This window comes from Neoarius graeffei, chromosome 4 (genome assembly GCF_027579695.1).
Source record: "Neoarius graeffei isolate fNeoGra1 chromosome 4, fNeoGra1.pri, whole genome shotgun sequence".
Lineage (NCBI taxonomy): Eukaryota > Metazoa > Chordata > Actinopteri > Siluriformes > Ariidae > Neoarius > Neoarius graeffei.
The window spans coordinates 104,896,662-104,968,750 of record NC_083572.1 but is presented as its reverse complement, the minus strand read 5'-3'; the positions used below and the strand labels follow the sequence as shown (position 1 = coordinate 104,968,750).

Genomic DNA, 72,089 nt, shown 5'->3' with positions numbered 1-72,089 from the left:
CGGACCATCTGCAAAATTCTGTATCGCTATACCAGAGGCATTTCCTCTGCAATGAATGCACATATTGATGTGTGGGCATCAATATACTGCATCATTTAGGTCCATGATATGCTAATGCAGCCTTTCTGGGCGCTTAATTTGATTTTCATCAATTTATGGGTGTATTAACCCCTTAGAATCCAAATATTTTTGAGTTTTTTTCAGGTTGTTCGTTAAATATTTCAATTATAAATGATTAATTGTCAGGAAAATAAGGGAAAACTTATAGCATTCTATAGTTTTAGATGTCTTTTATTCAAAAATACCAGTTTGAATTGTTCAGAATGGGTACAACACTGCCAATTAACCCTTTGTTTGCAACTGCGCATAAACCCGGATTTAACGTTGAAATCACAATTTGAGAAAATGAAGCCGATATTTTCTCTATAGACGAGTTGTACATTACTAAGGAGAGAAATCATTATTTCAAATATGCAAATGTAGTCTGAGACATGTTTTCAAGCAATTTAACCCCTTCCTAGCTAATACAGGTTGATCGGGTCATTGGTCATACAAAACCTTGCCGACATCTTTGATCGTGAAATTAGGTTTGCTAGCATAAGATATTTTTGAAAAGCACTATCTTACTAAACATCTGCTTCCTCTTCTATAAAAACCTGTTAATGTTTTTGTATTGAAACAATACACACATATTATTTGGATGGTGTGTACAACAACACAAAAACGAATAGAATATATTTTGTTCATTTTGTGCAGATCTGGGGATTCTTTTGTGCTGTTAACCCTGAACAATTACTAGTAAATAATAGGCCTTCATTTCGATCAAACATGACTTTCAATAATTATAACCCTTTTTATTCTCAGGTTGAAATCTAGTTCACTCATTATGTCAAGGGGTGGTCAAGTAGAGATTCATGTAGAAAATGCCATGCTGTATGTCATTCACATCTCTGCCAATGTCTCCTGATCATGGGGGACATTCAGACAGGAAACAAAATGATACAGGACATGTACTATATACCTAGATGAGATTCGAAGTCAAGAACAAAAATGATGGAGCCATCATATTCTAAAACAGCATAGGCCTACTGATCTACTCAGAGGAATTTAGTTAATACCTCAAAGCTCAAATGCACTCTATCAGTTACAGAATCGATAACATTTTCACCTGGGATAGTGGCCAGACTGAGGTTTGGTGGCCACAGCAATTACATAATCCAGCGTTGGTTGCCCATAGAAACACAGAGTTCCATTCATTGTACATGAAGCCATGTGCTGCTTAGGACTGTTCAGCATGCAGCATGCAGTAATTAAGATGGCCATAGGCCTTCCTCCCACAACTCTTACCTTAGTTGGAATGAGAATTAGGTTCAAATTACAGAAAACTTTGGCCATACAGAATTTTGCAGATGGTCCGGCAAATAAGGGGTTAATCCATATGTTGTTACAATATTAATTTTGTACAACCATGTTTTTCATGAAGTAGACACCCATACCCTTCAAATAAAACAGGTCCCGCTTTGTTCTACCGCCTGGAGGGGTACCACCTCTTTTTAGAGGGCTTTTCAAGGGTTGGCCGCTGCACTATAAAGTTGAACTCAGAATTTGATGAAATTGTTTTTGTAGGTTCTCCATTAAAACCCCTTTTGATCAGTAAAATAAAATCTTGAGAGAACTTGATAATGACGTCACAAAAAAATCACGTCACATTCCATCGAATTCCCATTCTAATCAAATTTCTCACCAAAAAATATGGTTCCTTCATAACTTTGGAGATATCAGGAGGAGATTGATCAAACTTGGTGGGTCAACAGAGGATCATCATCTGAATGGATCCTGTGGGTTTGGAGGAGAAAGATTGAAGTTCAAGGTCAAGAGGACACAAAGATCAAAATCGGCCGACCTTTCATAACTCAGCCCAGAAACATCACAGGAACACGCGGTTTGGCTCAAATTGTTCAGCAAGCAATATCAAACAACTTTCTAATTTAACATTTTTCTCCATCTGCATCCGCTTCCCAGATACACATCACTCATTTATCCACACAAAGTCTACTACAGGGGTGGGCAATTATTTTTTCCATGGGGCCACATGAGAAACAGAAAATTTTGTGGAGGGCCGGACCAAAAGGCTGAACTAAATTCTGCATAATATTAATTGTATTTCTTTATATAAAGCAGTAAATAACATTGTTTTTACAAGCTGCTAAGACTGGTAAGAGTATGGAAAAAATGAGGTTGCCTTACAAAAAATGTCATTTATTCAATCAAATTTCCCAAAACAACAGTTAACAAAATATGAATGTTTGTACCATTTTTTCCCAGTCACATTCACCCCAAAACACAGTAAAGACATCACAATATTGTCTTTCTACTCCAAATACTAGACAGGGACACTCTAACGAGTGCAAACCCCGCCTTTTCCCTATTAAAATACATTGGGCGAAAATTTCGAAGTTCTGCCATGACCTTGACCTTTGACCTTTGACCTCCAAAATTTAATGGTTTCCTTCCTGGGTGATTGGCAACACATGTACAAAATTTGGTCCAAATCGATCCATTGGTTCTTGAGATATCTTGCAGACACACAGACAGACAGACAGACAGATACACACACACACAGACTGACGCAGGTGAAAATAATAACCCCTCCGACTACTGTCGGCGGGGTTAATCAAGCAAGATACATCATATTATAATAATGATGCCCACATTTATAGTCTAATCCACCTCATTTGGTGTTTTTCAGTTTTTCGGATCTGCTCTCCACGAACTAAACACACAGCTTTATCTCTGACTTCAGTAAATAAATACTTAGCAGTCCATGTTTTGTTGAAAGCCCTGCATTCGGCATCTACCTTTCTTCTTTTTGTGGACATTTTGGGGGCTAAAGTCTTCTTGTGACCTGCTCGCAACAACGTCGATTCGGTGTAGGTATCAGATCTACAGATCGGCTCGGGCTCCGGCGCCTGCTGGTGATATCACACTATGTGATTGGCTGGACCGTTTGAAGGATGACGTACAAGTTTGTGGTTGGTCTGAACAAATTACGGAAGTAGTTATCGCGGGATTAGGTTTCGTGGGATTTCATGTCATGTTCATATCGCGTGCATTACGTTTTTGTTGAACACAACTTCAAAATAAAAGCAATGCACATTCAGTCCATGCATGAGGTAAAATTAGAAAATACGTTTATTTTGTAATTTCTAATTAACCTTACGCAGGCCGGTCAGAATGAACCAAAGGGCCGGATGCGGCCCGCGGGCTGTAAAATGCCCAGGTCTGGTCTACTAGGTGCCTCTCACAGCTTAAATTGCATATCCTGGACCAAATTCTTTTTTTTTTTTATATGAAAGAATGTCCCTTTACACACTCATCCAGAAGGGTAATTTTGCACAAGGCCATCTGTCTACAGCAGAAAAAAATAAAATAACAAAACACGTCTGGGAAAATCCCAAGGGAGTCTGGAGCCAGATTCGTGACGTCACCTGCGGAAGCGCCAGCAGGCTGAGAGAGCCTGCACAGTTTCAGTGCACAGCCTGTGTAGACCAAGTTTAGCAGCTAGCGATTTTGCATTGAAATATGGAATTGTCACCTGAGTGCAACGTTACTTCACCTTTGGATGAAGAATGTAATGTTGCTACACCCTCCTACGATACATCTGTTAACCATTTTAATAATTATGTGATAACGTGTCCGGGTTCGAGCCCCGTGGCCGGCGAGGGCCTTTCTGCGTGGAGTTTGCATGTTCTCCCCATGTCCGCGTGGGTTTCCTCCGGGTGCTCCGGTTTCCCCCACAGTCCAAAGACATGCAGGTTAGGTTAACTGGTGACTCTAAATTGACCGTAGGTGTGAATGTGAGTGTGAATGGTTGTCTGTGTCTATGTGTCAGCCCTGTGATGACCTGGCGACTTGTCCAGGGTGTACCCCGCCTTTCGCCCGTAGTCAGCTGGGATAGGCTCCAGCTTGCCTGCGACCCTGTAGAACAGGATAAAGTGGCTACAGATAATGAGATGAGATGTGATAACGTTGAAGAAATTTGCAGAAAACCACCAGGTCGTTTTCTCATAAACAAACCAGCGCTGACGTAGGATTCAGAAGGAGGCGTCCCGCGGATGACGTCACGAAAATCAATGTTTGCCGGGAAATCCAAATGCCAAGTTTTTTCAGAGGCAGACCAATTCGCCTCAAATGGCTTGATTTCAACTGAATTCTTCTGGTATTGCGCAAGGTAAAAAAAATTGCACAAAATGCAAAATGTGACAGATATTTGACCAAAGTTTAATATAAAATAGGAGAATTGCATTGATCTTGCTCCTGAATATACCTATGATATGCACTTTAACATACTATTGTTGAAAATAGTACAGAGGTATCTGCAAATGAACAACAGATTGGTGATTTTTTTTTTTTGCAAAAGAGCAATTCCTACCCGTTTAATGACAAATCACAGACCACTCATTTTACAGGAGAACCCCAGAGACCTTGCACACTTTGTTTTGTTTCTTTGTGATTTTTGCAAGTATCATGCTCTGCACGACTTTTCATTGGTTTGTTTGTTTGTTTGTTTGTTTGTCCCCCAGATCCGATCCCTTCTCACATACAGGGACATGCAGATGGACTTTCTTTTTCTTTTTTCTTCTCTCTCTCTTTTTAAATTTTTTTCGATTGCACAGTTAAACCTGCAGACCAGTTGCCATAGTAACAGCCATCATAGAAATGGGATCGGTCCCCAGTCAAACTTATTTATTTATTTGTTTGTTTGTTTAAGAAGTCCTTTTGGAACGGTGGCATGAACCGCTGTGATTTTAAACCCATAACGTTCTCATGCATACACTTCCAGCTGATTTCACAGCACAGTTACTGTTATTTTAACAGCTGTGGCGTTTTTATAATCTGGCTTTAGAATTTCAGCAAAATCTTTCTTCCTAACATGTTCTAGTGGCATTATGTCAATTAGGTTAATGTAAATAAGAGCCAAATTAATATATTTACTACAAATGTGCATGCCTCGTGAACAGGCAGGTGAATTTAGAGTGATGTGTATTAGATACTGTAATAGAGACTGGACAAAGCAGCTGTCGTGGTCATGTCATGCATGATTGCTCATTCAAAGATTGCCATCAGTGTCTCAGTCAAGTCAAGTCAACTTTATTGTCAAATATGCTATACATGCTCGACATACAGCACAGATGAAATTTCAGTCCTCTCTGACCCACGGTGCAAACAGGCAATGCAATAAATAAAAATAGAATAATTGAAATAAACAATACAAACAGTATAATGAAATGAATGAATGAACCCTTTATTATCACTCGTCACAAATACCAGCGAAATTGACCATCAACCTGTCATTACATACACACATACACACAATTGACAGAGGGGGAGTAGACAGGATAGGAAGACAGGGATGCTTCCACGGAAGGCGGTCGCATTTTCTGCTCTCCTTCTCCCTCCTTTTTTTCCCTGCTTGTGCTCTGTGTCTTGTCTCGTCTGCTGTACTTTTTGAAGAGACTCTTCCTGCATTACTTTCTAAACTAAAAAAAAGCATGGAATTGATAAACTGGTCTCCTAACGAAATTGACACAGTTTTGGGTTCGGGGTAACCCGTCTGTCCTGCCGGAACATTTGCGGCTGGTTACACGATGGACGCATGGGAGCGGTGGCAGGTCGTGTGCCTGGCGATTCTTTCTGGGGAGGACATTGAAGATATCTACCTATTCGGAACCATGATTACAGGACTTTTGCTGATTGGATTAGGCATTGCCCTGGTATATCGAGGAAATCAGACAACGGTGACAGCTGTTCAAAGCCCCACAAAGCTGCCCGATATGATTGGAGTGGTGGGCAAAGCTGTTGGCACTCAGACTGTGGACATTCAGAAATTTAACCACAAAATGGTTGTTATCTTGGAGAAGCTTTCAGCTTTGCAAGGAATATGTTTTTCGGAGATCAATTTGAATAGAATGGACGGAATGGACAGATATGGACGAGCGGTGTGGACGTGCAAAGACTGCGTCTGGAAAGACCAAACAATTCATATCTTATCGACATTCGGCTCCCTGAGACAGCACCGGCCTCGGTTGAGGCTGTTGCTGAGGCAACATTTCCCCCTGAAAGTCACTGCCAGGAGACACTCTCATTCCTCACATGCCTTCTCTAACTCTCCGCGGTCGCCATTTTTACCCCCAGTGTGACAAGCGGGTGCGTGACCAGCGCCTTCATGGCTGCAGGAACGGACGGCTGCTTGCTTGCGCTGGATTACCTCCCCCCTCCCCCTGATTCCCCCCCTCAAGTCCCGTGTTTAAAGTGCACTTGTGTTGTTGTGTGCTTATGTGCAAAAGGTTTTTAAATGTTCCCACACTGTACTCCTGACAGGAGCATAGTGGGGGGGGGTGTTCTTTTTTTCCTTATCTCTCCTCATGTTGTGTTTCCTTTTTATCTTTATCCCTGTCTTCCTGTCCTGTCTACCCTATGTCAATTGTATGTTGTGTATGTACGGACAGGTTGACGGCTAATTTCGCTGGTACATGTGACTAGTGACAATAAAGGGCATCATCATCATCAAAAGAAAAAATACAGAGTAACATGAGGAGCGGGGAGGAGAAAAAAAAGCAACCCCCACACTATGCTCCTGTGAGGAGTACAGTGTGGGAACATTAAAAAAACACCTCAGCACATAAGCACAAAATAACACAAGTACACTTTACAACATGAAAACTCGAGACTTGAGGGGGGGAGAGGAGGAGGTAGAGGTAACCCAGCGCAAGCAAGCAGCCGTCTGTTCCTGCAGCCATGATGGCGCTGGTCACACACCCGCTTGTCACACTGGGGGTAAAAGCGGCGACCGCGGGAAGTGGGGGAAAGAATGCGAGAGCGTCTCACAGCAGTGACCTTCAGGGGCAGATGTCTCAGCAACGGCCTTGGCCAAGGCCAGTGCTGTCTGAAGGAGCCGAAAGCAGATAAGATTGGGATTGTTTGGTCTTGGGGCGAGTAGACGCATTCTTTTACATGACCACTCTGTTTGTCCATTCTGGTCTTCGAATCAGTCCATTTCCTTTGCAAACCGAAAGCTTCTCCATGATGTTTTCCATGTTGCGGTTCAAGTTCTGAATAGCCACAGTCTGAGTGCCGATGGCTCTGCCCACCGCTTCAATCATGTCGGGCAGCTTTATAAACACTAGACATAAACACTCGTGTGTGTGTGTGTGTGTGTGTGTGTATATATATAGGGGCGGCATGGTGGTGTAGTGGTTAATGCTGTCGCCTCACAGCAAGAAGGTCCGGGTTCGAGCCCCGTGGCCGGCGAGGGCCTTTCTGTGCGGAGTTTGCATGTTCTCCCCGTGTCCGCATGGGTTTCCTCCGGGTGCTCCGGTTTCCCCCACAGTCCAAAGACATGCAGGTTAGGTTAACTGGTGACTCTAAATTGACCGTAGGTGTGAGTGTGAATGGTTGTCTGTGTCTATGTGTCAGCCCTGTGATGACCTGGCGACTTGTCCAGGGTGTACCCCGCCTTTCGCCCGTAGTCAGCTGGGATAGGCTCCAGCTTGCCTGCGACCCTGTAGAAGGATAAAGCGGCTAGAGATAATGAGATGAGAATGAGATGAGATATATTATATATATATATATATATATATATATATATAAAAATTGGAGCAAATAAACAGTCAAGGGCACTTGAGGTATAGCAGGTAAACATGAAATAAGCAGTATAAACAATAAACTAATAGCTGAATACTACTGTTGCTGGAGATCCGTCACATCTACACAGTTACTTTAGCTGTGTATGTATACACACTTACTGGCCACTTTATTAGGAACACCCATACACCCACCTGTTGTTTGATGCAGTTCTCTAATCAGCCGATCGCTTGATGCACCAATCATACAGATACAAATCAAGAGCTTCAGTTAATGTCCACAATGTTCAAACATTAGAACGGGAAAAATTGTCATCTCACAGTGAAGTGTGACTTTCTTTCACTGTGGCATGAGTGTTGGTTTGAGCCAGATGGACTTTTTTTTTTTGAGTATTTCAGAAAATGCTGATCTCCTGGAGTTTTCACACACAACAGTCTCTAGAGTTTATACAGAATGGTGTGAAAAACAAAAAACATCAGGTGAGTGAGTGACAGTTCTGTCAGTGGAAACAAACGCCTTGTTGATAAGAGAGGTCAGAGGAAAATGGACAGATTCAAGGTGGTCTGAGAGGGTTTTTTTTTGCTTGCCAGGAAGGATATAGTAACTCATGTACAGTAATCACTCTTTACAACCATGGTGAGCAGAAAAGCATCTCAGCATGCAACAGCAGAAGTACACATTGGGTTCCACTCCTGTGAAAAACATCCATCCATTATCTGTAACCGCTTATCCTGTGCAGGGTCGTGGGCAAGCTGGAGCCTATCCCAGCTGACTACGGGCGAAAGGCGGGGTACACCCTGGACAAGTCGCCAGGTCATCACAGGGCTGACACATAGACACAGACAACCATTCACACTCACATTCACACCTACGCTCAATTTAGAGTCACCAGTTAACCTAACCTGCATGTCTTTGGACTGTGGGGGAAACCGGAGCACCCGGAGGAAACCCACGCGGACACGGGGAGAACATGCAAATTCCGCACAGAAAGGCCCTCGCCGGCCACGGGGCTCGAACCCGGACCTTCTTGCTGTGAAGCAACAGTGCTAACCCTACACCACCGTGCTACCCCCTGTGAAGAACAGGAATCTTACAATCAAGAACAAGTTCCTATTAAAGTGGCCGGTGAGTGTATATAAAAAATCATTAAGCATATAAAAAAAATAAAAACCATAATTTAAATAGCAACATAAAATTCTCATCTCATCATCTCTAGCCGCTTTATCCTGTTCTACAGGGTCGCAGGCAAGCTGGAGCCTATCCCAGCTGACTACAGGCGAAAGGCGGGGTACACCCTGGACAAGTCGCCAGGTCATCACAGGGCTGACACATAGACACAGACAACCATTCACACTCACACCTACGGTCAATTTAGAGTCACCAGTTAACCTAACCTGCATGTCTTTGGACTGTGGAGGAAACCGGAGCACCCGGAGGAAACCCGCGCGGACACGGGGAGAACATGCAAACTCCGCACAGAAAGGCCTTCACCGGCCACGGGGCTCGAACCCGGACCTTCTTGCTGTGAGGCGACAGCGCTAACCACTACACCACCGTGCCGCCCTGTATTCAAGAATTATGTAAAAAAAATTTCTTTTTAAAGGTAATTAGCAAAAAATCCAGCCTGTTCAAATGATTAATGAATATGAAAATGAATAATGCACTATGTGAACAACAGTCACAAAAAAACTGAAGTATTTTATTTTGAAACTTCTTTCCTATTTTTTTATTGTTTTATTTTAGTATTAAATACAGCAGTACTTTTTTATAGCAATGCAAAATCCATTTTGTCTTTGGTCCATGTTTTATTATCTGTTACAAATAACAGAGAATCTGTGACATTTATCACTGTAGCAAAATTCATTATTGTTCCCGTCTTTTGAAAAGTCACGTACTGTAACATTCACACAAGAAAAGATTTATTAACAACAACAACAACAGCATCCCACTCTGAGACTGCAGCTGATGTTCCTTGAAATCATGTTATTACAGCTGTTATTTTCTCTCCCTTTTTCTCAGGCCTATCAATCACTCCGTTATACAAGTGGGTGCAGCATTACAGATGGGCGTGGCTGGCAATGTGTGTAACAGTGCATGATTGTTTCCATGGAGACAGATGGCAGCTTTTCCGAGGGCCCCACACTCACGCTCCTGCAGTCAAATGACGGTGTGGGGGCAGGGCTTGTCAAGCCCGAGGAGGCATGGCTTGGCTTCCGGGCCACAGTGAGTGCTGTGCTGCTGTTGGAGTTGCTGCTCGGCGTGGGCGGGAACCTGACGGTGTTGGTGTTGTACTGTGGCCACTGCAGCCTTCTCGAGTCGGTCAGCCATGCTGTCACCCTCAGCCTGCATATGCTTGACCTGTTGCTCTGTCTGCTCTGCCTGCCCATCACTGCAATACTCCTCCTTCTGGGTGGAGCCTCCAGCCCTCATCATGTCCTGCTCTGCTGTCTCCATGAATCAGCAGCCACCTTCGCCAGTGTAGGAACTGCACTCAACCTGCTGCTCATTAGCCTCGATCGCTATGACATCAGTGTCCGTCCAGCCAATCGTCTGCTTACACAACGGAGAGCAGCGTTTTTGCTAGCTGGAGTGTGGGTGGTGTCTTTAACCTTGCCGGTCTTGCCATTTGTGGAGGCAGGACTTGGCTCTGGGGCAACACATGGATCACCTGTTTATTCAAATAGCACTCTGATGTGTTCCCAGCTGGTAGGGACTCTGCAAGCTCATCTCTTTCTGCAGGCTCCCATCTTCCTGTGCTCATTGGCTGTAATGCTGTTTACTTACTCGCGCATCCTGCAGGCCCTGCGCATTCGTATCGGACATCCAGCCAGAGCACAAAGAGGCACCACGCGACTCGTCCGGCGCCCCTGGCAGCATCGTAAGAGGTCTGCAAAGTCACCAGATCACATGACAAAGACTGTATCTGTCTCTCCTCCTCCCCTCTCCACTGGACCACTTGTGGCTTCAGACACCATCACCACAGTGACCATGAACACAGAGACCAACACACCATCAGTGAGCACTCCACGGAGTCCAACCCCCACCACTGCGACCACTGCAACCACACCCTTTACACTGACCCCGAATGTAGGCTTATCACTGGGCAAAGCACCTTTGAGTCCTATATCCACTATAGCCACACCTATAAACCATAACCCAAATGCTTCCACCATCAGCATCATTCTACATCCCACCATATCCACCATAACCACCCAAATAAACCCTAACCCAACTACACCCACCATAATGACCCATCTACACCCTAACCCCTCTACATCCACCAAATCCACCCATATAAACTCTAACCCAGCTACACCCACCATAACCACCAATATAAACTCTAACCCACATACACCCACCCATCTAAACCCTAACCCCACTACATCCACCATAACCACCCATATAAACTCCATTCCAGCTACACCCACCCCATCCTTCCTTCTAAATAGTAACTCAAATCCAACTACTAACAAACCTACATCCATCACATCCTTCCCTCTAAACCCTTTAAACCCTAACCCAACTATATCCACCATATTTGTATCTCCAAACCCAAGCCCATCTACTTCCACCCCTACTATACCTCCAAACCCAGTGGCATCCACCTTAACCATCCCTCTAAACCCCAGCCCCTCAATATCCACCATAACCACACCTCTTAAGCATACTACATCATCCACAGCCTTGCCATGTAATCCCAGTCCAACCATATCCACCACACCATTGAGTCCCTCTGCTCCTCATGCTCCACCTAGTGTTGGTGTAGGAGCCTCGGTGTCTGCCATCTTGGCTCTGCGCCGTGCTGTGAGACGTCACAGAGACCGAAGGGAACGTCAGAAACGTGTCTTCCGCATGTCTGTCATCATCGTTCTCTCTTTTCTGCTGTGCTGGGCTCCTCTGTCCATTACACCACTCCTACATCTGGCCATCGGACCCTCTGATTGGCTGGAACGCCTCAGGGTCTGCTTCCTTGTGCTTGCCTACTGGACAGTGGTGCTCCATCCACTGCTGTATGCGTTCACGCGGCAGAAACTGCGAAAAGTCCTGCACACACGTCTGCACAGGCTACGCAACAACAACACACACACCACGGGTCGGATAAAGCAGAGGAATCGACGCAAGCACAGGGCAGACTGCAGCGACACCACTGACCGCTGCCTGATGGAGGCTGTCCGTGAGTGACCACCTGCAGGTGCAGGAAACAAGCGGAGACATCACCTCATGTTACATTTCAACAGCTCTGTAATTTATTCTGTACGCTGATAATAAGAAGCACATGTTCCAAAGCACACTGAGCTCAGAGAGAACCACAGGGCGATGTCTAATTAACCGTAACCACAGATCAGATTGAACTGTCGTGGTGCTAAGAAACAAGAGCCTGTCTGAGAGTGTGTAAGACATCAGGGGCAATAATTTCATAAACCAGGGCATGCATGGAAGGATTTTCATGCAGAGTAGTTCTTCTAACGCTGGCATTATATAACGTGAAGTGAAGCATTTATTCGTATTAAATACAAACCTGCGTCTGTCATACGTCTAGTACGTTCATTACAGGTAGAGTGCAATAGATTTATTATTGATGTTCATGATCAGGGATGTAAATATAAACTATGATTCAATTATAATTATTAACTTAAAGCTGAATTTGGAAAATAAATGCAACAGGGTCTACAGTATGTTTGTGTATTTGCGTATTTGTGTAACTATAGACATATATCTACATGATAGCATTAAATGATTTCCATTCATTAGTGATTATTGTGTATTTTGCAGTAGATCAGCAATAACATTGAATTCTGTAAATAAAGTGATATAGTTCCTTGTTTGTTGCTGTTCACATTTTAACTCGCGTTTATGACTCGTGTTTCACAATAATAACACATTCATTAAATGAATACTTAAGTGGTTTTTTTTGTGTGTGTGGCTACTGCCTCATAGAGGCGAAGCGAGGCAGTAGCCACTATGTCACTGTGTTGTAAGAATAAAGGCCAATTTATGCTGACAACCCAGTCCTCGCAGACGGTGTCGCAGATGGTGTCTGCATAGCCCCCCCACCTTCGCAGACGCTCGGCGCGCACCTCCCAAAAATTGTGACCACCGCAGAAGCCTCGCAGACAGCGTCGCAGACAAGAGGGCTCTGATTGGTCCACTCTACATCCGCTGTACACGCACTTCCGCTTCCCTTCTTTCCCGGTTTGGTTTGTTTTCACGACCGCCATTTTTAAAAACACGAGCGAAGATGGAGCAGCACGAAGAGCGGTTGATCGAGGAAGTGAGGAAGTACGTACATCTATACGACTCCAGTTCTAGTCATTATAAGTAACCGGAGGATAAACACTCCACTAACCACACCCACCAACTACTCCTAGCGATTTCGCGACTTCACGCCCCCTTGCGTTGTGGCGGTGAATAACATCGAGCACGCCTATTACTCCCCGCTCAACGATAAATTACAACTGTCTGCGAGAAGCTATCTGCGAAAGCCTTGTCGCAAGAGCATGCAGAGGCCTTAAGTGTAACAATAGCGCACTGCGCATACGCATAAGCATTACAATCACCAGAACGGCGAATCGTGATCTCGCGATATGAACAGTTGATCTCGCATTACCAAAGATACACAAGAACGAGTGGCGAAGCCACAATCAGGGATGAGAGTTTTCCGCTTTTCGGCGGATTTCCGCTTTTTCTGAGCGAAAATCGATATTATGCCAAATCCATTGAGACGTTTTTTTCATTGAGGGGGGTTGGGGTATGTTCCTTCGTGATACTCAAGCGCACGACGATGTTACATGTTTACATTTTCGCCATCTTTAGTCTTGCTAAGTCTCGCGGTAGAATACGTGTTATCTACAATGTAATTGGCCAAAACATCGCTGGCGAGAGCATGATAGCCAATCATAACAGTTGTTACAAGAGTGTGGGAGAGAACAAAAGCCAATCATAACAGTTCTTACAAAAGTACCCGCATCTGTTCTATTTTATCGAAACTTGCACATGTTCATCGTCGCTGCGCTTCAAAAATACGTTTCTCTTTCGTATCGGCTTTTTTACTCAAAATGCCGAATACAATTGACAAGCGAGACGAAGCGAAGGTACGTGAAATCGATGCTGGTATAAAAAACAGAGAGAGGACTGACAAGCTTTTGTCTTTGGCCAAAAGGCTGAAGAAGTCGAAATGATTAAATGAAAATGAGAAGTGACTGTGAACTATAAATAATTGCATAAAGTGTACATAGACATTATCCCATAAACTTAGCATTCGTTTGATTTAATACATTGAACATGTATATGATGGTCAGTAAATCTGAATTAATGCTGACAGTTTTGAAAACTTAAATATTTCAAAAGACTTTGAAATCATATGCAGCTAATGAGGACATGGGGTGACTGACCTTTTCTCCCTAAGAAATTTTATTTAATATATGAACATTTTGATAATTAATAAAACTTACGTTTAATGTGAATTTAGTTTGTCATTTTTGTTGATCATAAATTATAACCATACCCTTGAATGTAGAATGTGATTTTATTTTGAATTCAAACAATACTCCTATTGATTTGAAACATATTTTCATGTAAATATATAAAAAAAGTCAACAGATTTTTTTTATCTACTACAGCTCAGATTGCAGGAAAAGTGGTTTGTAAGGCCTTATTTTTACAAATTTTCCTGGGGGGGTATCCCTCCCAGACCCCCGGCTTCGGGCGCCATCTTGTTTTCTGCTTTTTTGGTGACCACCCACTCTCATCCCTGCACAATGTCATCGTGTTGTAAGAATGAGTGTAACAATAGCGAAACTTCGTAACCAATCAGCACTTATCCTGATCAAATTCGATTACCTGTTCCACTTCTGATAAACTTCGGAACCAATCAGAACCAGAAACAAAAGATAATCGGCAGATAAAAAGATAAACGAAATTCACCTCGTGGTTCGCCGAGGCTACTGATTCGATATCAAGTAAGCGGTGTTTATTTTAAGAAAACTGACCTTTTGATTATCACAGCTTTTGTTTGGTCCTTCTGAAAGGTCAAACAAAAGGTTTTGTAAGTTTTTTTTTTTTTTGAGCTTTTTGGCAGATATATTGAGAAGCCGATATCAAACTTCTGCTATTCGCGTTAATTTTTTTATTTTATTTTTTATTTTAGAGTCTTTACACGACACTTGTGAAACAAAATTTGCTCATTAGTACCAAATAATGCTTCTAAGACAATTCATGAACAAGTGCTTTCTTTCTTACTATTTTGAAAATAGATCGAGTTCACAGCACTGTATTTTGAACAAAACAGAGTCAACAAAATTGGTAACCAAAGTACTCCAAGCCCTGATGCTGCTCACAGCTTGGCGATGCTTGTAGAGATGAGGCGAGTATAGTTGATAACATGTGTATACAGTATATGCTATATTTACTGTATGGACATGGGCTCAGAAAACAATTTTATTTATAAGCAGTAGCCACACGGACCCAAAGGGTACCTATTTTTTTTTTTTATTACACCCGAGACGAATTTCTACACATTTTCATGGACTGAGAAAAGAATAGAAATTCTGTTTATTTGAAACTGATTGATGTATCACTGAAGTGTAAACACAGCCATTGAACTCCATTAGTATGTTGCAAGTTTACCTTTACGGGATTTGGCGGACACCCTTCTCCAGAGCAACGTACACTTTTGTATCATGTATTTAACTGAGTAGTTGAGGGTTAAATGCCTTCCTTGGTCAATGGGTCCAGCAGTGGCAGTGCTGGGATTTGAACTCATGACTTTCTGACCAGTCATTCAATGTCTTATTCTCTGAGTTACCACTGGCCCCGAATAAATGACCACAGTGGAACAAATTTCCCAATTGATGGTTTGTTGTGGCGTTGCAGGGAGTTCAGGCTGTAAACCCACTAGAAATGTCAACGTCATGTTCAGTTAAATGTAGACAATATACGGTAGGGTGAAAAAAATGCTTCTATTTTTCATTATTTAATAGAAACTTTAGCACTACACCTAATACAACTTTTACATCTCTCATCGGTGACCAAACTCTTTCATCTGGACAGCAATAAAATGACCACAAGAGCAATGATTTTCTAGGAAGGTGTAATTTTCTACATCTACAAACCCAGATATTTGAGTCACATGGTCATATGATCATGCTCCAATCACAACACGGCATCCAAGTTGTCCAAGAAGCACTGGAGTTCAGAAGAGATGCTGGGTCTTAATTCAGTTTGGGGAGAACCAAAGTTCCAGCAACAATTTGAAAATACAGTTCATAGTCAAAGTATAAACAAAAAAAAGCATCCATTTTTCAATTCACAATTCAGGGAGCGTTTAATATCCATGGGAGGGTCACTGGGAGGTGTAATGTCAAAAGTCACTCCTGATAAGAACAACAAGAATTTGGAAAACACTACCACAAGAAACTTGCCAACTCAAACTAACACAGTCCTCCTAGAAGTCCATCCTCCTAGAGTATTGCATCTTATCCTTGCAGTCTACTTACAACCCTGATCTGTCTGTGAAGGTTCTCAGTCATTCAGGTCCTAGTATACCATAGGTGCTAAAAAAGGCAACTGGACTTGCTTGAAATTCTTGAAGACGTTTCACCTCTCATCCGAAAGGCTTCTTCAGTTCTGTCTGAATAGTGGGGAGTTCCAGGTATTTATCCTCTAGTGGACCAAAAGCAACCCTAAGGCCCTGTCCACACGGCAACGGATTCAGGTGAATCCGATAAAATTGTTTATCATTTCGGCCTGGCGTCCACACGGCACCGGCGTTTTGGGTGCCCCAAAACGAAATCTTTTGAGAACGGGTTCCAGAGTGGAAAGATCTGGCAACAGCACTGTTGCGAAGTCGTCTGGATGAGTAGAACGGATTTGTTTACGATGACGTCACAACCACATGTGCTTCACGCTGGGTAGAAGTGTAACGAACTTGATGCAAGTTGTCAACAAATCCTATAACTTGGTTCATGAAACGCGCTTACAAAATATTTTCACTGTGAATATTTATTGTGTAATGGTGCAAAGTGAGAGAGAGAAAGAGAGTGAGTCAATCCCGCCAGCAAAAATAGGGAAAAAAAGGAGCGATCTCACCTCTTCAGATGTTGGTTTAAGTCCTGCAATACATTCCTCAAAAAGGGCGTAGAAGAACAAATTAATCCATCAACGTGTAGCATTCAATTTATTCCGGACCATTAAAGATGCCGCCTTCCGCGTAGAATCATACGTCATCCTCGCCGCCATATTGGATGGGGCAAAGCGGAGAATAAAGATGCCTCATTCATGTGCTGCGTTTAACTGTACCAACAGGTTTACTGTCCAAACGAGATCACATGGGATTACCTTTCACAGGTGAGACTGGAAAAATACTTTTCATTGTATTTGGTCATTATAATGTAATTTTACGAACAGATTTTTCTGACTTTGTGGCTAATATGAAGTCTCGCACATAATAGTTTATGCGCATGCGTCCTTACTACTTCTATTGTTCTGGTGTCTCTGAAGGGACCGTCTTACAGTGCCCCTAGAGGTGTGGCATGTGTATTGCATCGTTTTCAGCAAGCGTTGCGTTGCCATATGTACCTGATATTTTACTGATCCGTTGCCCATGTGGATGCGATATTTTTTTAATAACATCTCGTTGCCGTTGTCGTGTGGATGTAGCCTAAGAAGGGTTGTTGAGATCACATGGGTCATTGAGTCATTCTGTAGGTGTATGTCACCAGGGGCTGGGTGTGAACAGTGTTAGCAGTCTAGAGAGTCGTTAGGGTGAGATCATGGTTCACACCCAGCCGCAATTGTTGACATCTCGGACTGATATGTTACATAGCATATTTCAAACACTCATAACTTGCTATAGCAGTGACAAAATAGCGATCAGAAATGCATTCCTATATTTAATAAAATAAGATAAATAGATAGGGTGGTGTAGTGGTTAGCGCTGTCGCCTCACAGCAAGAAGGTCTGGGTTTGAGCCCCATGGCCTTTCTTTGCGGAGTTTGCATGTTGTCTGTTGCCCCTTTTCCACCAAAGCAGTTCCAGGGCTGGTTCAGGGCCAGTGCTTAGTTTGGAACCGGGTTTTCTGTTTCCACTGACAAAGAACTGGCTCTGGGGCCAGAAAAACCGGTTCCAGGCTAGCACCAACTCTCTGCTGGGCCAGAGGAAAGAACCGCTTACGTCAGCGGGGGGGTGGAGTTGTTAAGATCAACAACAATAGCAAGACCGCGAAAGATCGCCATTTTTAAGCGACGAGAAGCAGTTGCTGTACAAACGCGAAGTCATCCATTATTATTATTATTGTTGTTGTTGCTGCTGCTGCTTCTTCCGTGTTGTTTTTGCTTCAATATTCATGCCAAGGTTTAAGCAAACGTAGCGACATACGGTAACTGATGTATACAGCGACGTAATGACGTATACAGCGACGTAATGACGTGGCACCGCGAGCGATGGAAAAGCAAACTGGTTCTCAGCTGGCTCGCAAGTTGAACGAGTTGTGAACCAGCACCAGCACTGGCTCCGAACCAGCCCTGGAACTGATTTGGTGGAAAAGGGGTATGTGTGGGTTTCCTCCGGGTGCTCCGGTTTCCCCCACAGTCCAAAGACATGCAGATTAGGTTAACTGGTGACTCTAAATTGAGTGTGAATGGTTGTCTATGTGTCAGCCCTGTGATGACCTGGCGACTTGTCCAGGGTGTACCCCGCCTTTCACCAGTAGTCAGCTGGGATAGGCTCCAGCTTGCCTGCAACCCTGTAGAACAGGATAAAGCGGCTAGAGATGATGAGATGAGAATTTTGATAATAAAAAATTTTGCCTTCAGTTCTCCTTTAACGATAGCATTTGAATAGAAACACAGCTTACATGTACCAAGTGACAGTTTAGGAAGGAAAAGCCAGAGATTTCACGGTGCAGTTCCTCAAGTGCAGCTTCAAGCTCTTCCCAAACTCATTCACCTAATTACAGTAAACTCATTTCATTTTAACTGCTCAATAAGAGGCCAATTAAATCCCTCCTGTGTTCCACTAGCCCTTTCCACGCAGTCAGATGTCTCTTTAATTAGTAAAATGGTCAGCTCTCTAATCTCTCTGTTCGAGGAGTGTATGAATCTTTAAAGAGTTATCGGCCACGGGTGTGACTGTAAGGCAGAGGAAAGTGCAGGTCCTCGGTTATCCTCGTTATTAGTGATGATGGCGGCACTCCATGGGTGCACTTTCATAACCTTAACATATATTAATGTTTGATGACACATGTTGACATTTACAGGAGACTCAAGTCCAGCTTTGAGAAGAAAGGTGCCAGATACATCTAAAGACATCAATAAACCGGGGCAAATCAAAATAACCTTCATTACAGACATCCATCATTTATAGAGCTGAGCTTTTACACAAAACTGCACATGAAGGTGATAAATATATACACTGATCAGTCATAACATTAAAACCACTGACAAGTGAAGAAGTGACAAGCATTGATTATTTCATTACAGTGGCGCCTGTCAAGGGGTGGGATATATTAGTATTAGGCAGCAAGAGAACAGTCAGTTCTCGAAGTTGATGTGTTGGAAGCAGGAAAAACGGGCAAGCGTAAGGATCCGAGTGACTTTCACAAGGGCCAAATTGTGATGGCGAGATGACTGGGTCTCAGCATTTCTAAAATGGCACATCTTGTGGGATGGTCCCAGTATGCAGTGGTTCATACCGAACAAAAGTGGTCCAAGGATCCAAAGGACAACCGGTGACAGGGTCATGAGTGTCGAAGGTTCACTGATTCGCATGGGGCACGAAAGCGAGCACATATGGTCCAATCCAGAACAGAAGAGCTACTGTAGCACAAATTGCTGAGAAAGTTAATGCTGGCTAAAACAGAAAGGTGTCACCATTAACTAGTATATATTCTACCACAGCGCTGTGGAATTCTTCATTCTGATTGGCCAGAAGGTGTTGATTATTTTTCTATAACAGCAAACATATTTACTATATTAATACACTCATTCTATTATGTCATCATTTCTATAGTAACAACTTGATCTACTGTACCAAATCTATGTCTAATAATGAACAAATTAAAAATATATATTTATGATTTTATTTCATGAGTGCTAAACGGAGGCAACACGGTGGTGTAGTGGTTAGCGCTGTCGCCTCACGGCAAGAAGGTCCGGGTTCGAGCCCCGTGGCCGGCGAGGGCCTTTCTGTGCGGAGTTTGTATGTTCTCCCCGTGCCCGCGTGGGTTTCCTCCGGGTGCTCCGGTTTCCCCCACAGTCCAAAGACATGCAGGTTAGGTTAACTGGTGACTCTAAATTGACCATAGGTGTGAGTGTGAATGGTTGTCTGTGTCTATGTGTCAGCCCTGTGATGACCTGGCAACTTGTCCAGGGTGTACCCCGCCTTTCGCCCGTAGTCAGCTGGGATATTGTTCCAGCTTGCCTGCGACCCTGTAGAACAGGATAAAGCGGCTACAGATGATGAGATGAGTGCTAAATGGGTGGCATGGTGGTGCAGTTAGTTAGCACCATTGCCTCACAGCAAGAAGGTTCTCAGCGAGAGTCCAGCGGCTGGTGAGGGCCTTTCTGTTTGGAGTTTGCATGCTTTCGCCGTGTCTGTGTGGGTTTCCTCCGGGTGTTCTGGTTTCCCCCACAGTCCAAAGACATGCAGGCTTGGCTAATTGGTGGCTCTAAATTGACTATGAGTGTGAATGGTTGTTTGTCTCTGTGTTAGCCCTGTGATAACCTGGTGACTTGTCCAGGGTGTACCCCGCTTCTCGCCCATAGTCAGCTGGGATAGGCTCCTGTGACCCTGTAGAACAGGATAAGTGGCTAAAGATAATGGATGGAGTGTAAATGTTGTTCTGGTAAAGTTTTCCGTACACAAATCCTTATTTAACTTTTCTGTAAGGAGTCTCCAGTTCAAGCTAAAACTGTAACGTTCTGTTATACAAGCTCTTTGGTTTCTTGTTAATGCTCATTAGCTAGGTTTTGTCATATTAACTTCAAGAGAGAAAGAAAGAGAGGTTGGTGAAGGAACACCAGTTTATAGCTGCAGTGAGAACAGGAACTAACTTGTTTCGCGGAGGTTAACAATAACTGTAAATGAAAAATGGATCGAAAGTATGTCATAGCTATTAAAGGTATGAACTGAAAAGTCATCTGAAATGTTTAACTTTTTTATTATGCATGGTATTTTCCTCAGTCCCACAAGAACAATATCATTTGGACAAGATGTGATCATTTTGATGACCTGAGGGTCACTTTTCTCCGTTTTGTGACCGTTTTCCTACCTGTTGAGGTAAACAGTATGGCCCTACAGGAACAGGAAACAGCCGAATGCAAGGAGCTTTAACTAATTAGCATAACTATGGAACTGCATCACACCAAGATGGCGACGTGTGGAAAACATCGTGACTCTGTATCGACCTTGGAGAGTTTTGAGTCGCAGGGATGTAATTTGTGGTTGACATTCGCGAGTAGCTCCGTGAAACAAAAGATGAATATTTATATCTTTTCTCTGTTACTGCTTTTGTGTTCTCATTTCTTTCTCTGTAAGATTAAAACATTAGGTGTATAACTCCATACTTGCTACCATGGAGTCGAGCCCATGCATTCGAAGGCTAAGATAGCTAAGTGCTAGCTAGAATGATTTAGTTATCTGTCCAGAAAAATGACACATCATCTAACCTTGCTCTATCTTGCAGTTGCACTCACTAGGCAGGCTTTCCTTTTCTTTTCTGCTGGTGGGAGAGCCGAGTCCACCATGTTTGCCCACGCTGACTTGTTTTGGTTAAAAGTAGGTCAAAAAGACATGCCTCATGGTGGTCACGTGATACTGTTGCTCGCTTGCTTCGGCCATCTCCAGAATCGTAAAATGCGGGACACTTTTTATCTCTGCAAAACATTTACACAAAGGATACAGTGTGTGTGTGCAGCAGCGAAACATCTCGAAACTCCAACAGCAATAGAAATAGAACATTTTTACCCAGAATCTTTAAATTAAAAATTGTAGGTATTGTCAAATTGCTGTGGTAGCTATAAAAGGACTAAAACACTTCAGGACGTGCTATTGTTGGGAAATAATCAATGTCAGAGTAGGAACAGTGACCACGCTTCATCATGTTATTATGTTGTCGATTATTTTGTCATAAAAGCACATAGAAAAGGGGCGGGGTTAGAATGAATAAATTACGAAGGGGTGTGGTTAGTCATGCAATGATGATATCCGATCAAATCAACTCCTTTTATTCCCTTTAATAAGACCTGCGTGGAATTCAGCAGCATCTTCACAATGATGTGATTACATTTCATTTCATTTCAGGTTTCATGTGGATATTTTATAATGCAAAAAAAAACCCACCTGACTGACAGAATTTATTTTCTGCTCTTTTCTGGCTTGCTTTCATGCCATTCACATGTATGAGTCCAGGACACAGCGTTCTGTGTAGTAATGAGGAGTACGGCTCTCTTCAGCGAGTCAGAGCCCTAGGCTGAGCTCATCAAGAACCGACGGCTCACTGCCAAGGTCTCTTTTTCTTTTTTTTGTACTCCATGTGTTATGATGTGTGCTTAAAAAATGGAGACATGACAAGGTTCTATGTATGTGCATAACAATAATAATAATAATAATAATAATAATAACAAGTTTTGCCATGGGGCGGCACGGTGGTGTAGTGGTTAGCGCTGTTGCCTCACAGTAAGAAGGTCCGGGTTCGAGCCCCGTGGCCAGCGAGGGCCTTTCTGTGCGGAGTTTGCATGTTCTCCCTGTGTCCGCGTGGGTTTCCTCCGGGTGCTCCGGTTTCCCCCACAGTCCAAAGACATGCAGGTTAGGTTAACTGGTGACTCTAAATTGACCGTAGGTGTGAATGTGAGTGTGAATGGTTGTCTGTGTCTATGTGTCAGCCCTGTGATGACCTGGCGACTTGTCCAAGGTGTACCCCGCCTTTCGCCCGTAGTCAGCTGGGATAGGCTCCAGCTTGCCTGCGACCCTGTAGAACAGGATAAAGCGGCTAGAGATAATGAGATGAGATGACAAGTTTTGCCAGGCAAAACAAACCTCACCTGGTAGCACTTATGATGAATATGAAGGAAGATATTGTGAAAAAAATCGGTCCCCTATGGGTCCATGTGGCTACTGCTTATAAATAAAATAGCTTTCTGATCCCATGTCCATACAGTAAATATAGCATATATATTTGCTCTATGAGGCATTAGCCTCAAAAATGAAACGTAATCCAAAAATAAACAATTTAAAAATCACAGAAGTAAAATATACCAAGTGTCTGTACTTTATATTATTCTACTCGTACGAACTGAGGCTGACATACACACGCTGTCGCCATGACCCAAACTCTTATTTCCCGGATATGGCCCAGCGCTAGAGCTCAGTGGAACGCACGTTCTGTCTGTAATAAGCATAAACGTGTCTGAAAGTGATTTCTTTAGTCTAGTCAATTTATTTTGAATGGTGAACCGAATTGTATACACACACCGGCCATTTTTATTGGAAAACATGTATGTGCAGTGTGTGACTGTGACACTCTTATATTCTTACAGCACGATGATGTACTGGCTAGCGCCTCGATATGAGGCAGTAGCCACAACTAGAATGATTTTGACCTTTTTGGTGACCTTGACTGGATGACCCTCAAAATATTGGAGGTTCTATTTGAGACCAATGCCCATCTTTCCTGAAAGTTTCATGAAGATTGATTTAGCCGTTTTCTTGTAATATCATTTAAAAAACAAAAACAAAGAAACCCAACTGAAAACAATACCTCGCCCTGCTTACTTCGTAGTGGACGAGGTAACTAGAGGTACTGTGCGAAGGGCACAGTGGTATCCCATTTCCACACCTGAGGCCTTGGGACAAAGGTCAAGGTCACAGAACTGACAGAAATGAGGCTACTTGTCTGGAATCTGATTACAAAGGGAAACGGATATTATACTTCCCTGGCTAATAATATATATATAAGCTATAACTATATATGAACTATTTTGAAGCGCCTCAAATAGGTTCTCTCTAGGGCGTAATTTTGGGTAGGGACGCTAGGGACGTGTCCCTACCAATATTCAGCCGCTACTGTGTAATCACGATCAATAAAACCGATGTCCTAACCTGAGCAATGATTATGTGGCACACAAAGGGTTAAATGTATGACACTGCTAATAATGCCCCCTCTAACGTAGATATCATTCTCTGATTAGCTACCTGTTTCTCGCTAACTTACATGGTTGGCTATCCCAGCTGTCACTCCATCTGCTGTAAAAGCAGCACACTTCCCACAGCAGCCGTGACTACCCGCCCATCAACCCCCCGTATCTCACACGTACACACCTGACCGACCCCACGCACCCCCCACTCTCCGTCAGCCTACAAATTGAGCTGGACTTCGATGTCCATGCATGCTTGCCCTCAGGGCCGTTGACAGCTTTGGCTGGGCCCGGGACAAAATAATCTGAGTGGGCCCCCCCCAAATAATCTGAGTGCCCCCCCACACACACACACACATACGCGCGCACGCACATCGCCACACAGCAACCACCCACACCCAACCCCTCTTTTCACAGTCTCCATTCACTCCAACCCTTAAATAACAGGTATTCCAAGCCCATTATAACAGTCAACCATTTTATTTCAACATTTCAATATATTTACAGTTTGAACATTTCCTTAGTCTGCAACTATTCAGGTGTGAAATGCAATGCGCCGGACTTTTGCTGTGGCAAAGTCGTCAATAAGGTCATTGAAGTCCAGCTTCTTTGCAAGTTCGCGCTCTATAGAGAGCATAGCCAGCCCATTGAGCCTCTCCTGTGACATGTTTGAGCGCAGGTAGTTGATAAACCAAAATGATTGTTTACGGGATGGAACTGGGCCTCAATGAGAACGGAGTTATGGCTTTCCCAAAATCTGAACATAGAAGCATCACCACTAGTGATGTGTACAGTGAGTTTTTCAGTGTATTTTTTTGTCTTGTTTTTCATAAATGTCCTTTCCGTACTCGATTTAGAATGTTACAAAAAAAAATGACACCCTCCCAACCACGTAACATTAGCCTATCTGACCTGGGGGCTGACACGTTTATTACGGATAAACCAAAAGGATTACAACGTTCCCTGGATATAGAACTGGACTGAGAAGATTTCAAAATCTTAACGTGTAAGCAACAACAATAAAACAGAGGTTGTTTTATTCATTTAGGGCTTATTAGGCTACTTTCATTAATTGCGCTTTTCATACAGGCCTATCATTTTTCACTTGAGCAAGGGAATTGTTTGAAGAGTATCCAGTCTAAGCGAAAGTTTAATGTTTTGCAACAGACTAACCTCAAAACACCCCATTTATAGCCCATTCGTTACATTAAACTCTATCTAGCTGGCAATTTCACATGCCGTCGTATCTACACTGGATGATTTCCAACAAAACAAGGTTTAATTAACAAGAGGCAGTGTTCCACGGGCTTTCAGCTAACCGGAGTCCAGCTCAGCGTAGCTCAGCAAGTGTGCCTAAAACATTTGGATATGATTGCGGGCCAATGTGCTATTCTTTGCTTCATTGAGATATATGCAACACAGTGTTATTAAACCGACATGTTTATGAAATAATTCAATGCCCTGTGCATTTCAGTGTTCACTCAGTGTACCCTGCTATCCCCTACTTTATAATTATGAATGGCGCGTCGCGTGTGCTGGGGTTACATTACGGGGCTGGAAAAAAGTTATCTGTGTCTTACCTGGCTCAGCTGCCCCACTGCCTTCACCACCTGCTGCATCATCTGAATCTTTTCTAAAATATCTATGCAGTGAGCCCCTGAGGCTCTTGGCTTCTTCATCTCTTTTTTCTTTTCTTTTCTTTGCTCCTGACTTGTGCATGTTGGCAAACGGGCTCGCACGCTTATTGTTGAAGCGTTATGATGGAATAGTGCCGTGTTATTTGGCGCCTTAATCAAAGACCAAACCATTTCTGCATTAGGGGTGGTAGGTGGGTTCTTGAATCTATTTTCGAAGACAATAAAGGCAAAAGAACCAGAAATCATTCATTGAATGCAAATATAGCACATTTTTCTCCCCCAAATCAACACATTTTGAAATCAAACAGAATGATTAATGGCATCTTCATGAGGGACCAGTTCTGGGCCCCCCCTCATGCCTGGGCCCGGGACAAAATACCCGGTTGTCCCCCCCGTCGATGGCCCTGCTTGCCCTACGACTCGCATGCTGACTCGAGTATCATGGACGACGGCCCCCCTCCCAAGAAACGAGACATTCATTCATTCTTCTTCAAAGTCAAGAATGTAAGTGCAGGGTTTCCGTCGAGCTTTAAAAACTCAACAAAATCCTTTTGATGTATGGAAACCCTTCATAAAAGTATTGCTGCAGCTCCTTAGGCAGGTTTAGCAACATGACAGGACGCATCAGAGCTAGGTTACAGTCCCTGGAGCAATGTTGGGTTAGGCGCCTTGTTCAAAGGCACTTCAGCCATGGATGGAGAGGTAAGGGTGGGATTTGAACAAGCAACCCTGGGATCCAAATACCAACTACCTAACCATTAGGCCACGGCTATCCTCGTTAAGCTATAAGATCTGCATGACATGAAATTATGATTGCTAATGGAAAAAAAACACCTTTTGGAAGCCCTGCCTTGGATCACTTTTGTGTCCCCACCAATGTCAAAATCAAAGTTACTCCCTTGGGTTCTCTGTACCCAATTTGGTGAAAATTCATGAAAAAATGAGGGAGGAGTAGCAATTTAATGCATAAGTGACCTTTGACCTAATTCTGGCAAAGGGTCAAGGTCAGAGGTCAAATGAGTGTAAAAAAAAATATTAAGGTATAAGGGCCATGGAAGACGGCATGAAAGAATTTTGTCTAGCTTGTCCTGCCTGGTATTGTACCAGGTGGACCCATTCATAGCAGTTCCTAAAAAATGTATGATGTCATAAAATGAAGCCATGACATCATGTGACATCATGCAGGATGTGGGGATTACAGACGGTCGCTACCTATAAGCACACCAAGTTCCATCCAGATATCTTGAAAACTAAGCAAGAAATGACCCTTGTCTAACTACGACTACTGAAGTGGAAATGGAATAGGAAAAAAAAAGAAATAAAAAAATAACAGTGACAAAGAAATAGAAAATAGTTGAAAATAATTTTATAATAAAAATGTTCATGGTGGTGTAGTGGTTAGCACTGTCGCCTCACAGCAAGAAGGTACTGGGTTCGAGCCCTGTGGCCGGCGAGGGCCTTTCTGTGTGGAGTTTGCATGTTCTCCCCGTGTCCACGTGGGTTTCCTCCGGGTGCTCCGGTTTCCCCCACAGTCCAAAGACATGCAGGTTAGGTTAACTGGTGACTCTAAATTGACCGTAGATGTGAATGTGAGTGTGAATGGTTGTCTGTGTCAGCCCTGTGATGACCTGGCGACTTGTCCAGGGTGTACCCCGCCTTTCGCCCGTAGTCAGCTGGGATAGGCTCCAGCTTGCCTGCGACCCTGTAGGACAGGATAAAGCGGCTAGAGATAATGAGATGAGACATTATAAAATTAATGCCTGGGCTTAATTTTCCATAAAGTCAAATATGAAGATGATTCCTATCCATTTTGTACACACACACACACCATTATAACAAACAGCCATGCAGTCAGACCTTCAGTCATACACACAGGAGAATCAAACACACATCTATCTAACATTCCCACTGGATCTAAAGTGTTATTTTGTACCCAAATGACTCACACGTTGAGTTTTACTGCATCAATTTCAGTCAGTTACATTACACGTGATTAATAATGTTATCGAAAAGCAAACACAGAATACAGATAAATTTTCAGCAACAGGATCAGAAAAATGATTCGGAAAAAAGAGTCGACTCCTAACATCCATCCATTATCCGTAACCACTTATCCTGTGCAGGGTCACGGGCAAGCTGGAGTCTATCCCAGCTGACTATGGGTGAGAGGCAGGGTACACCCTGGGCGAGAGGCGGGGTACACCCTTAGCCCAGGAGTAATAGGGTTATACCCGGAACAAATTAGTAACAAGCTGAAAATTTCAGAATATGTTCAGAATACCTTTAGGAATAACATACGGTACTAAAAGTCCCCGGAAATCCCCCTTGTGCTCTCTGAGAAATTCAAGATGGCGTCCAAAATGGCCGCCAAATGGAGATCTGCCCATATCTCAGGCCCAAAACAAAATATTAATGCAATTAAAAGGTCAGAATATATGTTTTGTAGGGTAGGAGAGTAAATTCCAACATGTGTGTATTAATTACATTGTGTATTAACATTATATAATAACAATATACACATTATTATAACAGTATATTTGTGTATAGTGTGGATCCATTGGTTACTCGTTTACTCCGTATCATCCTATTCTGTTCACAAAACAACAAACACAATTACTAGGGGTTGGAGCACTTATTTTCATTAATATTAATTAAAGTAAATTGGTGGTGTAAAATGAAAAATGGCATGTTAAAAGGTCATGCTGAGTTCAGTCATTTTTAAAAGGTCATGCTGAGTTTAGTCATTTTTTGTCCGAACACACTGGCATTGCTAGTAGTAAAGACTGGCGCTAGAAACTTAAAGATTAATTTTTTTCCACCCTTAAACAAGCTTGAATAAATTCCCTACTTCATTGATGGTACAACAAAGGTCCAAGCATTACAACTGAGGCACTGAGAAGTGTTTAAGTCTACTCATTGTTTATAAGCAAGAGCTTTTATTGAGGCAGACCTTTTTGTCATGAAAGTCGCCGGAATGTTGAAGTGTACTGAAACAGCTTGCCATTGTAATTTTAGAAGATAGAGTTCTCAAATTTAATTTCCCTTTAATATTTTATCAAAGCTTAAAGATGCACTAAATATTAGGGAAATTGATGTCTAATTGTTGTCTTACATTATGTTCATGTATGTAGGTAGCCTACTAAGCTAATCTGTCAATCATGTCAACCATCAAATTCCATGTAATTTCCACATTAATGACCTTGTAATCTTGGTTAATTTTAATTTTAACAGTGTGACAATGTTGAATTTGCATTGCTTGTATGAGAGAACATATAATTTAACATTTTAATTGCATTTATATTATGTTTTATCCCTGAGATATTGAAAAATCTCCAATCGGCGGCCATTTTGGACGCCATCTTGAATTTCTCAGAGAGCACAAGGTGGATTCCCGGGGACTTTTAGTATGTTATTCCTAAGGGTATTCTGAACATATTCTGAAAAATTCAGCTTGTTACTAATTTGTTCCGGGTTGGACTCAATTTTGAGCTAATGCTCTTGGGCTACCTGGACAAGTCGCCAGGTCATCACAGGGCTGACACATAGAGACAAACAAACATTCACATCTACGGTCAATTTAGAGTCACCAGTTAACCTAGCCTGCATGTCTTTGGACTGTGGGGGAAACCGGAGCACCCGGAGGAAACCCACAGAAATACAGGAAGAACATGCAAACTCCGCAAAGAAAGGCCCTCGTCGGCCACTGGGCTCGAACCCAGAACCTTCTTGCAGTGAGGTGACAGTGCTAACCACTACACCACCGTGCCACCCAAAGCCGAACATTTAACTAAAAAAAGAGTTGATTCGTTCACAAATGACACATCACCAGTGTCCTGATGGATTAAGAAGAAACCTTTATTTGTCACATGCACACTTAATTCCGCTGGATTTAACCCATCTAAAGCAGTGAACACACACCCAGAGCAGGGGGCAGCTACACTACAGTGCCTTGCTCAAGGGCAATTCAGCCCAAGGCCACCTCACATTAACCTAACTACATGCCTTTGAACTGTGGGGGAAAACTAGCAAACCTGGAGGGAACCCACGCTGACACAGAAAGGCCCCCATCGACTGCTGGGCTCGAACCCAGGACCTTCTTGCTGTGAGGCAACAGTGCTAACCACTACACCACCGTGCCACCTGTAGACTTAATATGAACCAACTGATTCCTATTCAGTATCTGCTTTATTCTGAGTTGTTTGTTCCAGATAAATGTTTGTCAGTAGCTTTATCATCACGAAACATTCATCTGATTCAAGAAAACAAACGACTATTGCTTGAACTTGTACTTGCAGTTTTACCAGCTTTTATCATTTACTTTACTTTTACTGGCATGTTCCTTTTCCTAAGATATATTACAACAATAATACAGCTGACTTGGTAACTTTGGGACAGCAGTTATCATGAACAGTTTTGCACTCAAGTTTCCATCAATGAAGAGTTTATAACATCAACGAAATGGACTTCATGTGAAAACTGTTAAAATCACATTGTCTGTTATCACCCAAATGAGGATGGGTTCCCTTTTGAGTCTGGTTCCTCTCGAGGTTTCTTCCTCATGTCGTCTGAGGGAGTTTTTCTTTGCCACCGTCGCCACAGGCTTGCTCATTGGGGATAGATGAGGGATAAAATTAGCTCATGTTTAAAGTCATTAAAATTCTGTAAAGCTGCTTTGCGACAATGTCTATTGTTAAAAGCACTATACAAATAAACTTGGCTTGATATACGTATATTTTCCACACTTATTTTTATTATATATTTTAGATAATGTTATGTAATATAAAATATATTATTTATACACTGCTATTATTTATTTATTACTTTTTTTTTTTACATGGTGGTGTAGTGGTTAGCGCTGTCGCCTCACAGCAAGAAGGTCCGGGTTCGAGCCCCGTGACCAGCGAGGGCCTTTCTGTGCGGAGTTTGCATGTTCTCCCCGTGTCCGCATGGGTTTCCTCCAGGTGCTCCGGTTTCCCCCACAGTCCAAAGACATGCAGGTTAGGTTAACTGGTGACTCTAAATTGGCCGTAGGTGTGAATGTGAGTGTGAATGGTTGTCTGTGTCTATGGCCCTGTCCACACGGCAACGGATTCAGGTGACTCCGATACAATTGCTTATCGTTTAGGCCTGGCGTCCACATGGCACCGGCGTTTTGGGTGCCCAAAATGCAATCTTTTTGAGAATGGGTTCCAGAGTGGAAAGATCTGGCAACGTTGCCGTTGTAAAGTCGTCTGGATGAGTAGAACGGATTTGTTTATGATGACGTCACAACCACATGACTGTGAGTGCTTCACGCCGGGTAGAAGTGTAACGAATATCACCAGGAAAAAGCCTTACAGAGCACTAGTGAGAGTGAAACACGAGCTTGGATATTATTATTATTATTATTATTATTATTATTATTATTATGTTCAGTGTTAGTTCACAGTAGTAATGCAAGAAGCAGAATAGTGACAGTAATAGTGAAGCAAAAATATGCAATTGTACAAACACTGCAGCTCTACAGCAAAATATTCATTTAGGAAATGGTCTGATTCTTAACACCAATAGTGACAATGATCTTCTCATTGCGATGCGATGCGAGTTGTCAACAAATCCTATAACTTGGTTCATGAAACGCGCTTACAAAATATTTTCACTGTGAATATTTATTGTGTAATGGTGCAAAGTGAGAGAGAGAGTTAGGGCAGAGTCAATCCCGCCAGCAAAAATAGGGGAAAAAAGGAGCGATCTCACCTCTTCAGATGTTGGTTTTAGTCCTACAATACATTCCTCAAAAAGGGCGTAGAGGAGCAAATTAATCCATCAACGTGTAGCATTCAATTTATTCTGGACCATTAAAGACGCTGCCTTCCGCATAGAATCATACGTCATCCTCGCCGCCATATTGGATAGGTCAAAGCGGAGAATAAAGATTCATGCGCTGCCTTTAACTGTACCAACAGGTTTACCGTCCAAACGAGATCACATGGGATTACCTTTCACAGGTGAGAAACAACAAATTAATCCATCAACGTGTAGCATTCAATTTATTCCGGACCATTAAAGACGCCGCCTTCCGCGTAGAATCATACGTCATCCTCGCCGCCATATTGGATAGGTCAAAGTGGAGAATAAAGATTAGCTGCGTTTAACTGTACCAACAGGTTTGCCGTCCAAACGAGATCACATGGGATTACCTTTCACAGGTGAGACTGGAAAAATACTTTTCATTGTATTTGGTCATTATAATGTAATTTTACAAACAGATTTTCCTGACTTTGTGGCTAATATGAAGTCTCGCACATAATAGTTTATGCGCACGCGTCCTTACTTCTTCTATTGTTCTGGTGTCTCCGAAGGGACCGTCTTACAGCGCCCCTAGAGGTGTGGCATGTGTATTGCATCGTTTTCAGCAAGCGTTGCGTTGCCATATGGACCTGATATTTTACTGATCGTTGCCCATTTGGACGCGATATATTTTTAAATAACATCTCGTTGCCGTTGTCATGTGTGTCATGTGTGTGTCAGCCTATGTGTCAGCCCTGTGATGACCTGGCGACTTGTCCAGGGTGTACCCCGCCTTTCGCCCGTAGTCAGCTGGGATAGGCTCCAGCTTGCCTGCGACCCTGTAGAACAGGATAAAGCGGCTACAGATAATGAGATGAGGGCTTTTAAAGGCTGAGCTTGAAGTCAGAAAACTACAGTACCATTTTGATCTTGTGTCTTCTCTAACAAGTTCTCAGCACCATCAAACACTCCATTCACATCAGTGCCTTTATTTCTGACCAAAAACATCAGCAAAAAGACAAACAGAGGCAAAAAAAACCCCAATAATAATAATAATGATAATAATTTGGCTTCCATGGAACATTGTCAGTAATACAGCAGCTTTATATCAGCGAATGATGCTCACTGTGACTGTGGGGATGATGACATGATGACAGCTGCATCCTGAATGTTTGATTAGCGAAGCTTAAAATACATCTTCACCCACAGAGAGGAAAAGAAAACATTTCACTGAGAACATTACATCATTTTATATTTACAAACACCTGCAGGATGGGCACGAGCATTCATCCCTCACCTCCCGTCTGTCCCTCCCAGATCACTGAACCATGACGGAGAGTTGGGAGAGAGAGGAGTCACAGACGATTGCTCATTGTATCTGATCTAAATATGACCATGCACTCCATTCAAACAGTTCAAACTCTTTCTTCTCAAATGCCATTTTTAATCTTATCCATCCCATTTCCTGTCATTTTCCTCCTCTTTTCTTTAATGGAGCCCTCCCTTGCTTTTCCTCTTTTCCTTCATCTGCCTCTGCGGGGGAAAGTCACCTTGGAGGAGACAGAGAGAGAGAGAGAGAGAGACATGGGGGAGAGAGAGAGAGGGAGAAAGAGAGATACTGTGGGGGTGGTGGAATGGAATGAGAAACCATGTGGTGCGCTAAAGCATCAAAAACAGGATAAGCTCCAACTGTAAGCAGAATCCTGTACAACTCCTGATGTTACATTACAAACCCATGATACAGGAAATTATAAACTGGCAGAATGACACGTTTAATAGTGCCTGCTACTATTTTTGTCGAAATTATGTAAGTTCATTTCTGATAATTTCATCATCTTTTCTTCCATCTATTGCAGTCTCTTTCTCTCTCTCGCTTACATAGTGCCTTTAACAACACACATCGCCACAAAACAGCTTTACATAAATCCAGATGTAAATTTAGATCCTTATTGAGAAAGCCAGAGGTGAAATCAGTGAGGGAAAAACTCCCAAAGATGACACGAAGAAGAATTTTGTATCAATCTTTATTCAGAAGACCTACATCATTAGGGGTGGGTACCGGTACAGAAAATTCAGGTCCAGGTCCGGACCTGGACCTGATTATAGTAGTGCAGCAGTACTATATCATGTTTTGGGGAGCGAGACACAAGTACAGGTCTCTGTGAGTCCTACAAATTATGTTCAAATTGTATATTAGAATGATATGATTATTTTCAATGCACAAGCAACTAATATGCAGAAATCTCGCGAGATTTTCCGAGATCTCAGCCTTATTCTGCTTTTTTAGACTTATTCTGCTTTTTTAGACTGAAAAAGATCTGGAGATCCTGCAATATATCAAGGAAAACTAAACTTAGGCTCTATAAGACGCTGGTTGTGCCAATCCTGGTATATGGCTGTGAAACGTGGAAAATGAATCAAGGCGATAGTAAGATGATAGACCTTTTCAACAACAAATGTCTTCGAAGAATAATGAAAGTACGTTGGGAAGAACATGTAGCCCTGTGATGACCTGGCGACTTGTCCAGGGTGTACCCCGCCTTTCGCCCGTAGTCAGCTGGGATAGGCTCCAGCTTGCCTGCGACCCTGTAGAACAGGATAAAGCGGCTAGAGATAATGAGATGAGATCATCAGAGCAGACTTGACCTCATTCTTGGCATTACAGTAAGGCAGGTCTACTGGGTTTGAATTAAATGATAGCTGATACATCTCCTAACATTGACTAGCCAGCTGACTACACTAACATTTCCATTGGGACAATGGCTAAGCTTATTTCATTGTTGAGTTGAACATTAATTTAAGTGGCCTAGGGTTAATTTTGAGGGCATATAACAAAAGAATAAGGTTTTAGCAAAAGCTAGGCATTGTGAGGTGGCAATGGGGCTGACGTCACCTCCTCCACTTCCGAGCAGCTGCACCAACATGTCTCTGCTCGCGCTGAGATTCACTTCGCTCGCGCGCGGTAAGTTGTTGTAGGTAACGCCCGGAAAACCCGGAGTGGATTTTCAGTGCTCTGTGTATTCTCTTATCAATCAAGTGGAATGGATTCTTCCACAAAGCAATAGAAACGGCACTGGGTGAACTAATATTTTATGTTAAATGTGGGCGGGTCCAAACGAAGAATTATGAAATGTGAAGGGGACACGCCCCCTTCATATTCAATGGTGGCGATGCCCATGGTTATAAGTTGAGTCTGTGCCAAGAAAAAAAAACTGAACTCTACCAATTCTACCATGAAGAGTCATGAAATATCCAACCAGAATTCTGCCAGAAGCTTGTTCATGGTAAACAAAAAATGTTTATATATATATATATATATATATATATATATATATATATATATATATATATATATATATATAATTTTGACCCTGTGTTGAGTTCAGAAAACCCAAAGAAAATTAAAACTTGTGCACCAAATTCTAGTGTTTTTTTTATTTATTATTAAAGATGTACACTACCGTTCAAAAGTTTGGGGTCACTTTGAAATGTCCTTATTTTTTGAAAGAAAAGCACTGTTCTTTTCAATGAAGATCACTTTAAACTAATCAGAAATCCACTCTATACATTGCTAATGTGGTAAATGACTATTCTAGCTGCAAATGTCTGGTTTTTGGTGCAATATCTCCATAGGTGTATAGAGGCCCATTTCCAGCAACTATCACACAAGGCAAGTTTATTTATATAGCACATTTCATACACAGTGGCAGTTCAATGTGCTTTACAGAAGCAAAAGCAAAACAGTAAACAATAGAAAATAAAATTACATAAAATAAATGGGGAAGAAAAATAAGAATTAAACAATAGTAGAAATAAAATAATAAAATGAAGTAAAAGTTCAGTAAAAAAAAAAAAACAGCAGAATAAAATAGAATAAAAGTTAAGTAAAGTTTGAGTAAATTTTGTAAAGTAAATTTTGTGACCAAAGTCACCTACCTTTTAATTTCCACGCGGTAGTGAAACGTGATGTCATCGGCAGGTTCCCCTTCTTGTGTACCACGTCACGTGTGACGTGGCACAGATTATCAGCAATGGCGGATAGAACACGATTGTCAGCTTCGGAAAAGAAGCGAAGGAAAATAGCAAGTGATGCCCAAAGGAGACGGTCGATGGTGAATATCGGCACAGCAATCGACAAGTGGAAATCGCGTTCTATCCGCCATTGCTGATAATCTGTGAATCATCTGAAAAATCTATCCTGTCTTTAGTCTAGATTTAAAGCTGCCAACAGCAGGGGCATTTTTAATGTCCTCTAGGAGTTGGTTCCATAGCTGCACTGCATAGTAGCTAAAAGCTGCTTCACCACACTTTGTTTTAACAACAGGTTTTACCAGTAAATTTTGCTGCTGCGATCTGGTAGATCTGATTGGGTTCGGCCGCTGAGAGGTAATTGGGCCCTGTACCATTTAGAGATTAGTACACCAGCAGCAATGCTTTAAAGTCAATTCTGTAGCTTACTGGAAGCCAGTGAAGGGAACTTAGAATTGGAGTAATGGTACAATGGTTCTAATGGTACAATGTGTTTGCTCATTGCCTCAGAAGGCTAATGGATGATTAGAAAACCCTTGTACAATCATGTTAGCACAGCTGAAAACAGTCTAGCTCTTTAGAGAAGCTATAAAACTGACCTTCCTTTGAGCAGATTGAGTTTCTGGAGCATCACATTTGTGGGGTCGATTAAATGCTCAAAATGGCCAGAAAAATGTCATCTCATTATCTCCAGCCGCTTTATCCTGTTCTACAGGGTCGCAGGCAAGCTGGAGCCTATCCCAGCTGACTACGGGCGAAAGGCAGGGTATGACCTGTGACAAGTCGCCAGGTCATCACAGGGCTGACACATAGACACAGACAACCATTCACACCTACGGTCAATTTAGAGTCACCAGTTAACCTAACCTGCATGTCTTTGGACTGTGGGGGAAACCGGAGCACCCGGAGGAAACCCACACAGACACAGGGAGAACATGCAAACTCCGCACAGAAAGGCCCTCGCCAGCCACGGGGCTCGAACCCAGACCTTCTTGCTGTGAAGTGACAGCGCTAACCACTACACCACCGTGCCACCCGCCAGAAAAATGTCTTGACTATATTTTCTATTCATTTTACAACTTATGGTGGTAAATAAAAGTGTGACTTTTCATGGGAAACACAAAATTGTCTGGGTGACCCCAAACTTTTGAACGGTAGTGTATGCTGTACAATCATTCTGCCACAGAAAAAGAACAGTTCAAAGAAATTCCTGAAAGCCCAAATATTGCCATGACATCCATATCCAAGATGACATTCATGTCACTGTATGTAAACTTCTGACCACAACTGTACATTTAAAGTTGTAGAACACCAATGAAGCAAGTTTGTTCCTGTCGTGGCTGATATTACTATAGCAGTTATAAACTCATCAGCCTCTCTTCATGTCATAAGTTGGGAAGAAAATAAGACCTGGAAAGTGTGAAGAACTCTTTACTGAAGAAGAACATGTGGAAACCCGAGTTCTAATCTTTGTGGTGATGTTAGACCAGTGATGTATAAAAATATAGACTTGAAATTGTACTCCACAAAATCAAAGGAGGAGCTGGACCGCGTGGCTGCAGCGCCGAAATAGCTCAGTTGGGAGAGCGTTAGACTGAAGATCTAAAGGTCCCTGGTTCGATCCCGGGTTTCGGCAGCTGTGGATGACATTTCCTTTTCTTTAAAATAGTGTACATTTTTAACCACAGTATTTATACCTTTTCTTAACCTCAGTATTTGGTGCTATAATAATTGAGTATTTATTTATCTAATGCAGTATTAGTGTTTGTTTCCTCCTTTTGGGTAGTGTTCTTACAGACAGACAGACAAATTCGATAGATATATTAAACAGTTATTCCACAAACTCGAGTTGTACATGAGCTGATAGCCGTACGACGAGATTGAGTGGAATAACTGTTTTATTCTACCCACATTCACTGGATTTTGAGAAACAGAACCATGGCCGTAAATGAGCAAATAAGTTCATTAATTTATGAAACATGTTAAAAGCAAAAGTGCTGAACTTTATCAGTGATTTAGAAAATTATTAAAGTGTTTTGTGTCAACATGTACTTTCTTACAGGTAGTTGTTGTACTTAAAAAATACTGAAATAAAAACACAACGCCCCAACGTTATTATTGCCGAAACCCGGGATCGAACCAGGGACCTTCAGATCTTCAGTCTAACGCTCTCCCAACTGAGCTATTTCGGCGCAGCGACAATGCATACACAGCGGTGTCCCCTGATGGGGATTAGTATGTAGCACAATTGCAGTTCAAAACATCTCATATTTGCATCCAGTGTTTATTGAATTTCTATAGTTTGATCACCGTAGCCTCAAACTCCTGTTCTTGGATAACTAGAGGTCATACCAAGGTCATCTTCTGCTCTTGTAGCCCATCCACCTTAAAGCAGATACGCAGAATCTTTATTTTTAAATACATTTCTGAGTGGATAGTATCTCCATCCTTGACTCTTGTATGCTGCATAAATGGGAATAAAAAAATATATTTTTGAGAGTTAATATCGACCACAAAATTGGCATTCGAGCTGCCCCGCTGAGCCAGCCAGCCCTGAGTGTGTGACGTCACTGCAGTAACCGGTTTTAAAGCCGAGGCCTTTTACAGCTATAGACCAAAGTCATGTAAATAATAATTTATGGTGAAAGTAAGGAATACTGTTACTGACTTGTTCAGCTAAGAATGATTTGACTTCATTGATTGTGGGTTGACTCTCATTAAAACAGGATGGGTGTTATAACTGATGCAACATACATGTACATGCATGCATTTTCACTGATAAAATGTAAAAGGCTAATTAAACAATCAGATGAACTGAGACAATCACATTCTGAAGCAAATTAAATAATCTTATACCGGTAGCTTAAACACACAATACAAGTTACATGTATTAATCTAAACACAGGTAAACAATGTGTTTTTGTTGTTTTATATCCAAATGAGAGTCGGAGCTTACCCGTCTGTGTTCTCGCTTCTTGAAGGCCGATATTGTGGCCGATTGATTTGAAACAATCTGACTTTCAGTTGTTCATTCAGTTCTCCGTTCATTCGCCTCTTCCACATAAGGGCGAGATGGCAGCAACATCCAGTGAAGAAATCAGATGGCTGGTCTACTCATTCTCCATTTTCTCCATACTGAGTACTCCGCCATTACTGCTCGGCTCAGGCAATTACTAAAACCCGGGACGGGATGTCACCGGTTTTAGCAACAACCGCGAGGAGGTCACTGCCCAAGCGATATGTCCTGTCCCGTTCCATCCTGGGTTTTACCAACAACCCTTGGCTCACACTCCGGGAGAACTGGTGCAACTGAACTTACTTTCCTTTTCAAAAATAAATAAAATAAATACTTTCCTTTTCTTGTAGTTTTATTTAATTGTTGGTACTACACCCTCTTTTGGTACAGGCTTATAGCCAACGCTCTTCAACAGATCAGAGGTCTCATATGAGTCTTCAGTAAAATGTGCAGAGCAGAGGAGAGACCACTTCATAGGCTCCCAATGTGCCTGTGAACGTTTCACAAAACGCATCCAAATCTTTGCAGTTTGAACATTCTTGGGCCACGAATGCAACATAAATCCACCTTCTGTCGTGTTGCTGGCACATCTACGTGGCATGGCAATAAATTAGCTCAAAATGGAGGATCAGAGTTGCAGTCAGCTCTGTGTTTTAGTATAGCTGAAATGGCGATGAGACCGATAGACTTCCTGCTGTGACGTTACAGACGTCAAGGTCGTTCACTCAGACCGCTACCTATATAAATCACTTTAATCATAAAAATTACTATATTAGATTTATTGTTAATGCTTAAAACTATTCCTGTGCCATTCTTGAGGTCTCAAGGCATTTATAAACGAAAGTGAGGCCATGGTTTTGCGTATATGCTTTAAGGACTGCTGTCTTGTGTGTTCAGAGATGCTTTTCTGCTCACCACACTTGTAAAGGTCAAGGTCAAGGTTCTTTATTGTCATTTGCATGTTTCACATGTAAACGAAATTTGTGCCTCAGGGCCAGCAGCGTATATAAATAGAAGAATTAAAATTAAAAATAAATATAAAAATAGAATAGAAAATAGTGCAACCGTGATTAAAAAGTGTTCAGGTGAACAGTAAAAAAAAAAATGTGCAAAATGCAAAATGAGGGGAGTGGGGGGGCAGCATCAGAGCTTAGGCTTAGTGTTCATTAGTCTCACAGCTTCTGGGAAGAAGCTGCGCTGGAGCCTTGATGTTTTGGCCCTGATGCTGCAGTCTTTTTCCTGAGGGGAGGAGGCTGAATAGTCTGTGTGCTGGGTGGGTGGAGTCACCCATGATGTGGGCCGCTCTGCTCCTGCACCAGCTGTTGAAGATGTCTTCTATGGACAGCAGGCTGCAACGGGTGATCTTCTGTGCTGTGCGCACCACTCGCTGCAGAGCGTTCCTGTCCACAGCTGAGCAGTTTCCATACCAGGAGGTGATGAAGGAGGTCAGTGTGCTCTCCACCACACACCTGTAGAAGGCTCCCAGGACCGCAGGGCTGTCTGGCCTGCCTTAGCCTCCTCAAAAATTAAACGTGTTGGTGGGCCTTCTTGACCATGCTGGCTGTGTTCGTGGTCCACTTCAAGTCGCTAGAGATGTAGACCCCCAGGTACTTGATGCTGTGGACCATCTCTACAGCTTCTCCTCCAATGTACAGGAGGGAGGGGGTGTGGTCACCTCTCCTGAAGTCCACAACCATCTCCTTTGTTTTCCCCACACTGATGCAGAGATTGCTGTCCCTGCACCAGTCCACCAGGCCCTCCACCTCCTGTCTGTACGCTGACTCGTCGCCATGGGATATCTGTCCCACCACCGCCGTGTCGTCCGTGAACTTCACAATACGACTGCCCGGTGCTCTGGTTTCACAAAGACTTGCAGGTTAGGTTAATTGGTGGCTCTAAATTGACTGTAGGTGTGAATGGTTGTTTGTGTCTGTCAGCCCTGTGATGATCTGGTGACTTGTCCAGGGTATACCTCACCCATAGTCAGCTGGGATAGGCTCCAGCTTGCCCATTAACCTGTACAGGATAAGTGGTTACAGATAATGGATGGATTTTTATTATTATATTTGTTAAGAATCTCATCATATTGATATAACTGTCCATTCCTGTAAAATGGCTGTGCTCTGAAAATAAATAGTTAAAAAAAAGACATATTTGGGATCTTCAATATTCTAAATTAGAATATTTTAAATAAGATAATGATGAAGGAGCTGCATATTATTTCCCAAGATGATAACTAAAGGAATTACTATGTTACATTCCAGGTTAATTAACATCATATTATGTATGACAGATATTTCTCCCAGGGCGGCACGGTGGTGTAGTGGTTAGCGCTCACAGCAAGAAGGTCCTGGGTTCGAGCCCTGGGGCCGGCGAGGGCCTTTCTGTGTGGAGTTTGCATGTTCTCCCCGTGTCTGCGTGGGTTTCCTCCGGGTGCTCCGGTTTCCCCCACAGTCCAAAGACATGCAGGTTAGGTTAACTGGTGACTCTAAATTGACCGTAGGTGTGAATGTGAGTGTGAATGGTTGTCTGTGTCTATGTGTCAGCCCTGTGATGACCTGGCGACTTGTCCAGGGTGTACCCCGCGTTTCACCCGTAGTCAGCTGGGATAGGATCCAGCTTGCCTGCGACCCTGTAGAAGGATAAAGCGGCTTGAGATAATGAGATGAGATGAGATATTTCTCCCAAAGGAGTTTTTCATCATTGTAAATGAGCAAATTAGTTCATTAATTTATGAAACACATTAAAAGCAAAAGTGCTGAACTTTATCAGTGATTTAGAAAAGTATTAAAGTGTTTTGTGTCAACATGTACTTTCTTACAGGTAGTTGTTGTACTGAAAATACTGAAATAAAAGCACAACGTTCCAAAGAGCCACTTTGTTTTCTTGCTGCTGAAACCCGGCATCAAACTAGGGACCTTTACCGCTCTCCCAACTGAGCTATTTCAGCACTATAACAATACAGGACTGCACAATTGCAGTTCAAAATATTTCACATTTGCATCCAGTGTTTCTTAAATTTCTATATTTTGATCACTGTAGCCTCAAACGCCATTTAAACTCTATTGAAAAATAAAAAAGATATGTTCTTACCATTAAATACCTTCATTCCATACTTTATTGGGTTGTGTTTTCAAGTCGAGTTTTTATTTCGTCCTCGGTTGATTCAGCAACGTGCTCCGCCATTTTGTTTTTCTCTACTCATAGTGTATGAGCTGATAGCCTAGTAGTAGAGTAGCCAATCAGAGTGCTTGCTCATATCCAGTGAATGTGGATAGAATAAACAGACATTATTCATAATGCATTATTCATAATACACTTCTCATTAATTTCTCCACACGAGACGACACGTGAATCCTGACATCCCATAATATTTGCTCAGATTTATTACTACTGATCTCCTGGCATTTACACATACACACACAGACAGACAGACAGAGTGGTCTGTCGAGTTTATACAGAATGGTGTGCAAAACAAAAAACATCAATTGAGCAACAGTTCTGTGTGTGGATACTGATAGAAAAAGAAAGGTCAGAGAAAAATTGCCAGATTGGTTTGAGCTGGCGCTGTCGCCTCACAGCAAGAAGGTCCTGGGTTCGAGCCCCGGGCCAGCGAGGGCCTTTCTGTGCGGAGTTTGCATGTTCTCCCCGTGTTCGCGTGGGTTTCCTCCGGGTGCTCCGGTTTCCCCCACAGTCCAAAGACATGCAGGTTAGGTTAACTGGTGACTCTAAATTGAGCGTAGGTGTGAATGTGAGTGTGAATGGTTGTCTGTGTCTATGTGTCAGCCCTGTGATGACCTGGCGACTTGTCCAGGGTGTACCCCGCCTTTCACCCGTAGTCAGCTGGGATAGGCTCCAGCTTGCCTGCGACCCTGTAGAAGGATAAAGCGGCTAGAGATAATGAGATGAGATGAGATGGTTTGAGCTGCCAGAAAGGATGAAGTAACTCATACAATCACTCTTTAAGCCATCTCCAGTAAGCTCCGACTCTCATTTGGATAAAAAAACAACAAAAACACATTACCTGTGTTTAGATTAAGACATGTAACTTGTATTGTGTAATTAAGCTACCGGTATAAGATTATTTAATTTGCTTCAGAATGTGATTGTCTCAGTTCATCTGATTATTTTCTTAGCCTTTTACGTTTTATCAGTGAAAATGCATGCATGTACATGTACAACCCCAATTCCAAAAAAGTTGGGACAAAGTACAAATTATAAATAAAAATGGAATGCAATAATTTACAAATCTCAAAAACTGATATTGTATTCACAATAGAACATAGACAACATATCAAATGTCGAAAGTGAGACATTTTGAAATTTCATGCCAAATATTGGCTCATTTGAAATTTCATGACAGAAACACATCTCAAAAAAGTTGGGACAGGAGCAATAAGAGGCTGGAAAAGTTAAAGGTACAAAAAAGGAACAGCTGGAGGACCAAATTGCAACTCATTAGGTCAATTGGCAATAGGTCATTAACATGACTGGGTATAAAAAGAGCATCTTGGAGTGGCAGCGGCTCTCAGAAGTAAAGATGGGAAGAGGATCACCAATCCCCCTAATTCTGCGCCGACAAATAGTGGAGCAATATCAGAAAGGAGTTTGACAGTGTAAAATTGCAAAGAGTTTGAACATATCATCATCTACAGTGCATAATATCATCAAAAGATTCAGAGAATCTGGAAGAATCTCTGTGCGTAAGGGTCAAGGCCGGAAAACCATACTGGGTGCCCGTGATCTTCGGGCCCTTAGATGGCACTGCATCACATACAGGCATGCTTCTGTATTGGAAATCACAAAATGGGCTCAGGAATATTTCCAGAGAACATTATCTGTGAACACAATTCACCGAGCCATCCGCCGTTGCCAGCTAAAACTCTATAGTTCAAAGAAGAAGCCGTATCTAAACATGATCCAGAAGTGCAGACGTCTTCTCTGGGCCAAGGCTCATTTAAAATGGACTGTGGCAAAGTGGAAAACTGTTCTGTGGTCAGACGCATCAAAATTTGAAGTTCTTTATGGAAATCAGGGACGCCGTGTCATCCGGACTAAAGAGGAGAAGGACGACCCGAGTTGTTATCAGCGCTCAGTTCAGAAGCCTGCATCTCTGATGGTATGGGGTTGCATTGGTGCGTGTGGCATGGGCAGCTTACACATCTGGAAAGACACCATCAATGCTGAAAGGTATATCCAGGTTCTAGAGCAACGTATGCTCCCATCCAGACGACGTCTCTTTCAGGGAAGACCTTGCATTTTCCAACATGACAATGCCAAACCACATACTGCATCAATTACAGCATCATGGCTGCGTAGAAGAAGGGTCCGGGTACTGAACTGGCCAGCCTGCAGTCCAGATCTTTCACCCATAGAAAACATTTGGCGCATCATAAAACGGAAGATACGACAAAAAAGACCTAAGACAGTTGAGCAACTAGAATCCTACATTAGACAAGAATGGGTTAACATTCCTATCCCTAAACTTGAGCAACTTGTCTCCTCAGTCCCCAGACGTTTACAGACTGTTGTAAAGAGAAAAGGGGATGTCTCACAGTGGGAAACATGGCCTTGTCCCAACTTTTTTGAGATGTGTTGTTGTCATGAAATTTAAAATCACCTCATTTTTCTCTTTAAATGATACATTTTCTCAGTTTAAACATTTGATATGTCATCTATGTTCTATTCTGAATAAAATATGGAATTTTGAAACTTCCACATCATTGCATTCCGTTTTTATTTACAATTTGTACTTTGTCCCAACTTTTTTGGAATCGGGGTTGTATGTTGCATCAGTTATAACACCCATCCTGTTTTAATGAGAGTCAACCCACAATCAATGAAGTTAAATCAGTCTTAGTTGAGCGAGTCGGTAACGGTATTTCTTACTTTCACCATAAATTTTTATTTCTATGACTTTGGTCTATAGCTGTAAAAGGCCTCGGCCTTAAAACCAGTTACCGCAGTGATGTCACACAGTCAGGGCTGGCTGGCTCAGCGGGGCAGCTCGAATGCCAATTTTGCGGTCGATTTTAACTCTCAAAAATATATTTTTTTATTCCCATTTATGCAGCATACAAGAGTCAAGGATGGAGATACTATCCACTCAGAAATGTATTTAAAAATAAAGATTCTGCATATCTGCTTTAAGGTGGATGGGCTACAAGAGCAGAAGATGACCTTGGTATGACCTCTAGTCATCCAAGAACAGGAGTTTGAGGCTACAGTGATCAAACTATAGAAATTCAATAAACACTGGATGCAAATATGAGATGTTTTGAACTGCAATTGTGCTACATACTAATCACCATCAGGGGACACCGCTGTGCATGTATTGTCGCTGCGCCGAAATAGCTCAGTTGGGAGAGCGTTAGACTGAAGATCTGAAGGTCATGGTTCGATCCCGGGTTTCGGCAATAATAACGTTGGGGCGTTGTGTTTTTATTTCAGTATTTTTTAAGTACAACAACTACCTGTAAGAAAGTACATGTTGACACAAAACACTTTAATAATTTTCTAAATCACTGATAAAGTTCAGCACTTTTGCTTTTAACATGTTTCATAAATTAATGAACTTATTTGCTTATTTGCAATGATGAAAAACTCCTTTGGGAGAAATATCTGTCATACATAATATGATATTAATTAACATGGAATGTAACATAATAATTCCTTTAGTTATCATCATGGGAAATAATATGCAGCTCCTTCATCATTATCTTATTTTAAATATTCTAATTTAGAATATTGAAGATCCCAAATATGTCTTTTTTTTTTTTTTTACTATTTATTTTCAGAGCATTTTACATCATCTCTAGTTGCTTTATCCCGTTCTACAGGGTCGCAGGCAAGCTGGAGCCTATCCCAGCTGACTATGGGCGAAAGGCGGGGTACACCCTGGACAAGTCGCCAGGTCATCACAGGGCTGACACATAGACACAGACAACCATTCACACTCACATTCACACCTACGGTCAATTTAGAGTCACCAGTTAACCTAACCTGCATGTCTTTGGACTGTGGGGGAAACCGGAGCACCCGGAGGAAACCCACGTGGACATGGGGAGAACATGCAAACTCCGCACAGAAAGGCCCCTGTTGGCCACTGGACTTGAACCCAGAACCTTCTTGCTGTAAGGCAACAGTGCTATCCACTACACCACCAGTATTTGAGAGATAGAGGGTTGTTTGTTTTGGAAATTGTAAATTCTATTGCAAGCCACACTGTAATAAACTTGGGTACGACATCAATTTTAATATGTGAGGACTTTACGATGACACAATTTAATGAATCATAGGCTACGATGCAAAAATCATCAGCGTGTCATCCATCTGTAGTGTCACAGTGGGAAACACTAAGCAAGAAAATATGATTTGGTGCCAGTGTCACGTTCATCAGTGTGGCCATTTCATCCTGCATTTCTTTTGCTTGGTTATCAGACGTACATCGTTTCAGGAATCACATGGTCCTCTTAAATTGTTGACACTGTCAGAATTTTGTTCCAGGCTACCTTTGGCCACAAGACTGTGATAATCACAATCTCTGAACCTCTCTGAAAGTGCTCTCTCACATGAGGCCACCTTTTTGGAACCGCAACCAAAGATATTACCATGTTTCTGTCACGCTGGTCATCATTTGTCTGGGACAGCCCAAAATGTGGTGAGCAGAAAAGCATCTCAGAACATACAGCACATCAAACCTTGAGATGGATGGGCTGCAGCAGCAGAAGACCACATGAGGTTTCACTCCTGTCAGACAAGAACAGGAATCTGAGGCTATCATGGGGACAGACTCACCCAAACTGGACAGGTAAGGACTGGGAAAAGATTTGGGAGGTGTCATGGTTTACCAGTTGTAAAAAAATTACTGTTAGAGTCACCTTTTTTGTATAACACATTTCCTCCTCTCACAAACATCATTAATTAATTCAAATCAATTTTGTTCCTTTGTTAATTGAGTGCAAATGTGATTTTGACATCAGCTGTACTACCTACTCATCACCAGCAGAGGTCAGCACTGGACAACAATTAGATCAGAAGCCTCTGGATATGCCTGGACTTCACTGGAGAGCTCATGAAGAGTCTGAGTAAAAGGTGAAACTTTAAGCAATCTCAGCAATTTCATAAGGAAGTCTCTCTCTCATGGTGCTTTTAACAACACACATTGCCACAAAGCAGCTTTACATAAATCCAGATGTAAATTTAAATCCTTATTGAGAAAGCCAGAGGTGAAATCAGTGAGGAAAAACTCAACTCAAAAAGGTTCATAATAATAATATAGAAATATTAAAAAATGTATAATAACTGGGGAAAATTAGAAAATAAATGAAGAGAACTTCATCCTAGAAATGGGATAGCAAACGAGAAGACATTATAGATTCAGGGAAAGACAGGATACTGAATGAAATGCTCTCTCTCTCACACACACACACACGTTATACTCATCTCATTATCTCTAGCCGCTTTATCCTGTTCTACAGGGTCGCAGGCAAGCTGGAGCCTATCCCAGCTGACTACGGGCGAAAGGCGGGGTACACCCTGGACAAGTCGCCAGGTCATCACAGGACTGACACATAGACACAGACAACCATTCACACTCACATTCACACCTACGCTCAATTTAGAGTCACCAGTTAACCTAACCTGCATGTCTTTGGACTGTGGGGGAAACCGGAGCACCCGGAGGAAACCCACGTGGACACGGGGAGAACATGCAAACTCCGCACAGAAAGGCCCTTGCCAGCCACGGGGCTCGAACCCGGACCTTCTTGTTGTGAGGCGACACCACCGTGCTGCCACACATTATACTAAGATAGAAAAATACAATGTTTTTACCATCTATACAAAAAAAAAAAACTCGCACATATTAAACATAAAAATAGGCTACTAGACTCCATTTGCAGTTATAAATACACCTTACCCCGGGCAGGGTCCCATTATAAATTAAGGGGTTCTTAAGAAAAGGTTTTCTTATGGTTTCTTATTTGTTATACATTTCTAATCATTAGAATAGATAAATATTGATAAAAGATTTAAAAAAATCATCATCTTCATCATAATCTTCCTCTTCTTTTTCTTCTTCTTCATCATCACCATCATCTTCATCTGGTTCCTCATCATCAAGAAGTTCTTCTTCTTCTTCATCTTGTTGGCTTTTTATCTGTCTTGGAGAACCTCACTGATTTTTTTTCTTTAGGTATCCATTGTTATGACTTGTAATTAGTAAGCATACATTTTAGAGATTATTTTAATGACTTCAGTGCAAAAATGCAAGCAGATGTAACACGGTGAGACAGTAATCCTCTTGTAGCATTAGAGTACGCCACAAATCCTTACACGCTCACTGCTGCCTCGACTAAATTCACTGTGGTAAAACATGATCTGTGACCTAAAAGTGCCACCATATAACTCTCCTTTTACACCCTGCACTTTACACCCAGCTGTAATTAGCATAATCAGGCTTGGATCATGGCAAAATGCCCAGAGACACCCAGGTGAATTACCATAGCTGATTAGTCGATTTGGTGCATTTTGTGAATCATCATTAATGTTTGCACAACAGTAATTACATTTCTCAAAACGATGTGTACAAACTGTAAAACCTGTAAGAGCATGTAACTAGATCAAAATGCTTAGTTTATGACTCAAAAGAAAATATTGAGGTCAGTGAAACTGTCAGTGCCGTCAGAATGACGAGTCCTTGCACCATTGTTTATGAACAAGATTGTCAAAATGCTGAGTCATTTTATCGATACAACAGTTTGCTCTGGAAGTATTTTCTAATGAAACTGTGACTAGGATTTTGGAAACACTGACTGAAAATGCACAAGGCAGCACTTTTTTCTGTGTGGTATAACGATGTCAATACGACAAAGTTGCACATTACTGTGTGTGCGTGGGGGGATTGATTGCAAGAGACTGGATATGTAACTGCTGAAAAAGTTAATGCGGGCTAAAATAGAAAGGTGTCAGTATTAACTTTTTCAGCAGTTTGTGCTACAGTAGCTCTTCTGTGGGATTGGACCATATGGGCAAGCCTTCGACACCCATGACCCTGTCGCCGGTTCACTGGTTGTCCTTTGGATCCTTGGACCACTTTTGTTCGGTACTAACCACTGCATACTGGGAATACCCCACAAGATGGACCATTTTGGAGATGTTCATACCCAGTCATCTCTCCATGACAATTTAGCCCTTGTCAAAGTCACTCAGATCGTTACACTTGCCCATTTTTTTCCTGCCTGCAACACTGTTCTCTTGCTGCCTAATACCAATATATCCCACCGCTTGACAGGTGCCACTGTAATGAGATAATCAATGTCATTCACTTCTTCACCTGTCAGTGGCTTTAATGTTATGGCTGATCGGTGTCAAGTCAAGTCAAGTTTATTTGTATAGCGCTTTTAACAGCAAACATTGTCGCAAAGCAGCTTTACAGAATTTGAACGACTTAAAACATGAGCTAATTTTATCCCTAATCTATCCCCAATGAGCAAGCCTGTGGCGACGGTGGCAAGGAAAAACTCCCTCAGACGACATGAGAAAGAAACCTCAAGAGGAATCAGACTCAAAAGGGAACCCATCCTCATTTGGGCAACAGACAACATGACTATAACAGTTTTAACATGAAGTCAGTTTCGTTGATGTTATAAACTCTTCATTGATGGAAACTTGAGTGCAAAACTGTTCATGACAACTGCAGTCCTAAAGTTAGCAAGTCAACTGTAGTCCTCAGCCATAAAAGCATTACTGTAAAAGTCCAGAGTGTCGTCCAAGTGTGACTTTCAACTGTCCATATGGGGCCGTCCTCCACAGGAGTGATGTGATGAGACTCCAACCAGACACAGGGCACCAGGATGGATTAGGCAGGTCCGAGGAGCAGAAGAGGTCAGCATCTCGATCCCAGGACTGACATGTAACTCAGAGAGACAGATGGGGGGGGGGGGGGAGAAAACACAGGTTGTTAGGTATGCCCAATGTCACCTGAATAACTAGGAACAGTATACATATTGCACTGAGTACAAGCAGGGACTCTGGCAAAACTAACTATGACAGCATAACTAAAAGGGGAGAACCAGAAGGTAACACAGGCATGAGGGAGCCCTGGGACATAAAACAGCAGCCAGGACACCATCAACAAACTCGAGTTAGCAAGTGAGTGGGGACTGACAGCATCCATACATCCCAGTTTACCAAAACACTCCATGTCTGAGGACCCTCAATATCTACTCCTTTACCTCAAACACCATTAACAAAAGGCTTGACGAAACAGATATGTTTTCAGCCTAGACTTAAATGCTGAGTCTGTGTCCGATTCCTGAACATTACTTGGAAGGAAGTTTACCAAAACACTCCATGTCTGAGGACCCTCAAGATCTACTCCTTTACCTCAAACACCATTAACAAAAGGCTTGACGAAACAGATGTGTTTTCAGCCTAGACTTAAACACTGAGACTGTGTCTGATTCCCAAACACTACTTGGAAGGCTGTTCCATAACTGTAGGGCTTTGTAAGAAAAGGCTCTGCCCCCTGATGTAGCCTTCACTATACGAGGTACCAGCAGATAGCCTGCACCTTTTGATCTAAGTAGGCGTGGCGGGTCATAGAGGACCATAAGTTCACTCAGGTACTGTGGAACAAGACCATTTAGTGCTTTAAAGGTCAATAGTAGTATTTTATAATCAATACAAAATTTGATTGGGAGCCAGTGCAGTGTGGATAAGACAGGGGTGATGTGGTCATATTTTCTAGTTCTAGTAAGGACTCTTGCTGCTGCATTTTGAACTAACTGGAGCTTGTTTATGCACTTATTGGAACATCCAGACAGTAAGGCATTACAATAATCCAACCTGGAGGCAAAAAAAGCATGAACTAGTTTTTCCATGTCATGTAGTGACATTAAATTTCTTATCTTAGCAATATTTTGGAGATGAAAGAAAGCTATCTGGATAATGTTATCAATGTGAGTTTTGAATGAAAGACTGGGGTCAATAATCACTCCGAGGTCTTTTACTGCTGCATGTGAAGAAACAGAAAGGCCATCCAGAGTTACTGTGTAATCAGAAAACTTACTTCTAGCTGCATGTGGTCCGAGTACAAGTACTTCAGTCTTGTCAGAGTTAAGCAGAAGGTAGTTAATAAGCATCCAGGGTCTAATATCCTTCACAGATTCCTCAGTTCTATTAAGCTGGTGTCTCTCATCAGGTTTTGCAGAAACATACAACTGTGTGTCATCAGCATAACAGTGGAAACTAATACAGTGTTTACAAATAATATCACCCAGAGGTAACATATATAAAGAAAAAGCAGTGGACCCAAGGCAGAACCTTGTGGAACACCAAACTTTACCTCAGTATGTCTAGAAAAATCACCATTTACATCAACATACTGATAGCGATCAGTTAAATAAGAGCTGAGCCAGGAGAGGGCTGTTCCCTTAACTCTCACAACATTTTCTAGTCTATCCAGAAGAATGGAATGATCAATGGTATCAAACGCTGCACTAAGGTCAAGCAACACAAGCAGCGAGACACAGCCCTGATCAGACGCCAACAGTAGGTCGTTTACTACTTTAACCAGAGCTGTCTCTGTGCTGTGATTAGGTCTAAATCCTGACTGATACATTTCATGGACGTTATTCCTATGTAAATATGAGCATAACTGCTGTGCCACAGCTTTTTCTAGGATCTTGGAGATAAAGGGGAGGTTTGATATTGGCCGATAATTGAACAGCTGACAGGGATATCAAGGTCAGGCTTTTTAATCAGGGGTTTGATAACTGCTAGTTTAAAGGATTTGGTTACATAGCCAATCGTAAGAGAAGAATTTATTATTTTTAGAAGCGACAGTCATTCATGAATGTGATGAGTCATTTGTGAATATGGGTCGTTTGTGAACATGATGGATCGTTTATGAACATGATGGGTCATTTGTGAACGTTATGAGTCGTTTGTGAACGTGATTGCATCAGTTATGAATGTGTCGGCTCATTGGCTTGGCTCTTTTAGGTTGTTTTAGGAGTGTACTCACATTTATATTTTAGTAAATATCAGCAATACACTTTCACAATGTAATTTAATCAAAACATCACTGAAGAGAACAATCACTTGTCAAAAATAATGCAAACTTTAAGGCAGTAACTCGTTTATGAGCCGAAAGAGTTTCACATTTAATCAATCAACTGGAGGAGTTTCATTTTTAATCAGTAGGCTGGAAAGGTTTCACTTTGAATTAATAACCTGGTCCGGACATTTCCATTTCATTTTAATTCCTTGTGGAAAATGTTGTATTTCATGTGTGTATGGACATATATATAGTAAAAGGTAAAAGTGTAAAGTATTATTTACTTAGGTTTTAAAAAAAACCCTTTATTATTCATCGCATGCACACTTCAAGCACAGTGAAATTCATCCTCTGCATTTAACGCATCTGAAGCAGTGAACACATGCACACACTCAGAGCAGTGGGCAGCTACACTAGAGTGCCCGGGGAGCAGTCAGGGGTTCGGTACCTTGCTCAAGGGCACTTCAGCCCAAGGCCGCCCCACATCAACCTAACTGCATGTCTTTGGACTGTGGGAGAAACTGGAGCACCCGGAGGAAACCCACACAGACACGGAGAGAACATGCAAACTCCACACAGAAAGGCCCTCGCCGGCCGCTGGGTTTGAACCTTCTTCCTGTGAGGCGACTGTGCTAACCACTACGCCACTAAAAACACACCCCCAAGCCAAGACCTTTCCCTGGCCAGGAATCGAACCCGGGCCGCGGCGGTGAGAGCACCAAATCCTAGCCACTAGACCACCAGGGACTCATGGAAGATAGATCACTGATGAACTTTTCTCAGCTCAGGAAACAGATTGTGGGTTGGAGAAAAAAAAACCCACTTATGTTTCATAGACAGTCAAGAATAATAAAAACATGGATTATGAGTGTTGATCTTCATATTCTTTATTATCTTCGAGATTCTTATTGCTCAATCTCATCAGACGTCTATGTTAATAATTATCCTCCTGTAACCAGCAGCAGTCTGTGCCATGTATAATCTCTGTGTTAATAATTGTAGACAGTTTACTGTTTGTAAGTCAGTTTACTTTCTGCCACTGTCCTCTTACAAGGATGGATATGTAAGCTAAACCATAATCACAAATGATCTCCCTGGGGTTATGACATGACTTCAAAACTGTCTTGCTATTAAATCTCCTAAACCAGGAATGTCATGATGTAAAGAACTGCTTACACTCATGAGTGTTTCTGTAAATCTCTCTCATTTTTGTACAATACATCATGTATTTAAATAATATTGGCTGGTGTTGAGTGGTGTATCAGATATATTCCATTCAGCTAGCATGATACTGAACGAATCAAAGATGAGTAGCTGAATGGAATATATCTGATTTTTGACCACGAAAAAAAGCCATTATTATTATTATACATTCCTTTCGGGTGTTCAGTGCGTCTTTCTCTTTCAAAATTCTCTCAAAATCTTCTGTATTTAATGACGCAAACCTGGCGTCCATGTTTGTTTACAAATTGTCCCAGTCGCTCGCTAGCGCGGAAGAAGTTTTATGTCTCTGATGTGTGACGTCATGTTGTCTTGACAACCATGCAATATCGTAAACCATATTCAATGCTCATTCTCCGTCGTGTAGAGTGATGTAATACAAGTAGGATAAGCGATATGCTCACAATATTGCATGCTATCAAATCAAATGAATGAAACCCGCTAGAAGGGAATGGAACACGTTTTTATTCCATCGAGAAAGTGTCCTGTATGGATAATAATTATCGTTATTGCAATATTGGCTTTTGGAGATATTGCAGAAATATTGAAGAAATGTTGCCCAATGATAGAATCGCAGTATGACTTTTTTTGTCCATATTCTACAGTCTACTAGTGCAGAAAGAAAAAGTCGAACTAATTTTATAAGTTGAAACTATAATAAAAACTTATTGAATGAAAACTGAAACAATAATAAATATCAACAAAGGATTCTTGCTATATGTGTGACAAATCACATTGCTACTTCTGTAGAAAAGATATACGCAGATACAGGGCTCGAAATTAACTTTTTTTCTTTGTGTCCCCCAGTGGTCCCGAATTCTGTGTTGTATTGTCCCGAATGGAAGCAATAGTGTCCCCATTTTTTTCCTCTCTGAAATAACCAGTGGTTAATATTATCATATGAAGTCTCATCTCATTATCTCTAGCCGCTTTATCCTGCCCTACAGGGTCGCAGGCAAGCCGGAGCCCATCCCAGCTGACCACGGGCGAAAGGCAGGGTACACCCTGGACAAGTCGCCAGGTCATCACAGGGCTGACACATAGACACAGACAACCATTCACACTCACACCTACGGTCAATTTAGACTCACCAGTTAACCTAACCTGCATGTCTTTGGACTGTGGGGGAAACCGGAGCACCCGGAGGAAACCCACGCGGACACGGGGAGAACATGCAAACTCCACACAGAAAGGCCCTCGCCGGCCCCGGGGCTCGAACCCGGACCTTCTTGCTGTGAGGCGACAGCGCTAACCACTACACCACCGTGCCGCCCATCATATGAAGTTACTATTATATTTGTAACTATGCGATTTTGAACCCTTTATATCATTTTTACAATAAGTCACAAGACACAAGCGACACATGTCCTATACATCATCTACTTCAAAATTACAGTTATTGCATTTTCAGTTTATTAAACTTTGGCGATCTCACTGTATGAATAGATACCCGTTTATTTAAAGGGGCCAACTAGCTCATTCAGAAAATGTTTCAACTCCCTACATCTGCACTACAATTTAGTTGAAAATAAGACCCCTTTTATGTTCATTTCATCTACTTATACCTTGAATATCTGTTGGCACTTATAAGGCCAACTTATAATTTTCACCATTACCGTTATCCATTTTTATGAACTTTCCGTTATCCATTACCGTTATCCATTTTTATGAACTTTCCGTTATCCATTACCGTTATCCATTTTATGAACTTTCGCTGCCGGGTGCAAATGTTAGCAACATCAGCATAGTGGCAGGTCCGAGCCTAGTTGTGCTGCTGACTGACTAAACTTTCTGAACTAGAAAGACACCAAGAAAACTCACTTATTCTGTTGAACGGTATCTTCTGTCAATATCATCCACATCATTCCTGTTGTATTTTATAACGTGTCTAACAGTGTTCATTAAGTTCATTCAGTTGCTAGCGTTGCCTGCAGACCAGGCGATGACACTTTGGATCCTGAAGGTCCCAGAGACGTTATGTCTGGGCTTTCAGTTTCTTCCCCGCGGTCGGTCCGCTTCAACCACTTAAGCATTTTTGTTCTGGCAAGAGTCGGCACAGCGTGTGCGGTAGCAATTCCATTCCAAGTCCATATAATGCGGACACCGGCCGAAGATTCTAGAACAGAACGCGCTGCTCTGTAGCCTGCGGATGCAGGTGCATCGAAAGTGTAGCTACTATGTATTTTTCGCTGTTAACGTTTTAAAATTAAAATTGACAAATTAGGTGAATGTCTACGTATGTGTTACGGCTTTGTAAATAATATTAATGTAGAACTTTTTTCTAGATCTATTTTTTTCCATTGTCCCGGGATTGTCCCAGATATAATAATTTTGTGTCCCGATGACATTTTTTATGGTCCCCGGGACATCGGGACACCGTTAGTTTCGAGCGCTGCGCAGATACTATTTCTGGGAATAGGCGTGTACTCAATTTCCTGGAGGAGCCTGAACCCTGAGGCCCTTTAAATCTAACATGTGTGTGCATGCACAAGAGACAGGAAGGCACAGCGACAGACTGTGTGACTGAAATTAAGCACGAAATGTTCAATTCACATCGTCTTGCAAAAACTAGGCAGGATGATGTCAGGTCTGGAAGAATGGAATATAAATAAACAGTGCAGATTGCAGTTTAACTTGAATTTATACAAAGTGCACTCACCATAGAGCCTGATACATTTCTTTCATAAACGCGGCTTATATCTGCCTACATTTACAGACAAGATCTTATTTAATCACCACTAACTGCTTCAAAATAACCTTTAAACATGGGAAGATACAGTACTGTGCAAACGTCTTAGGCACCCTATTATTCTTTTTTCATACAAACTTTTCTATTTTATGACTTCTACATTATCGAGTCAAAACATTACAAAACATTTTAGAGTCCAAACAGTCGGGTTTTTTTTTTCCGGCATAAAATTGTTACAGAAAAATAAATGTTTGTATCTGAGCAGCATATTCCATAAGAGAGCACTCATCTCATCTCAGTGTGGGCTTTATAGATAATTGGGCTAATTTTGAGGGCACTGCTGGCCTGTTAGGGCGGGACGGTATCCATCCCACTCGGGAAGGTGCTGCTCTCATTTCCTGCAGCATAGGTCATAGTCTCAGAACAGGCCTAGTTAATTTCTGACAATCCAGAGCCAAGGCCAGGGAGCAGACGAACAGGCTAAACCGACTGTCTGCTAGCTGCACAGAGTCGTCACTCAGGGTCCACTACATCGAGACTGTGTCTGTTCCCCGAGCTCAACAAAAAGGTAGAAATTTTCAGAGAGTTTGTTCCAGTAACCTAATCAATATAAAATTAGATCATACTGACTGTACAGCTGCTGCCAGCACCTTTGATCTAAAGGTGGGGCTATTAAATATTAGATCTCTTACATCTAAAGCGCTAATGGTTAATGAACTCATTACTGATCAGGAGTTTAATGTACTGTGTTTAACAGAAACATGGATTAAGCCAAATGAATATATAGCATTAAATGAAGCGAGTCCTCCTGGATACAGTTATATACACCAGCCTCGTCTAACTGGCAGAGGAGGAGGCATCGCGGTTATTTATAACGATTATCTAGGTGTAAAACACAAACCTGGTTATAAATTTAATACATTTGAAGTTCTTCATACTCATATAATGTATGTAGCCTCGAAAAATAAGTCTACCCAGTTAATTCCATTGCTTATTATTTACAGGCCCCCGGGGCCATATTCTGAGTTTCTTTCTGAATTTGCAGATTTTATCTCAGATTTGGTTATTTCCTTAGACAAAGCTTTAGTTGTCGGAGATTTTAATATTCACTTCGATAACCCAGAAGACCCTTTAAAAACAGCGTTTGTGTCCATCTTAGATTCAGTCGGGATTAAGCAGAATGTCATAGGACCGACCCATAATGGTGGTCACACCCTTGATCTAATACTAACATTCAGATTAAACGTAGATAATATAGTCATACTTCCACAGTCTGAAGTTATCTCAGATCATTGTCTCATCTCATTCAAAATATGTCTGAGTAATAATATATGCACCTCACCACGCTACTGTATTAAACGTACTTTCACGTCAACTACTGCACAGAGCTTTATAAATGATCTCCCGGAGCTGTCAACTTTGATTGGGTCACTGTCAGCCCCTGCAGAACTTGATCAGGCAATTGAATGCTTAGAGTCAACATTCCGCCATACTTTAGATAATGTAGCTCCTCTAAAAAGGAAAATGGTCAGAGACAAAAAATTAGCACCCTGGTATAATGATGACACTCGCACATTAAAACAGACCACTCGAAAATTGGAACGTAAATGGCATCAAACAAAATTGGTAGTGTTCAAATTAGCGTGGAAGGAGAGCTTCCTGAAGTATAGAAAAGCTCTTAGTGCTGCGAGATCAACATATTTCTCCTCCCTAATAGAAGATAACAAAAATAATCCTAGATTCCTATTTAATACTGTAGCAAAATTAACCAGGAATAAGTCCACTATCAACACATGCACACCTGCAGTATGTAGTAGCAACGACTTCATGAATTTTTTTAATGACAAAATTGAGAATATCCGACAAAAAAATTCAAACTACTAATTTAAGGTTAGACAATGAAAGTGACCTTGTAGTTAACAATATAACTGTATCAGATCATCAGTTAGAATGTTTTACTCCCCTAAAAGAAACTGAATTACTTTCATTAATCTCTACATCAAAAGCCTCAACTTGCGTACTAGATCCCTTACCGACACATCTATTCAAACAGATAATGCCTGGAGTAATTGAACCGCTTCTAAAAATAATAAATTCTTCTCTTATGATTGGCTATGTACCCAAATCCTTTAAACTAGCAGTTATCAAACCCCTGATTAAAAAACCTGACCTTGATCCCTGTCAGCTGTCCAATTATCGGCCAATATCAAACCTCCCCTTTATCTCCAAGATCCTTGAAAAAGCTGTGGCACAGCAGTTATGGTCATATTTACATAGGAATAACATCCATGAAATGTATCAGTCAGGATTTAGACCTCATCATAGCACAGAGACAGCACTGGTTAAAGTAGTAAACGACCTACTGTTGGCGTCTGATCAGGGCTGTGTCTCGCTACTTGTGTTGCTTGACCTTAGTGCAGCATTTGATACCATTGATCATTCCATTCTTCTGGATAGACTAGAAAATGTTGTGGGAGTTAAGGGAATGGCCCTCTCCTGGCTCAGGTCTTATCTAACTGATCGTTATCAGTATGTTGATATAAATGGTGATATTTCTAGACGTACCGAGGTAAAGTTTGGTGTTCCACAAGGTTCTGTCTTGGGTCCACTGCTTTTTTCTCTATATATGTTACCTCTGGGCGATATTATTCGTAAACACTGTATTAGTTTCCACTGTTATGCTGATGACACACAGTTGTATGTCTCTGCAAAACCTGATGAGAGACACCAGCTTAATAGAATTGAGGAATGTGTTAAGGACATTAGACACTGGATGCTTATAAATTTCCTTCTGCTTAACTCTGACAAGACTGAAGTACTTGTGCTAGGACCACATACAGCTAGAAGTAAGTTTTCTGATTACACAGTAACTCTGGATGGCCTTTCTGTTTCTTCACGTGCAGCAGTAAAAGACCTCGGAGTGATTATTGACCCCAGTCTTTCATTCGAAACTCACATTGATAACATCACCCGGATAGCTTTCTTTCATCTCAGAAATATTGCAAAGATAAGAAATTTAATGTCATTGCATGATGCAGAAAAACTAGTCCATGCTTTCGTTACCTCCAGGTTGGATTATTGTAATGTCTTACTGTCTGGATGTTCCAATAAGTGCATAAACAAGCTCCAGTTAGTTCAAAATGCCGCAGCAAGAGTCCTTACTAGAACTAGAAAATATGACCACATCACGCCTGTCTTATCCACACTGCACTGGCTCCCAATCAAATTTCGTATTGATTATAAAATACTACTATTGACCTTTAAAGCACTAAATGGTCTCGCACCACAGTACCTGAGTGAACTTCTGCTCCTCTATGACCCGCCACGCCTACTTAGATCAAAAGGTGCAGGCTATCTGCTGGTACCTCGTATAGTGAAGGCTACATCAGGGGGCAGAGCCTTTTCTTACAAAGCCCCACTGTTATGGAACAGCCTTCCAAGTAATGTTCGGGAATCAGACACAGTCTCAGCATTTAAGTCTAGGCTGAAAACATATCTGTTTAGTCAAGCCTTTTGTTAATGGTGTTTATGAGGTAAAGGAGTAGATCTGGAGGGTCCTCAGACATGGAGTGTTTTGGTAAACTGGGATGTATGGATGCTGTCAGTCCCCACTCGCTTGCTCACTCGAGTTTGTTGACGGTGTAGTGGCTGGCTGCTTTATGTCCCGGGGCTCCCTCATGCCTGTGTTACCTTCTGGCTCTCTCCTTTTAGTTATGCTGTCATAGTTAGTTGCCGGAGTCCCTGCTTGTACTCGGTGCAATATGTATACTGTTCCTACTTATTCAGGTGACATTGGGCATACCTAACCACCTGTGTTTTCTTTCTCTCCCCCCCACCCCAAATCTGTCCCTCTGAGTTACATGGAGTCAACAGGAAATCTTTTGGTGGAGACGGTGGGGACCTCGACTGGCTATCGTAGCCTGCAGGGAATCGGCCATCAGACATTCTGTCGCATGTCCCAGACCTGGTGAAATGTAACTGAATTGTCTTGGCCAGGCCTAAGGGTCCCATCTGCATCTCATCATTACTGAGGAGTGTGCTCCCATCACCCAATCAAGCATCCAGCCAGAGCAGGTCATGATATATTTTTTACCATATTAACATTGCCATTGTGTGTTATGCCTGATGTAAAGACTCTCGTCTCTGCGAGCCTACGACACAGATTTAATACTTGTCATTTTTAGGGCATACCTAACAACGTGTTTTCTTTCTCTCTCTCTCTCTTCCCCCCCCATCTGTCCCTCTGAGTTACATGTTGATCCTGGGATTGGGATGCTGGCCTCTTCTGCCCCTCGGACCTGCTTGATCCATCCTGGTGCCCTGTGTCTGGTCGGAGTTTTATCGCCCCACTCCTGTGAAGGACGGCCCCATGAGGACAGTTGAGGGTTATACCTGTTAAAACTGTTAATATTATAGTCAGGCTGTCTGTTGTTGCCCAAATGAGGATGGGTTCCCTTTTGAGTCTGGTTCCTCTCGAGGTTTCTTCCTCATGTCGTCTGAGGGAGTTTTTCCTTGCCACCGTCGCCACAGGCTTGCTCATTGGGGATAAAATTAGCTCATGTTTTAAGTCGTTCAAATTCTGTAAAGCTGCTTTGCGACAATGTTTATTGTTAAAAGCGCTGTACAAATAAACTTGATTTGATTTGATCTCATTATCTCTAGCCGCTTTATCCTTCTACAGGGTCGCAGGCAAGCTGGAGCCTATCCCAGCTGACTATGGGCGAAAGGCGGGGTACACCCTGGACAAGTCACCAGGTCATCACAGGGCTGACACATAGACACAGACAACCATTCACACTCACACCTACGGTCAATTTAGAGTCACCAGTTAACCTAACCTGCATGTCTTTGGACTGTGGGGGAAACCGGAGCACCCGGAGGAAACCCACGCGGACATGGGGAGAACATGCAAACTCCACACAGAAAGGCCCTCGCCAGCCACGGGGCTCGAACCCAGACCTTCTTGCTGTGAGGCGACAGCGCTAACCACTACACCACCGTGCCGCCCTAAGAGAGCACTTTTCAGATTAAAAAAGAAAACATAATGAAGGTTGCTGGGTTTTGGTGTAAAATGAAGACGCGAGTGTGACAGTCAAAGTGTCCAGAAGAACTGTGGCTGGTTCTGGAAGATGCTCAGTAAAACCTGATAAAACTGCACTCATTGGACCTGAGACTATGATTTTTTTTTTAAAGCAAAGGGTCATCTCACACCACATATTGACTTTGTTTCATTTATTATGGCTTACTGCTTACTCTTTATCGTATTTCTTTAAATGTTGAATTTATGAAATAAATGAAATTTCATTTCATTATTTTTAAGCCATTTTTGGTCGATAGCATTTCTTTACATGGGCCTAAGTACTTTTAAGTACTTTTGCACAGTACTGTATGTCAGTCCTGTGATTATATCTTGCTGCCAAAAAAACAAGCATGTAAAAGCGCAGGCAGCCAATCAGATCAAGATTCTTAACCCGTAGAACCCGACTGATGCAAATTACATCCAAATTCACACCTATTCTTGGTTGATTTGCTCATAAAGTCTTCATTGCAGTGAGGTGAATCACATATTACATGAAACGGCATGAACTGGCCTGAGAAACAAAGCTAATTGCTTTTGAATTCCCATCAAATTGAATCAGCTACAATTTGCATACAGCTCTGCATCCATCCATCTCCACACCCTCTCCACATGAATTCCTCGTAAACTCATCATGTCATCGACATCAAAAACATATCACAATAAAAGCGTGGAACTGGAGCTATAAAAATGGGTGTCCGGTGATGGACAGGGTAAAGGACTGTATAAGAGGGACACTGGATCAGGTATACAGCAAGCTACACAGGCTGTCCGGTTAGAACAGGAATTAATGGATGTCCACTCATGAGCAACAGTGTAAACCGTGGTTTTACTAGAAAACAGAATAAAATACAAATACAACAAGACATGAGCAATAATATACACACAAGCAATAATGTAAATAATAACAATGATATAAATACAAATACACATCGCATTAAATATATATTAACGCAAATGAATAATAATTATATACAATGTAATACAATGTAAAACACACAAATGAATACTATATAAGTAAAACAATGTAAAGCCCAATGAATGCTATTTACACCCCATAATAAATAACACAACACACTAGATACTGACTATATACACGATATGTACACAATATGTACAATGTGTACAACGTACACGGAGGATGAGGATAGCTGCCTACAGCAGCTATCATTACCAAGGTGCGTGGTGCAACTGCTTACAGCGAGTCACACCCGCATGAAGACACAGAGTGTGTCGGCTGAATGAAGGGGAGCGTGGCTCCTTTAAGCGCTGCCCCGCGCTGTATTGCGCATAGAAGGTTAGAATATGTGGCGCGATTATGAACTGTACATACCACCACTACACTCCCAACACGGCAATGGCTAATAATGAAATGTGCTCCCGTAACAAACCGTGGTCGAGAAACAAGCGCTATCATTACATGGCTACTGAACAGAACAGAACAAACACGTAAGAAAATAGACAGACACAGGATGAGAGAAAAGGAGAAGAAATACTCGCTAGCCTTACCGCTACATGTAACAGTTACAGATAACGAGTACACACATAACACAGTAGCTACGCAACAATAAACAACTTACATTCAAGGACGCACGGAATGCTCACACGGCACAAATGATGGACATTGGATCCTGACACGTCCGCGATAGAAAGACAGAAAGCAAGAAAGAAATGAAACAGAGAGAGAAAGAGAGAAACAGATCCAAATATTCACTGATGAGAAGCAGGTGTTGCATGGAGTCCCCGTCTGATGTGTGCTGTGTTTTCTTCGATGTTTGTGCGCATCTTATATAGTCCACGCAGCACAGTGTGATGGACAGTGGCGCCAGGGTGTCTGAAGTTGGCATGTTGTAACATGCCCTGACAACTAACGAGTTGGGAGCCACTATGTCTGACAAGGGTGCCTGTTTACTACTTTTAAAGGTCAAAATAATTAAGACCTGGCACCACAATTCTGAACAGGAGCTTTGTAATGATGCTAGTCACAATTTTGGGAGTTAATGGAATGGCCCTCTCCTGGCTCAGGTCAGGTGATCGCTATCAGTTTGTTCATGCAAATGGTGACTTTTTTATGCCCGCTAAGGTAAAGTTTGGTGTTCCACAAGGTTCTGTCTTAGGCCCTCTGCGTTTTTCTTTATATCTGCTACCTCTAGGTAATATTATTCATAATCATGATATTAGTTTCCACTGTTGTGCTGATGACACATAGTTGTATGTTTCTGCAAAGCCAAATGAAAGACACCAGCTTCATAAAATTGAGGAATATGTAAAGGACATTAGATTCTGGATGCTTATTAACTTCCTTATGCTTAACTCTGACAAGACAGAAGTATTGTACTAGGACCACATGCAGCTAGAAGTAGGTTTTCTGATTACACAGTAACTCTGGATGGCCTCTCTGTTTCTTCATGTGCAGCAGTAAGAGACCTTGGGGTAATTACTGGCCCCAGTCTTTCATTCAAAACTCATATTGATAACATTACCCGGATAGCTTTCTTTCATCTCAGAAATACTGCTAAGATAAGAAATGTAATGTCACTACATGATGCAGAAAAACTAGTTCATGCTTTTTTTACCTCTTGGTTGGATTATTGCAATGCCTTACTGTCTGGATGTTCCAATAAGTGCATAAACAAGCTCCAGTTAGTTCAAAATACAGCAGCAAGAGTCCTTACTAGAACTAGAAAATATGACCACATCACCCCTGTCTTATCCACACTGCATTGGCTCCCAATCAAATTTTGTATTGATTATAAAATACTCCTATTGACCTTTAAAGCACTGAATGGTCTCACACCACAGTACCTGAGTGAACTTCTGGTCCTCTATGACCCGCCATGCCTACTTAGATCAAAAGGTGCAGGCTATCTGCTGATACCACAGCAATATCCCACCCCAAATCAGACTCAGCCAAGAAAATGTATTGGCTGCCAGCAAAGTGGACTTGAATATTGCACCCACTGCTACCGATGTGGTAGTAGTGAACACTTCTTCACAGGCTGCAGGGTGAGAACAACGGAACAAGACAAAGAGGGTCCTTTAAACACACAAGGGTTGCCCCCGTGGGACAGGGAGTAACCAGTCACAGTGTAGTGTCCCAGCAGCACTGCCCAAATTGTGGTGTCCCTGATAAAGACCTAAGATTTAAAAGATGTGCATCATGTAAAAAAGAAATGTACTGCTCGAAGGTCTGTCAAGCTGAACATTGGCCAAAACATAAAAAGCGATGCATTCAGCACTCTCACCAAAAAGTTAATGCCACTCATACAGAGAAAAGAGACAGCTGTCCTCGTCTTGTTGGCCTGGTTGGAAAATGTTGCATAGTTGAGTGCTATATACAAGGCCACAAAATCAAAGCATTATGGGATACAGGCTCCCAAGTTTGCATTGTTGATGAAAAGTGGAAAAACAGACATATGCCATATGAAAAGTTGAGAGATGTGTCTGAATTACTTGATGCCCCTGATGATTTGAAGATCACTGCTGCCAATGGGGAGAGCATGCCTTACACAGGTTTCATTGAGGTCACTTTTGGATTAGCTGTAGAGGGCAGCAACCCCAAAGAACTTGTCCCCATGCTAGTAATGAAAGGCCAAAGTCTTGTACAGCCCATCCTAGGCTTTAATGTCATTGAGCTCCTAGTAAAAACCAGTGCCACAGAACAACATGATGCTATGAAAAGAGAGCAGTTGCATGAGATATTAAAAGCAGCTTTCCCAAGCCTTGAGTGAGAAAATGTTACAGCCTTCATTGATCTGGTTACTGCAGAACATTCATGTAACTATGTTGTGAGAACTACAAAAGAGAAAGTGTCATTGTGCCAAAACACACCTCTGTTCAGATTGACTGTAAAGCACAAACATGGCCACTGAAAAAAGGTATTACACTTGTCTTTGAGCCTGACATAAATCCTCAGTGGGTTAAAGACCTTGAGTTTTGTGAGACTTTGGTAACTCTCAAAAGTGGTGTTCCCCCTTACATTGTTCTTGATGTGCAAAACCCCACTGATCACGATATTGAGCTGTCAGGAAAAACTGTTGTGGGTACCTTACAGCAAGTCCAGGCTGTGTATCCAGCTACTGTTTTAGAGAAACCCAAACACCACCCTCCAGTGTCAGTGAGTCAAGTAAAAGCAAAGAGTGAGCAAGTTACTGGCACTTCATGGAGTCCACCAATTGACCTGAGTCACCTGAGTGAACCCGAAAGAGAAATAGTGCAGAACATGCTTCATGAAGAATGCTCTTCTTTTTCACAATCAGATGATGACATTGGATGTATTGAGAGTCTGAAGTTGAGCATATCATTGAAAGATATGGAGCCTGTAGCATGTACCTACCTGTCGATGCTGAAGCCGTTATATAAAGAGATGAAAGACTACCTTCACGACCTGATTGCACAAGGATGGGTGCAGAAATCCAACTCACCATATGCCTCACCAGTAGTCTGTGTAAGGAAAAAGGACGGTAGCCTATATCTTTGCATAGATTACAGAGAACTAAACAAAAAGACACACCCTGATAGACAACTGATTCCACGAGTCCAGGACATCCTTGACAGTCTTGGTGGCAATTCATGGTTTTCATTGCTAGACCAAGGAAAGGCCTACCATCAGGGCTTTATGGATGAAGACAGCAGACCCTTGACTGCATTTGTGACTCCATGGGGTCTATATGAATGGATAAGGATCCCATTCGGGTTAATGAATGCACCCACAGCCTTTCAATGCTGTATGGAGGAGTGTTTGCAAGACATGTGAGACAACATCTGCATCCTCTACCTGAATGACACACTAGTGTACAGTCAGTCATTTGAGGATCATGTAAACCATGTCAGAAAAGTGCTCCAGCTGTTGAGGAAGTACGGCATCAAGTTAAAACCCAGCAAGTGTGAGTTGTTCAAATGTGAGGCCCGCTATCTGGGAAGAGTTGTTTCAGCCAAAGGTAGCAAAATCGATCCAGCTGACACCATTGCTGTGAGAGCCTTGAAAGATAGAATGTAGCAGAGCTACAAACTATCATGGGCCTGTTAAGTTACTATAGGCAGTACATAAAAGACTTTTTCTGTATTGCAGGACCACTTTATGACTTGCCGAAAGTGACGAAAGACAAAAATGTGCCACAAACCAGGTTAGACACAAGGCGTGCTACCAGGAGGAGTAAAGGAGTTCCATCACATAAACCAATTGTGTGGACTGAAGAACATCAAGCCATATTGGAGCGGCTAATAAATTGCCTTGTTGAGCCACCAGCCCTCGCATTCCCAGACATTTCACAGCCATTTGTCCTCCATACCGATGCTTCAAACCAAAGCCTTGGGGCAGTTCTATACCAGCAACAAGATGGTAAACTCCATGTGATAGCCTACGGTTCCCAAACACTGACAGCTCCTGAACGTAATTATCACCTCCACTCTGGAAAGTTGGAATTTCTCGCCTTGAAGTGGGCAATCACAGAAAAATTTAGAGATTACCTGTACTATGCACCTACTTTCACCGTGTACAGTGATAACAATCCACTCACTTACATTCTGTCAAGTGCCAAGCTCAATACAACTGGATACAGATGGGTAGCAGAGCTAGCAGATTTCCATTTTACCATCCAATATCATCCAGGAAAAGAAAATGTTGATGCAGACAGTTTGTCAAGAATGCCTGTGAGTATTGAGAAGGTGATGGAAGAAATGTACAGAGGAGTTAACAACATTGCTTTTCTTTGCTCTTCCATCACTGTTTGGTTTGGATCAGTCACCAAACAGGAGAAGAACAGACTGCAACGGACAATAAGGTCTGCAGAGAAAATTATTGGTGTCAACCTGCCCTCCATCCAAGACCTATACTTGTCCAGAGTCAGGATATGGGCAGGTAACATCTCTGCAGACCCATCACACCCTGGCCACAAACTGTTTAAACTTCTCCCCTCAGGGAGGTGATATAGATCACTGTATGCAAAAACAACTAGACACAAGAATAGTTTCTTCCCTCAGGCCGTCTCTGTGATGAACAGCTAAAATCCGGATTCATATATCAGTAATATCACTTGCAAAATATCTGCACACTCATACTGTCATTCTGTGCTCACTGTTACTTATATTATACTTATACTTATTTATATTTACTATTTCATCTTTGCACTATGCACCATATTGCACCAAAAAGGAAAATCCTTTCTGTGATGAACAGCTAAAATCCAGATTCATATATCAGTAATATCACTTGTAAAATATCTGCACACTCATACCGTTATTCTGTGCACACTGTATACTTTATATTTATTTATCTATTTCATACTTGACCTACCTGAATTACTTTGCACTATGCACCTATTGCACCATTTTTTTGTTTGTTTGTTTGTTTTGTGTATACGCTTTTTATCTGTTTTGTACTATGAGAGCTAAGTGAAACCAGAGTCAAATTCCTCGTGTGTGTCCACATACCTGGCAATAAAAGTGTTTCTGATTCTGATTGTGTGGCAGTGACAAACCAAGCTGTTGAGATTCAAGACTTCAACTCACCATGGGTCTGCCCCATACTTACCCCTCTCCAATGTACAGCAGTCAGTGCCCACACACACAAACCGTCCTCTATTACTGAGACTCAACAGGCACAACAAGATGACCAGAGTATTGGTCCGATAATGCAATGCAAACTAAAGGACAACAAGCCATCAGGACATGAACTTATTGCCTTGAGTAAGCCAAGCAAGTGTCTGCTGCATGAATGGGAGAGGCTTCATATTGATGAAAATGGCATTCTCTGCAGAAAAACATCAAACAAAACACAGCTTGTATTGCCTGAGAGATATACGGCCATTGTGCTGAAAGAATTGCATGATGCCACCAAGGTACAGCGCCCTCCACAATTATTGGCACCCCTGGTTAAGATGTGTTAAAAGCCTTAAAATAAATTAAATTTTTATTGCAGAAGCATAATCTCACAGAGAAAATTGTAGAAAAATGTAACCTTTAACTCAAGTGAATTAAAAAAAAAATCCCTGACTAAGGAATAATTATTTTTCATAAAATCACCTCTTCCACAATTATTAGCACCCATAACAATTCCTAGAAAATAAATGTAATTGAACCATTTCTGTCATTTCTACTGTAGTTTATAAAGTTGATCAGAGTATCTAGGACCCTTTAATTAGTAATTCAAGTAAGTAAGGCAGATGTGTGTCGACCTTCATAAGTCAGACAATGGCTACAAGAAAATAGCCACTTGCCTACACCTGCCCATATCTACAGTCAGAGGAATCATCAAGAAGTTTACAACAACTGGAACAGTGGCAAAAAAGCCTGGACGAGGATGCAAGTTTATCTTGCCACCATGCACAGTGAGGATGGTAAGAGAAGTAAAAAGTTCTCCAAAGCGCACTGTTAGAGAATTGCATCAAAGAGTAGCATCTTGGGGTCACAAAGTCTCCATAACAACCATCAGGCACTATCTACATTCCAACAAGCTGTTCGGGAGGCATGCATGGAAAAAGACTTTTCTCACTTACAAGCATAAACGTAAACATCTGGAGTTCGCTAAGCGGTACTGGGACTTCAACTGGGACCGTGTGCTTTGGTCAGATGAGACCAAGATAGAGCTTTTTGGCAACAAACACTCTAAGTGGGTCTGGCGTAACACAAAAGATGAGTATGTGGAAAAGCACCTCATGTCCACTGTGAAGTATGGGGGAGGATCGATGATGCTGTGGGCCTGTTTCTCTTCCAAAGGCCTCAGGAACCTTGTTAGGGTGCATGGCATCATGAACTCTTTGAAATACCAGGACATTTTAAATCAAAATCTGGTGGCCTCTGCCCGAAAGCTGAAGACAGGTCATCACTGGATCTTTCAGCAAGATAATGACCCTAAACATGTGGCTAAATCTACACAAAAATGGTTCACCAGACACAAAATCAAGCTCCTCCCATGGCCATCTCAGTCCCCAGACCTCAACCCAACTGAAAACCTGTGGGGTGAGCTGAAGAGGAGAGTGCATAGGAGAGGACCCAGGATGATTTAGAGAGATTGTGCAAAGAGGAATGGTCAAACATCCCTCTCTCTGTATTCTCCCATCTTGTGAAATGTTATAGGAGAAGATTAAGTGCTGTCTTGTTGGCAAAAGGGGGTTGTACAAAGTATTAACATCAAGGGTGCCAATAATTGTGGCACACATGATTTCATGTAAAAGAATTATTTCTTAATATGGGATTTTTTCCCCACTGAATAAATGCACTTGAATTAAAGGTTGGATTTTCCTCTTTTTTTGCATTGTTGTCCTATATTATTTTAAAAAAATGAATTTATTAGAAGCCTAAGAACATATCTTAACGAGGGGTGCCAATAATTGTGGAGGGCACTGTATAGATCAAACAACATCACTGATCAGAGACAGATTCTTGTTTGGTCTTTCCTCAGAGATAGGGAAAACAGACCATCGAACATATATGAAGTGGAAAAAAGAAATGCAGGAAGCCTATAAAATAGTGCAAGAGAATGCAAAGAAGTCCACAGAGAAACATAAAAGACACTATGATGGAAAAGTGAGAAGCTCAGTGCTGTATCCCGGTGATCGTGTCCTTGTTAGAAACCTAACACCAAGAGGAGGCACTGGAAAGCTCTGTAATCACTGGGAAGAACTTATCCATGTGGTGATCCGCCAGGTTGGAAACGACATTCCAGTCTATGAAGTCAAGCCTGAGCAGGGAAGAGGAAGCTCCAGAATCTTGCATTGCAACTTGTTACTACCATGTGATTATTTACCTTTGGAAATCCAGCCAAAAGCAGCATCTCAGCAAAAGGAAAGGATAACAAGGACAGACACAGAAAATACGAACCAGGAAGAGGAATGTGATGAAGATGAATGGAGGTATTACTATGAGCCAGTAGTACAGTCTCAAGTGCCCAATGCAGACAGGGTTATTAAGCATCCCGACACGCAAGAGGATAGTGACCAAGAGACACCTGTTATCAGTGGTTGTTGAACAAGCCATGTCCCAGTGTCCAGATTCAAGTGATGCTGACAGAGAACAAGTACCTAACAGACTGAGGAGAGAAAGAAGGGCCCCTAAAATATTCATTTATGACCAACTTGGTACCCCAGCATGCTATAGTACAGTACAGGCCACCAATGAAGTGTTTTATCAGTATCAGCCCAGATTGTATGGAGAAATTCAACCAATGACAATATGGCCAAACCCCTACCAAATTTACTAGCCATGATTGATGCAGGGACATTAGATATAAAATAGGTTTTGGGTACTTAATACAAAAAAAAGTCACTATATCCAGTAAAGTCATGTATGTGTATACTGTACAGTCCGTCACTAATTTGCTATCACGCTTAAAGCACAGCTAAAAGAACTAAAGTATGCCAAATTGACAACCTTTATCCCATGTGTGATGTCGGGACATCTAATGTTGCAGGGGAGTGTGTGATAGGTTGATTTTGATCCCGCTAAAAGAATTCATATCTTAAAAACATGAACATGGTGTCTGAGAGCGATTAGTCAAATCTGCAGGGGCAGAAGGGGGCTTTCGCGCACATTTTGCTCCATTCTCAATGAAGCTAACAGAGAAGAAGCACCGTGTCCAGTGTCTTTATTGAGATTCCCCCTTTTTCAGGGTGTAACACTAGAGATTCATGTAGCTTATCAGTGAGAATCATATCAGGTGATTATACACACTAACACGCCCTAGATTTGAACACAGCTCCAATTAAAGTACAAATTACACACACACACACACACATGACAGACCTCTAAGTTTTCGGTTTAAACAAAAGGGTTATAACTTTTCTGTTTATGAAGTTTGGCGTTCAGAGGAAACAAGGCGTGGACCCAGGTAGAACATTATAGACTCAAAACACTTCAAATCAATTAGACTTCAAATCAATAAAACACTTCAAATAAAACACGTCATGAACACAGCTCCAAATCTGTTGTCACATTATTATTATTATTATTATTATTAAGCCATCAATGAGACATGTGATTGTCGAGGTTTAGTCATTATTGCAAAATCATGTGACCACTAGACGTCTCATTTAGTCATAATGAATAACAACGAACTGCACACTGTATGAGTCAACACAAAGGCCTGGTTTTGCAATCCTGTGTATTTGTCTTTAATGTTGCCTTTGCTGATCTGGTCATTTTCTACAGGTCTTCATCTTCATGCTTTAAAAATGAACAATCATTATGCTTACACTCAGCACTTCAGTGCAAGACCCATTACTCAGCAGTTCTGTGTGTGCGAGAATGTGATGTTTCATATCAGTCATTCTACTAAGCTTCCTGCATAAGCATTTTATTTGTTTTATTGCACAACATACTATTTATTCTGAAAGTATGTCCTCAGTGTGCAGAATTATTTATATGAATATACCGAGGTCAGCATTTAGCGTGTGTTCTTAGCTCTATAATGGTGTTTATGGTTATGTGGAGATTATCTGCAGAGCTGCCTTACACACACACACACACACACACACACACTTATAGGCACAGGATACATAAACAGTAATCTTTCCAGAAAGTATGGTTGATGTTCATGTCCGAGTTCAACTTTCATCTTCTGGGATGTCGGAAAAAATAAAAACATGTCAAGACTGCTGACACACTGAAAGTGGGTAAGAGATTAAATTTCCTCAAGATGGGTAAAGTCTAAAGTTAGCCTGGCCTATTACACATATTTACCTGATGACTTCACCTTTATTTTCACCAATCCAGTGTCCTGAGGCAAGAGTGTAGCTATAAAGAAAGGATCTACAGGTAGAAGCAACAAATTTGGTTACATACCATGTCTTGCAAAAGTATTCATCCCCCTTAGTATTTGTCCTGTTTTATCACATTACAAGCTGGAATTAAAATGGATTTTTGGAGGGTGAGCACCATTTGATTTACACGACATGCTAGAACTTTAAAGGTGAAAATTGTTGTTTTATTCTGACACAAACAATAATTAAGATGAAAAAACAGAAATCTGGAGTGTGCATTAGTGTTGCCACCTGTCCCGGTTTTTCCTGATTGTCCCGGATTTTCATGGTCTGTCCCGGAAAAAAAAAAAAAAAATCCGGGACACTGAATGTCCCGTTTTTTTGTACATAATGGGCAAAATGTGTATTTCAACTTGCGAGCCAGCTGAGAACCAGTTTGCTTTTCCGAGCTTGCCGTGCTAAGCGGAGCCACGTCATTACGTCGCTGAATACGTCATTACGTTGCTGTATACGTCACTTACGTCGCTGTATACGTCAGTTACGGCGCTACGTTTGCATAAACCTTGGCGCGAATATCAAAGCAAAAACAACACGGAAGAAGCAGCAGCAGCAACAACAACAATAATAATGATGATGGCTGACTTTGCGTTTGTACAGCTGCTGCTTCTTGTCGCTTAAAAATGGCGATCTTTCGCGGTCTTGTTATTGTTGTTGGTCTTAACAACTCCGCCCCCACTGACGTAAGCGGTTCTTTCCTCTGGCCCAGCAGAGAGTTGGTGCTAGCCTGGAACCGGTTTTTCTGGCCCCAGAGCCAGTTCTTTGTCAGTGGAAACAGAAAACCCGGTTCCAAACTAAACACTGGCCCCGAACCAGCCCTGGAACTGCTTTGGTGGAAAAGGGGCAATGGAGGATGCTTGGACTGATAAAAGAAACAGACTCTCTGTTGCAATGGTGAAAGCTGAGCTTCAAGTCAGGCTAAACTTTCAGTTGTCCTGTACTGAGTTCAAGACATTCATTGAAAATCAGCCAGGACTCATAGCAGCAGCAAAGAAAAACACCTAATATAAATGGAAGATTAGGTAAGGTTTTGGTGAATTAAATGAAATAGTGTAGTGTA

The 72,089-nt window shown here is 42.0% G+C and overlaps 1 protein-coding gene and 4 non-coding genes across 5 annotated transcripts; 3 read left to right on the top strand and 2 right to left on the bottom strand.

Moving 5' to 3' along the window:
- Positions 1–9,738: 9,738 nt before the first annotated feature.
- LOC132884657 (G-protein coupled receptor 22) lies at positions 9,739–11,826 on the top strand. Its single transcript, XM_060918495.1, has 2 exons — positions 9,739–10,739; positions 11,256–11,826. The coding sequence occupies exons 1-2, from the start codon at positions 9,739–9,741 to the stop codon at positions 11,824–11,826; spliced, it is 1,572 nt and encodes a 523-aa protein (XP_060774478.1).
- Positions 11,827–36,772: 24,946 nt separating this feature from the next.
- Positions 36,773–36,845, top strand: trnaf-gaa (transfer RNA phenylalanine (anticodon GAA)). Its single transcript has one exon. It is a non-coding gene; the product is annotated as a tRNA-Phe (tRNA).
- Positions 36,846–37,328: 483 nt separating this feature from the next.
- On the bottom strand, positions 37,329–37,401 carry trnaf-gaa (transfer RNA phenylalanine (anticodon GAA)). The gene has a single exon. It is a non-coding gene; the product is annotated as a tRNA-Phe (tRNA).
- Positions 37,402–44,569: 7,168 nt separating this feature from the next.
- trnaf-gaa (transfer RNA phenylalanine (anticodon GAA)) lies at positions 44,570–44,641 on the top strand. Its single transcript has one exon. It is a non-coding gene; the product is annotated as a tRNA-Phe (tRNA).
- A 7,322-nt stretch (positions 44,642–51,963) lies between these two features.
- Positions 51,964–52,035, bottom strand: trnae-cuc (transfer RNA glutamic acid (anticodon CUC)). Its single transcript has one exon. It is a non-coding gene; the product is annotated as a tRNA-Glu (tRNA).
- Between the last annotated feature and the right edge of the window lie 20,054 nt (positions 52,036–72,089).

What these genes read in the sequence shown, in the direction of transcription:
- LOC132884657 (XM_060918495.1), top strand. Translation starts at nt 9,739, where the DNA reads ATGATTGTTTCCATGGAGACAGATGGCAGCTTTTCCGAGGGCCCCACA. An exon ending in CTGACCCCGAATGTAGGCTT is followed by an intron (nt 10,740 to 11,255) that starts ATCACTGGGCAA and finishes ATCCACCTTAAC; the next exon opens with CATCCCTCTAAACCCCAGCC.